The sequence below is a fragment of the Canis lupus genome, chromosome 7, assembly GCF_003254725.2.
Source record: "Canis lupus dingo isolate Sandy chromosome 7, ASM325472v2, whole genome shotgun sequence".
Taxonomy (NCBI): Eukaryota; Metazoa; Chordata; class Mammalia; order Carnivora; family Canidae; genus Canis; species Canis lupus.
This window is the reverse complement of record NC_064249.1, coordinates 1,653,650-1,723,200: the sequence shown is the minus strand read 5'-3', so window position 1 is coordinate 1,723,200 and position 69,551 is coordinate 1,653,650. Positions and strand designations below refer to the sequence as shown.

The window sequence follows — 69,551 nt, the reverse complement described above, 5'->3', positions numbered from 1 at the left end:
AAGGGGAGCTGGGTGTGAAGAGTGAGGGGAGAGGGAGCGTGTGAGCTCGTGTGAACGGCCACGGAGGACAGTGGCCAGAGGGGATGACCCTGGCACCATGCGGAAGGATCACTAATTTGAAAGTAGATTGTATGGAATGTCAGACAGAAGAGGGGCAGCGCTGGACCTCTGGGTCCCCTTCCCGGGAAGACCCCTTCCTGCCTTTGCCTTCAGATTCCCACCACAGCTCCCTCCCTGCTTCTCCTTACAGCTCAAGCATCCCGGGCCATGCACCTCTGCATGCACCACCCTCCTCCCTCACCTCTGTCCCTCCCTCGTCTCCTCCACCCACATCCCCTTCCACCCCGCCCCAGAGCTGCGGCCTACAGAAGGGGCAGACCTTTGACCTTGGCGCCCAAGGAGGAGCACAGCCCCCGCCCCATGGAGTGCAGGGTTCCTGCTGTGAAGGCCATCCCCACCTTGCCCCTGGCCCCATATAGCTGGTGGGCTGATCTCAGAGGAGCACATGCGTAGCCCTGCAACTCTACTGAAAGGTCCATCTCCCTCCTCCTTCCTCTTGACACATTCTCCCATCGCCGGCTCCTTCTCTCTGGCCTTGCGATTCTTCAGGCTGCTGGCTGAGCGCATCTCTTTCCACTGCCTCTACCATCCCCTTCAGCCCCTTCAGCTGGTGCCTGCAACCCTCCTGGCTTCAGAGGACGGGTGGGCAAGAGGTCAGAGGGTGGGCAAGAGGTCATCTGCTCAGTGGCACAACAGGCAAAGGTTGTCAAGAAGATGTCCCGGTTTCCTCCATTCCTCCCTCAAGTATTGGTGAATTGGGCTCAACACGGGAATTCCATCAACGAAGAAAACACACATATGGTTGATTCATTCTCCACAGAGCCTTCAGTCTAGCAGAATAATGCTTAAAAATAACTGCTCAAATATAAAATGATAAACTGTGACGTCAGGAGATCCTGCACCTACAGGTGCATCCAGAATCTGACCACCACCCACCCACAGCTCCACTGCCACAGGATGCTCCGGGGCATCTTCATCTCACTGGATTATTACAGGGGCTGCTCGTCTGGTCTCCCTTCTTCCACCTTTGTCCCCCTGCAGTCTGTTTCCAACCCAGCAGCCAGAGTGGTCCTTTCAACATGTGAGCCAGATCTTGTGATCCCTCTACTAAGAACACCGCAGTGGCCACCCATCTTAGAGAAAAAGGCTAGTCGTTATCATGGCCAATGGCCCCATATGATTAATGACCCCTCACCTCTCTGATAAAATCTCCTTCCACTTTCCCTCTGCTCAAGCCAGTCCAGGCTAACAGCCTCCAGACAGTAAAAGTGATATTTAAATCTGGGTCTGTCTGATTCAAGAGTCCATGACCCTCCACTAACAACATTATCATCCCTTTTTTACAAATAAGGAAACATATGTTCAATAAGACTAAGATGAGGCTGGAGTCACATGACTAAGAATCCTATCACTGCAGATTGTATCTGTCGTTATCTGCATAATTGCAAATCCAGGATAGACCCCCTACCACTTCTCGTAGAAGATAAGTGTCCACCAGTGTAGACCAGGAAACAATCCCATTGGCAATTCAAGTCACTTCCACCGTACCAAATTCCCCTCAATTTTTAGTTCTATTGAGCTGTGGTCTTGGTCCTTCCAGCATAAGATCATTTTAAAATGGTCTCAGAAAATCAGCCAGGAAATGAAAAGTTTTCTTCCTTTAAATTCTCATGCTACCCACAATGCAAGGATAGTTTTTTTATCCCCATAGTTTTTGTAAATAAAGCTGAAGCGGTACCCAGGAAGTTTGAGATCGTATCATCTGGTCCAGAGCCTCCTTTGGAGAGGTCCCCAGGGCCTGGTTCAGGAGAAGCCAGTGAAATCCTTCACTCTATCTATGGTCAGTGGACTTGCCGTAGGGAAACAGAGGAAAGCCCATCAGACAGGGTAACCCTGGAGACAACCAAGAGGCTCAGGGCACCATCTCCCATTCATGTGAGTCAGATCACAACCATGCAAAGAGAAGAAATGGGCAAGAGGGTCCCGGAGAACTTTCTCTAGGATAGAGATGAACACCAGGATTACTATCTCCAGGATGGACACAAGACTGGGCCAAGAAGGGACCCTCAGGCTCCTGGATCCATGGAGCCATCATGCTGGTGCTCTGGCAAATGGTTCCTGATTGAGTTCCTCCAGGGGCACAAAGCAGTCACCAGGCAATAAATCCCTCTTCCGCCTTGAGCATTAATGAGAGCCAGCCGGCTCCTGTCAATCTCCCAGGAGCAAGCATCTAACAACCTAGGCTGACAGGTGGCCCCCTGGGATACGGTCTATAGTGGAGCCCAGGGACTGCCCGGGGCATTTTCCAGAATTAACTGCAGGGAGGGTGGGAGGTGTGAGAGCCCCAGAAAAAGGAAGTGGGGATGTGAAGGGGAGGCACCCAATCTGGGTCCCAAAGTCTCTTGATGCAGGCTGGGCTTTTAGAAGGAACAGCACCAAAAGGTGTCACTGAGCTGAACCAGCCAAAGGGCTTTGTCACCTTTCCTAGCGACTGTGTAGCAGAAGTCCTCTGGTAGGATTCGCATTTCCTTTTTCTCTTTTTCTCTCTTCTCTGTCTTCCTCCCACCCTCCCTCCGTCTCTCCTGTGCTCTCTCTCTCTCTCTCTGTGTGTGTCTTTTCTGGTTCTCCAGGAGGAAGTTCCACAGGGGCAACTGGACAGGGTGACAGTCAAGTGGACCTGATCTCTCTTGTTTTATAAATCAGAAGCCCACGTTTTGAGGGGCAAAGAGGCTTGTCTGCCTGGCTCCACTCCCGGCTCTGCCACCGTGTCAGGTAAGGCTCACTCTGTGACCTAAACTCACTTCACCTCTCAACGTCTCAGGTCTCCTCTCTGTAAAATGGGGATAAGATAGCTGTGAGGCTGAAGGTGTCCATGGGTGTAAGAGCCCCGGGGGAGGGGTGGGGTGTCTGGCACCAAGTCAAGGGTCTGGGTTACTTACTGACTCCTGGTGAAAGTCTTCACGTCCATCATTAGATTACTGATTATTCCATCACTCACTGGACTCGGACAGCAGCTCACACCTCCTGGAATGTTGAATTTAATCTTTGGAAAGGAAAACCGAACATTTATTTGGAGCCACGTTTGAGAAATGAAATGAGTGAGGATCAAAGATTTGATGTTTATCTAAAATAAGATCTCACTCACAGGGTTGGCTTTTCCACCCTTTGTGGAGACAAACACCTTGTGTCAACACCAAACGAACAATTCTTATAAACTGAGAATTCTCGCTCTTACTGTACAATGACTAATGTCCTTCTCTACTCAATGGTTATTTCCTGTTGCTGTTCTACTCTTTGAGAATACTTAATTACTTGATAGGGTTTTTAACACTTTGCATCTCAAATTCTGGTTGGGTAGCCTGAGCCCCTGATTGTTTTCTTCTTCCTTCCTTCCTTCCTTCCTTCCTTCCTTCCTTCCTTCCTTCCTTCCTTCCTTTCTTTCTTTCTTTCTTTCTTTCTTCTTTCTTTCTTCTTCTTTCTTTCTTTTCTTTTCTTTCTTTTCTTTTCTTTTCTTTTCTTTTCTTTTCTTTTCTTTTCCTTTCCTTTCTTTCCTTTTCTTTTCTTTTCTTTTCTTTTCTTTCTTTTCTTTTCTTTTCTTTTCTGATTGTTCTTTCTGAACCAAAACCAATAAAGAGAAGTCAGTTTTGACTGTCGACTGTGGCTCATTTATGTCTTCAAACATCTCCATCTATGCCCAGAATTGGGCAGGAGATTGGCTTTGATGACCGTAAGAGTTTGATAATGATGTGGTTAGGGCTGAGACAAGGACAGGTCAGTCTGTTAATCCTACATCCCGACTCTCAGCCGTCAGCCCCTAACTTTGAGGCTATGACAGACCACGTTGTGAGTAACCACCTATATTGGTTGTGTAATTCCCAGTGAGTCCCACTCCCGTCTTGAATCGCACTGTTCCCTTTGGTTTGGGACCTCTCCCTTCCTTATCTTCCAGTTTTATTACCCAGAACCACGATAGGCATCTCCTCCCTGTCTGTCCGTTATCTTGGTTATGCAGGAGTCTCCACACACGCCCACTTAAAATCAAGTAGTGGTGGAGAGTTGCTTGTCGCTCCCCAACTGGAGTCAGGTAAATTATTTGTAGATTCTCTGGCAGCACTGGGGGGCATTCACCCAACAGATGAATGCCAAGCACTGTTCTCAACTCCGGAAACAAAACAGAATCTCTCTCATGGGGTTTCTGTTTCAAATTGAGGAGAGAACCAATAAGCAAATATATAGATTGGACCAATTCAGTCTCGATAAATGCTAGCTTCTCTGCACTGGATAATGAGAGAGGTTCAAAGCAGTGATGAGGAGTCAGCTGGGCAGAGGCAAGAGCCTGCATGAACACCTCCCTGCAATCCACAGTGGAAAGAGTAAAAGTAAATGTGATAATGAAGTGCCAGTATTACCAAGTGCCCATGGCTCGTCGCCCATTCCTTCTCCATCATGGAGAACTGTGGTCGGAGCCGACCACAATGACAGGCACCGCCTACTGGTGACCTGACAATGGAGACTATGTCTCCCCCATCAGCTGAGAGTCTCTGGGCTGGGGCTGTGCCTCTGCCACCGTGTGTGGAAGGCCTGGGCTACCTCTCCATCAGAGGATGAGCCCCCAGAGGGCGGGAACGGTCTCCTCTCCAGTCCCCAGGGGAGAGCCCCGTCTTCAGGGTTTCCTAAGCAGGCGAGTGACAGGCACCTTTGCGTCCCATGGCTGCAGCTCTCAAGGCCTTAAAGTGCGCAGCAGGCCCCAGCCTCGCTCTCTGCCCAGCCCTCGGCCAGGCCCCTGCCTGTGGTGCTCTGCTTTGGCAGGGGGCCCCAGGGCCAAGCCACGGGGCGGGGATGGGGTTTCAGCCTGAACTTTACTACCAGCTGCATGTGGCCGGGCTGCTGGGAACTTGGGAAGTTGATGCCAGAGCAAGGATAGCTGATCTCAGAGAAGGCGCCATACTGCCCTTGGAACCTGGGGCAGGGGGATTGCGTCATAGGGTCTCATCCCCATGGTACTGGTCTCAGCTGGCCAGCGGGAGCGGAGGTTCCCAGGGACAAGTCATATCCCCTCTGGGCCTCGATTTCCATCTTAGGCAAAGCAGTCCGTGAGACTGAGCTTGCCCTGGGTATGAATCCAGGCTCAGGCCCAGGGGTTGGGAAGCCCTGTCCCTGCCCTTGGAAGCCCCTAGTCTGATGTGGGAGACACAGCCCCACTCCCGGGGAGTTCCAGTCTAATGGGGGAGATAGGTCCCGGCTTCAGATTTTTTTTTCTGTTCCAATCTAACTAATACGCAACACCCAAGAGCTCTTTCTAAAACACAAATAATTATTTCTCCTCCTAAAAGCCTCTTATGGCTCCTCATGCACCCCAAAATAAAGCCCAAACTCCCCCGCAAGGCACGAAAAGCACTTTACAACCTCCCTGGGTGTGAGGCCTGCAGGGCAGGTGGGCCTTTAGGTGAAGGGGAGTGCCCTGCCATAAAGCTGCCAGGGAGCGGGGAGCGGAGCCCTCTCCTGGGGCACCGTGGGTGTGCGGGAAGGTGTCCTGGGAGGAGAGACACGCTCGGCCTTTGCAAAGCTCCGGGACTGGAGGGAGGCAGAATCTGTGTCCCTAGGACCGGCCTGAGGCACGAAGGCCCAGCTGAATTAATGTGGTCCCCAGACATGTCACTGAATACTGCATAACGGGAGGGCAGGAAGGGGTCCTGTTCTAACGGGGGGGGGGGTGGGGGTGGTTAGCGGGGGGCGGCGAGAAGGACCTGGTACTGGAAGGACCGAGCCAGAAGGTCAGGTGAAGGGCGTCGGTTGGTAGAAAGGTCTCCGGCACCGAGAGGAGCTCAGTGGGTGAGGGCAGGCTCCTGGCGCAGCATGCAGTTGCCGTCAGGCTTGGCCCCGACGACAAGAGCCTGAGTCAGGCTGGCCTGCGGGCCTCCCGGGGTTCTTGGGGCTCCCGTCGCACCCACCCCATCGGCCTCCCGTCCCAGCCCAAGGCAGCTGGCTCCTTTGCCCCAGCTCCTCGCTGCCTTCTGGATTCAGTTTCTCCACCTGGGGGGGGGGGGGGGGGAGCAGTCTGACAGAGCGCTGGGCCAGATTCCAGGAATCAGGACGGCCTCCCCGTCCCCCCTTCTGCCAGCGTGATGCCCCTGCGGCAAGGCCCGCCGCGGTCAGGGCCCCGGGCGCCACGAGGGCTCTGGGGAAAGATGGTAGGAGGCGTCTCCTTTCCAATCGGCTTGCCACCTCTTCCCACAAGGGCTGTCGCTGGGGCAGGGGGGCGGGCAGCCAAGGACTCGGGGCTGTGGTGACTTGCTGGGAGTTGGGAGGACTGGTGAGGGGTGACACAGAGCCTTTTCTGAACCCCACAGACTCCCCACTCCTCCTGGCTCCTGCCCTGGGCAAAGCCCCGCCCAGGTGGTGGCAGGTGCTTCGAAGGCCTCCAGCATTACCTCCAAGCGAGCTTTCCACGCGGTCATGGGAGAGACACTGATAGGAATGAAAGAGATACTCCTCTTATATTTTTTTAAAAAGATTTTATTCATTTATTCATGAGTGGTACAGGGGGAGAGAGAGAGAGAGAGGCAGAGACACAGGCAGAGGGAGAAGCAGGCTCCGTGCAGGGAGCCCGACGTGGGACTCGATCCCGGGTCCCCAGGATCACACCCCGGGCTAAAGGCGGCGCTACACTACTGAGCCACCCGGGCTGCCCTCCTTTTATATTTTTAAAGTACAAATCACGTTCATCCCCAGATCACGTTACCGATAGGGCACCAAGAATTAGTCATTTTTACCAACCCTGTAATAATCTGTAAAGAGCATGATTACCTTGCGTGGCACTTTGTGTCTATGGGTTAAGAAGATTAAGTAGCTGAATATAAGTATTTAAAATATACTACTCATATTTTAGTCCTGTTTTATTATTTTCTTCCTTTAAAAAAAATACCAGAGGGGCACCTGGATGGCTCAGTGGTTGAGTGTCTGCTTTGGGCCCAGGGTGTGACCCCGGAGTCCTGGGATCGAGTCCCACATCGGGTTCCCCGCAGGGAGCCTGCTTCTCCCTCTGCCTGTGTCTCTGCCTCTCTCTCTCTCTCTCTCTCTCTCTGTGTGTGTCTCTCATAAATAAATAAATAAAATCTTAAAAAAAAAAAGTACCAGAAGGCTCAAAAATTGCAAGTGGTTGGGCCCTTCTCAACGTCTGAGAGGCCCTGGTCTATCTTTTGAAGATAAGAGGTTCATGGTCAAAGGAATGCAGCCATGAAAGCTGCAAAGTGTTAGATTATATTTAATTTTTAAAGTTCTGAATTGCTGGGCCAGGAGGCAGAAGTGTGATGGCGTCAGAGGGCCTGCTTGACATTCCTACCCGGTCATTTACTAGCTGTGTGACTCTGACGCTGGTGTCGGGTCGTTCTTAGACTCGGCTTACTTATCTGTAAAATGGACATAATAAGGATCTACATCCTAGAGCTGTTATGTGGCTAAACAAAACAACCCATATAATGATGTCACGCAGGATCTCGGGACCCCATGTGTGCTGTAATTTGCTGTGATTCGATGACAGCAGACGGTGTCTCTGTAACACAGAGGCAGCTGTATGAAAACGCAGCCTGAGGAAGCAGAGCAGGTTCGCCTCCGCGAGCAGGACTTGTTTATTCGCCTCCTCACCATCTGACTGATAGCTCAGCGAAGCCGCTTTCTGGAATGACTTGGCAATTGGGACTTCTCCCCAGTTCACCGCCTTTTGACAGGTCACGCTCCTCTCCATTAACAACAGTAATGTGTGGACCTACCCTGCCTCCCTCCTTTGCAGAGAGGAGCCCTGAGGCCGGGAGAGAAGCCCATCTCCGGAAAAGAGGGAGGTAGAGTAGATCCACAGATTGCTAGTCGTGAGGACTGCAGATTTAAGAGTTAATACAAAGACCTAGAAGAATGTCTGACACATAGCAAGAGCTCTGTAAGAGTCCAGTACTGCTGTTGGCATTGTGTTGTTGCTAGATGCTCTCAAAGGTCCTGTCCAGCTCTGATCTTCTGGAAGGTTCTGCATGACCCCAGTAGACCAATGCCCATTGTGGCCTAAGGCCTCCTGGAAACTGGAGCGGGGACTCCTCCTGCTGTCTGTTCCCTGGGGGTCCAGAGGGCCCCCTTCTGTGACCCTCAGGTCAGCGGGGTCTCCTGGGCTCGACCCTTTCAGATGAGAGGCTTAGCTCCTGACACACATTGCTCTGATGATGAAAGCTGGCTTTGCAAGCATGAAATTGCCCTTTGGGTCTCTAAGATCTTCGTTTCCACAGGGCACATTTGCTACCTGCAGGTGCATGAGAAAGACATGAACTAAGGCTGACCCGTAGGCTGGGCTAGAGGCAGGAAGGCTTGAGGGCCAGGCAGGCAGCTGTGCAGGGGTGGCGGCGGGGGGCGGGGGGGCAGTGTCTGAGAGTTGCTGACAAAAGGGCAGCACTGAGTGTACCCCAGGGAGGCTGCTGTGAAGCACAGGGAACGGTACTGTGGGTCCCCACCCCACTCTCTCAGTTCCATCTTCCTGGGCCAGGACTGGGAAATAGATTCTTGGGCCCTAGCTCTAAGCTCAGAAATGGGTCAAAATTCCTGAAGTCGTCCCCACACGGCAGCAGGCAGCCTTCTACCTTTTCAGAGAGTCCAGCTCTGTCAGTGACATTGTGTGTGTGTCTTTGAGCAGAACCATGCCCTCCCAATCCATCTACCTGGACCTCCGTGGGAACAAGAGAGGACATGGTCCCATGGAGAAAGTCTTCAGGGACACTTGTCCAGCTGGAGCAGAGCTGTTTTGCACACCAACACATAGAGGCCGTAGCAGTCTGTAAATGAATTCAGATTCTCTCCCGAGTCACATGAAATTACCCTGCTTTCCAAGTATGCAAGGCCTTGCCATGGAACCCACTCAGCAAGTCACAGGGCTCTAGAAGATTCAGATTGGCCAGGATCTCATGGATCATCCCACCCGACCCATGCATACCATGGGGAGTAAGGGGGCTCCTAGAGGGAGGCCTGTATGGGGCCCAAGCCTCTTTGCTCCTGCCATACAATAATGCATTTCCCTCTTGTGGGGACAAGGAAGCAATCACAAATTGTGATCATTTCACTACCCAAAGTCGTTGAGCCCTTCCCATAAGTCACTGTAAAAGAATGAATATGCACAAATCCTGCATATTCATGACATGGATATTCCCTTAATAACGAAGGCCCAAATTCATCCCTGTATCTCCCAAAGAAAAAGTCTATGAGAAGGTATAATAAGGTAAGGTCACATCATGGAGAGACGTAGTGTGAACATTTTACCACTGGATAAAATCTGGGCCCTGGGGAAGATCACTGGGGAACAGAAAACTACCGTCGGCCTGAGTGGTAGGTAGCCAGAAAATTCCCTCAAGGGGCTGTCTCGTCACCCCCTTTGTTACCTGCTTCCAATCACAAGAAGCAACACCAGTGTCTGACCTAGGATCTTTCATACCATTGAGGATTCTCACCTTCAGGCAGATGGCTAAACATGCCCGGCACAGCTATATATTATTGGGCATTCCATTTCATAAAGCATAAAGGATTAAAAAAAAACAAAGGATAGAAGATGAATGAAAGCGCTTTGACCCATTTTTGTTGCTTGGAGTCCTGAAATTTCCATCTTATTGCAATGAGAGGGATGCAAGGATGGTACAAAGCAGAGCAGGGAGGCATGACGACTGTGGTCTTCTCGCCATCCCCAGGCCTCAGGGAAGAAACTACCAGCTACCTGGAGGGCCATGGAGGCACCTAATATGCTGAAGGGCTGTGTATGGGCCATGTTCCCAACCTCCCTCTTCCCCTCCTGGGACGCTGGAGCATTGTGGCTCAGAAGGCCCCCTGGAGCCCAGGGCCCCTATCATCAGAAAGAACACCTTGGCTTTATTGGACCAGGCTCCTGGGAGCTGAACTCCTGCCTCCCACTTCCACTCTCCCCCATTCCTTTCTACCTGCACCAGAGGGAGTTTCTAAAACTGCAAACTGGATCCTGTCTCTCTTTCAACTTAAACAAACCTCAATAGCCCTTAGGACAGAGATCAAAATTCTCCAACGGCTTCTCAAGCCCACCTGTCCACACGCTCCGCTCATGGCCTCCCGCCCCAGGGCTCCCAGCTCCAGCTCTACCGGCCCTCTACTGGTTCCCTCGGAGCACATGCTGCAGTTTGTAGAACTGGCTAATCGGCCCGCGTCTGACCCGTTAGACTGTAAGCTCCACGAGAAGGAGGCCTGGTCCTTTGCTTCCCTTCCTTTATGTTCCCAGCGCCTAACACAGTGCCAGACCCAGGACCCGACACAGGGTAGGCGTTCAACACACACTTACTGAATAAATGAAACACCAGCCTCTGACACCTAGGGTGAGAGACACACAGGGGAACACACAAATAGATGCACACGCGCACACACACCCACACTTGTGCATGCACACACCCCAGAGTGGAAGGGGTCAAACACCTCCCTTCTCAGAACACATGCGGAGGTGGCTCTGACACAACTGGCAGTGTGCTCGTGTGCTAATGAGTCCGTGTAAGTACCCAGGGGTCTCCCTTTGAAGCCGACCGGGTGACCTTCTCATCTCATCTCCTGAGTTTTGCTTCCCCTTCACTCTCCTTAAGAAAACCTATTAGCAGCTATCCTGTCCCCACTTCCCATCTTCCATCCACACGTCCTCAAAAACCCAACCATCTGCCGAGCCCCCGCCCCCCTTTCTATCCCGAGAAAGCTCACCTTCCCCAAGAAGGCCTCCTGGCTGCATGGCTTCCAGGGTCTCCTCCTGCCCCACTCTAGCAGGAGAGTGCACCCCCACAGTAGAGCCTTTGGGATCTTGCTCTTCTGTGTGGTTCCCAAAACCTGTTGCCTGTACGCTGCTGCTCTGAGTTGTGATTCCCAAGAGGGCAGTGGCTTTATGTATTTGTGTGACTTATGATGTCAAGGGTCTCAAGGGATCAGCTTAGCTGCAAAATTAGGGCTTTGGATGAAGTACCCCATCCCTGCTAAAAAGGGTCATCTAAATGAGGCGATGTGGAACAAACTTAACCACGCCACTAGTTAAGAGCTCCCAGCTTTGCAAACCGAGGAGTTGGATGAGCTAATGTCACAGGACCCTTCCATCTCTGACCTCCTCAGAGGCTAGGGCATTAACCGCCGCCGAGGGGGGCTGTCCTGCCAAGCCTGGGCTGGAGCAGGAGGCCGGAGGCGGGCAGTGGGAGGGGCCGAGGAGCCTGGGGAGTCCGCGGTGACCTACATCTGCTCCCGGCACTGCCCGTCCACCAGCAGTCCATTCAGAGCCCCCGGCAGTGTGCAGCAGCGGGAACAGGGAGGAGGGAGCACTCAGGAGGCTGGACGTGGGCAGGGTACCCAGGTAAGTGGGCACCGTGCACCCAGCTACCCACCCAGGGCAGAGCAGGGCAGAAGGAGAGATGCGGGAATGCTCTCTAACCTTTCTACTCAGGAAGGGGCAGCGGTGGGCATGAGGCACAGCCCCATGGGTGCACGCACAGTACCCTCTAAATGACTCCAGGATATTTGGAAGAGACAATTTCAGCAAGTCCTGTCCAGCGTTCTGTCCTGGCTGGGGTCTTCCAGGCACAGTTTGGCTTAGTGTGTGGAAGGATGACCAGGTTAGACACCTGGCTAGCCGTCCAGAATAAGGACCTCTGGCCTGGGACTTGTTCCATCTTGATTAATAACCTGGTCAAAGCAGTTGAGACAAACCCCACTCGGCTCTTCCTGCCTCAACCCTACCAGTTTGGAAGGGGGGGGCAGCAGCTGCCCGGAGGGGCAGGTGGGGCGGGGGCTGGGGGCCTGGGGGCCTGGGGAGACGGGGACCACTGCCCGGGGCGCCAGGGCCCAGAGTCGTGACGGGACAGGCTGAGTGAGGACGCGACTGCTGTTTGGTGCTGAGAAAAATTGGGATTTCTTCTCAAAAGAGGGAAGGAACCATGAGGAGAGAATTCACTTCCTTCCCACTCCCTCTGATGGAAACCACATCCCCCTACCCTCCAACCCTCCAACCCTCCAACCCAGCCCATCTCTCACCCCACTGGTCACTAACCTTGCCCCGGATCTGGCTTCCTGAAGAGAGCAGAGATCTGGGGGTCAAGGTGGCTTCACATCAGGCCCCTAAATTCCTGTCTGGAGTGCTTCTCTGTCCCTTCTCAGCTGGGGCCTGTGGACACAAGGGGGGGGAGCAGCGGGTGGGCAGTGCGCTTTAGGAGTGGGGGGGCAGGCGGGGCGCCTGAGAGCCACGAGGCTGGGAGGACGACCAAGGGGACAGCCAGGTGTCGGGCTAAGTTCCAAGTCACTGCAGGTGCCCAGGACCTGCGGGGGGTGGGACGCAGGCTCCTGCAGGCCCCCCCCCACAGGATCCCACGGACCTCGAAGCCCCCCGCAGTCCCTGCGGACTCCAGAGCCCCCGCAGGCCTTCTGCAGACCCCCGGCAGGCTCCCGTGGACCCCAGAGCCCCACCGCAGGCCCCCGCAGACCCCGCAGCACCCCCCCGCAGCCCTCCCACAGGCCCCGCAGGCTCCCACACCCCAGCAGCCCCCGCAGTCCCCCCGGACCCCGCAGTCCCCTGTAGGCCCCCTCACAGGCCCCAGCAGCCCTCTGCTGATCCTGCAGCCCCCGCACAGCCCTCCCACAGGTCCTGCAGGCCTCCGCGGCTCCCGCAGTCCCCCCACATCCCCCGCAGACCCCCGCAGACCCCCGTAGGCCCCCTCACAGGCCCCAGCAGCCCTCCACTGATCCTGTAGCCCCCCCCCCACAGGCCTCCGCAGCCCCCCCGCGGCCCCTGCAGGCCCCCTCACAGAGCCCCGTAGCCCCCCGTAGGCCCCCTCACAGGCCCCAGCAGCCTTCCGCTGATCCTGCAGCCCTCCCACAGGCCCCCCGCAGCCCCCCACGGACCCTGCAGCCCCCTGTAGGCCCCCTCACAGGACCCCGCAGCACCGCCCCACGCAGGCCCCCGCAGTCCCCTCCACCTCCCTCCAGCCCCCTGCAGTCCCCTCCAGCCCCCTGCAGCCCTCCGCAGTCTCCGCAGCCCGCCCCCCCCCCCCCCCCCCGCAACTCCCGCCAGCCCCCCGCAGGCCCCGCCGCAGTCCCCTCCAGCTCCCTCCAGCCCCCTGCAACCCTTCGCAGCCCCCTCCAGCCCCCCGCGGGCCCCCTCCGCAGCCCTCCGCAGCCCCTCCCGCAGCCCCCTCCAGCCCCCCCGCAGCCCCTCGCAGGCCTCCGCAGCCCCCCGGCAGTCCCCTCCAGCCCCCTCCAGCCCCCCGCAGCCCCCCGCAGGCCCCGCGCAGCCCCCTCCAGCCCCCCGCAGCCCCCCGCAGCCCCTCCCGCAGCCCCCTCCAGCCCCCCCGCAGCCCCTCGCAGGCCTCCGCAGCCCCCCGGCAGTCCCCTCCAGCCCCCCTCCAGCCCCCCGCAGCCCCCGCAGGCCCCGCGCAGCGCCCTCCAGCCCCCTCCAGCCTCCTCCAGCCCTCCGCAGCGCCCCCCGCAGCCTCCGCAGCCCCCCGCGGGCCCCCCCGCAGCCCCCCGCAGCCCCCCGCGGGCCCCCACCCGCGTGGTCAGCTGCCGTCTGCGGGTGGGGGGGGCTCCCCGTGGCCACCCCCGCCGCCGCCACCGCGCAGCCCGCCGGGTGACCGCCCCAGAACGCGGCTGGCGCGCCTGGCATTCCAGTGCCCGGGGCGGCCGTGGGGGCCACCTGGGGCGGGCGGTGGGGCGGGCGGTGGCAGCGGGTGGGCGGTTGTGAAACCCGTGGGTGGGGGCAGGTGCTCTCCCGTGACCCCGTCCGGAACACGAGGCTCCCGGGCAGCCAACCCGGCCTCAAAATGGAAGCCGCTGGCCTTGGGCCCGCGCAGGATGGGCCCGGGATGCAGGCGCGCGGGGCACAGGCGCAGGCCCTGCGCTCACCTGACGCCGTAACTCACGGGCCGCCCGAGGGGCAGATGGATTTATGAGGCGCCTGCCAGGCCGCGCAGACAGCGGGGAGCAGCCAGCGAGGGGATTTCCCCAGACCTGGTGATAGAAGGGTCCCAGTTGGTTGCGGCGGGGGCAGAGCCTGCGGGGCGCTGCTGGGCAGCCCCGAGCTGGGACAGAGCCAAGGCCCCACACATCCCTGGAAAGCCGCCCCCCGCCCCCCGGGAGGCCGCTGCACATGGCTGAGCATCAACTGAAGTCTGGGGAGGCTGAGCCCCAGCCGCCGGGGGGCCCTGGGGCCCGGGGACCCCCCAAAGGCCACCACCCGCACAGGTGGCAGGTTCGGCCCGGGGGCTCGGTGACCCGGGAAGGGTGCAAGCGGGCACCTGCCCACCCTGCCCTGTGTCCCGGAAGCCGGCTTTGCCCCTCGTGACTCGAAGGACGCCGATCAGTGCTGCGGGTGGGGTTAGGCGGCTGCGCCCAGCTCCCCTGCCAGAGACGGGCCGGGCACCCACGGGGCGGGCGTGGCAGGAAGAGCGGCCTGCACCTCCCTCAGCCGTTCTGTCTCTGTCCCCAGGAGATCAGCCGCGGCGCCCAGTAACGGAGGAGGCACCTGCACCATGGCAGGTGAGAGACGAGCTGACCCCCTCCCTGCCCTCGTCCCTCCCTGGCGCTTCCAATGCGAGGAGGGGGGGTGGGCGAGGGTAGGAGGAGGCTCAGAGATTTGCAGAACTCACCCATATCTTTGTTTTTACCAGTCGTAACTGTGGGTTTTACCTTGTTTTCCTAAATGAAGCGTGCACAGCCCCCCACGGAGCCCCTTCCCATTCTCCTTTCTCCAGCTTGACCGCGGTGACGCTGCCAGGCCCTGGGAGCCCCCTGCCTACTGCCCAGGGGCTCCATTCACACTGCCTGATTCCACTAGAAAGTCGCAAAGCCCTGCTCACGGGCTGAAGCTCTGAGACACAATCCTGCCCAGTGGTGGGATAGTGAGGGGGGGGGGCCCACGTTCCTTGGGTGCATGCGCGTCAGGGCCCCATTGTGTTCAAGGGCCATCCTTGAGGAAGAGTAGGGAGGGCTCATCTCGCTTTCCCCCACCGTCTCCAGGGAAGCCCGCCAAGAAGTCTTCCCTTCATGGGGTGAGCATCCGGCAGCTGGTGGACGAGATCCCCGAAGGCTGCAGCACACCAGACTTCCAGCAGAAGCCCGTCCCCATGGCGCTGCAGGAGGGTGAGCCCCAGGAGGGCAGCTGCTGAGGGTGTCACAGCCTGCCTCCCAGCCCCCACGCCCAGCACCAGGCCACACCGTGTCTCCCTCTGTTTGGGGGGTGCCTGCCTGTGCGGGTCCCCAGAAGGTCCAGGGACATGAGGGGCAGAACGGGCGTGGGGAGTGAAGACGTACTATGATATGCTGAAGCAAGAAAGATCCGGGAACCAGGGTGGGCGATGCAAACTGGGGAGCAGGAGAGGTGGTGGTGTTCCCTCGCCCCCTCCTCTCTCCCAGCCTCTGAGCAGCCGCTGTAGACACTGTTAAAATGAGGTTCATTTGGGCCGCGTGAGAAAAGTGCCCAGGAAAGTAATGGGAGCAAAGGCCTCTGGGGGAAGGAGTGAGAATTGGGCATTCTTTCCCCATCACGGGTTCCTACAGTACCTTTCAGTTGACGTCATCGTGGTATAAAAGAAAGCACGGCGCCTTATTTTTCTAAGTCTGACTCTATGTCCCCACTCAACGAGGTCATGAGAGATTGTCTGTCATCACTGGGAAGGGCCCTTGGGTCTTAACTGCGCTGCTCCCAGTGGAGGGGTTCCTGGTGGGAGCCCAAGAGATTCCCGAGGGTAGGCAGCTCCAGCCTTCCATGCCAAAGATGGGGCTTGGGCTCTTTTGTGAGGCCGGAACCCTGTGTCTCAGGATCATCCCGCCTCGAGGGTAGACATGGGACCCCCCGCCCCCGGCAAAGGTGCATCCCCTTCCCAGTCCTCGGAGAGTCCTTTAGACTTCTCCCTCACCCACTTGCAGAGAAACACACTCTTCCACCCCAAGCCCTGCCTGCCTCTCCTTCCACCATGGGCAGTCCAGCCGCATCTTGGCCTCAAGGAGCCCATACTCCGCGATGTAGAGGCCAGGTGGGGATTTGTCTCTGGGTGCTTGATAACTGCTGCTCGCCGCCTGGCATCTTACGAGTCCTTCAGTCAGGGCACCATGGCCTGTCACCCTTCTTGGAATGGACAGTTGGAATGCCTAGAGCCGTGAAAACAACACATTAAAGCCTCAGTAAAGCATACGGTTGGGCCTGCCCAAGCCGCCAATCCTTTGACCGCCTTTTTCCTACCACAGGGAAAAATGCCATCCTTCGGGCCGTGGTGTGCGGGGAGCCCAGACCGGAGGTTCACTGGGAGAGCACCCAAGGGGCCCTCAGCAACTCCAGCAAGTACCAGATCTCCTCTGCCCCTGGCAGCAAGGAGCACGTGCTACAGGTCAGATCTGCAGCTCTCCCCCGACCCAGGTCTCCGTGTCTCTCCCTGTCCCCTTGAAGGTCCCCTTGGCGGCCTCCAACGGCCCAGAGCAGTAGGAGATGTTCCCAGTTGGGGTTGAGTGCACTCAGCAATGTCCTGTGGCTCCAGGTGCCCGAGCCAGGGGTGGGCCTGGCGGGCGCGCAGGTACCTCTGCTGACAACCTGACAGGTGGAGAGGCTGGAGCTTACGGACTCAAGCTCTGGAGTCTGATTTCTGGCATAGGAAGCCACCTTGGCCCTGGAAAGTTCCTTCCTTCGTACTCCGTACTCATCTGTTACATGGGGGAGAACAACAGTACTCGCTTTACGGTGTCATGAATATGAGAAGTTTATGTAGAGTGTCCAGCCAGCGCCTGCGCTCTAGTGAGCGCTCCGTCCATGCTGGCCGGTGTTGGCAATAGTTAGAGCTACCGGTCACTGAGCACCTACTATGTGCTGGGCCTGATCCTCGGGCTAAACATTTGACAGAGATTATATGATTACTCCTGACCATCCACTTCTTTTCGAGGCATCGTTACCCCCACCTTATAAGGAGCTAAGGTTCAGAGAGGTTAGGTAATTTCCCCGAGGTCCCCTAGCCCATAACACATGGCAGAGAGGATATGCAGGCCCAGGCCCATCTGACCCGAAAAAGCCAGCTCTTTCTGCTACATCCCGTTGCCTCTGCTGTTGAAGAGCCGCCCCACCCAGCGTTGTCCCACTACCTGCCAATGGTACACCTGCTCTCTGTCATGATCCAGTTTTTTGTTTTGGGGTCTGACTTTCTTGACGAAGACCGTGAGCTCTACAAGGAGAGGGCTGCGTCTTACTCATCTGGATAAACCTCTCGCCGTGTTTTAGCAAGTGGAGGAAGGGGGGGGTGCTAGTCCTGTTCCCCTGGCCTTGGCCCCCCTGCAGATCAACAAGCTGACGGGCGAGGACACAGACCTGTACCGCTGTACCGCAGTGAACGTGTACGGAGAGGCCACGTGCGCCACCAGGCTCCTGGTCATCGAAGGTGGGCTCGTCCCCCTGCCGTCCTCCTGTCTCATCGCTGCTTGGGGTGCTGACCCTGGCTTTCTCCTCAGAGAGCCCTCAGAGGCCCCAGAGGCTGGGCAGCCGGTGAGGTGAAAGGAGAGAGGGACAGCAAGGCTGCTGTCCTACCCGGTGCCAGGGCCCTTGGCTTCAGCCACTTACATGCCAACTCTGCATGTGGTTTAAAAGCCGCACACTCAGCAGATGCCCCGCTGCAGATGCTCTGAATGATATTCTCTTAACCCCGTGGAATGAGGGCAGGACCTGGAGCTTGGTTTCTGGTCCTGAACCTTCTGCTAACTGCTTCAGTGGGCTTCGTTTTCTTCTCTGGGCCCCGGTTTCTCCAAGGTACAAAGGATACTTGGTACAGGCCCCCGTGGGAGGGGGCAGACAGGTCGTAGGAAGGCCAGATCCTTTCCCAGACATGTGTGGGGCGGGGGTTGTTTGTCTGTTTTGGCCTGCACCGTGTTTCCAGATTTTAAATTAATTGTTGACATACGATAACAGGAAGGTACACGTCTCTTGAGAAAAGCAAATCTAGTCCTTCAATTGGTTATGCTTTTGCCCACGAGTAACAGAAAACCCTACTACGAATAGCCCAGGAAATAAAGACACTTGGTTATGTCACATGATAAGAGTCCTATGTTGGAGTCCAAGGCTCAAGCTGCAGCTCAGGGCTGTCACGGGACAGCCAGGCTCTTCCTGTCCCACCGCGCTGCCACCTGAAGACGTTGGCTCGTAGCCTCACGGTCATAAGATGGCTGTTGCAGATCCAAACTGAATCCACCTGCAAGGGGGGGGGGGGAGAAGGGGAAATAGGTGGCCCCAGGTACATCTGGACCTTTTACCAAGAAAGCAAAAGCTTTCCCAGAAACTCCTTGGAGACTTGCGCTTACATCTCACTGGCCAGACCATGTCACACAGCCACTCCTGGTGGCAAGGGAAGCTGGGAAGGCAAGTACCAGCCAGCTACGGTCACAGCGCTCATTCTGCTACCCCCTGCCCTGCAGACCTGTCAGCGGGCCCCCTCCGCGTGCAATGATAACCAGGTCAGCTCCACCTTGGTCATGCTAGGGCTCTGGGTATCGAAGCCTGTGATGCACAGACCCTCCGCCCTGCTCATCGCTCTTGCTGAGCTCTTGCCCTTGTGGACAGTCGGGCGGACCGGGCCCTGGCACTCAGCTGGTTCTCAGGAAGGCCATCAGTGTGTCTCACTTCTCTCCCTATCTGTCCACATGAATTCCCTCCTCCTCCTGATGGTCCAGTTGGCTTTCGGAAGAGTCGGAAGAGGCACAAGGAAACCCAGGAGGGTAGGTGGAAGGGTTGCCAGACATCTTCTTGGGCTTTGGGGAATGGGCTACTCCTCGCCTGGGGCTCCCTACTTGACCAAGCCCCTACCAGCACCTTATGGATCATCACCAGTCCACAGCTTGGTTGTCAGCCATGGTCCACAGCGCCTACAATTGCCCACCCCACCCCCACTGCTGCAGAAAAGCCCTGCATTAGCCCGCTGGAATCCCACCCTGGGCTTGGGGCCTCATTCCTGCTCTTTTTCTAGACTTCAAGAAGGAGCTGTTGGACTGCCGAAGTCTCCTGAAGAGGAGGTGGGTCTGGGCCTGTCCAGGAGTAGGGCTGAAGGGTCCCCAGCTACATCCATAAACCAGCGGGGCTCAGCTCTCCTGTCCAACGGCTAGGAAGCTAGACTGCAGGTAGCCAAGGGGAGGAAGGAAGAGAGCTGACCTGGTGGTTCTGTTGCCTTTAAGCTCTATGTCCTTGAATTAATCATCTCTCCTCTCTGGGTGGAAATTTACTCATATGTAAAATGGGGTGCTCCACCTGGACGATGATTTTTTTTACAGTGTTAAACTAACAGAATAATCTGCACACCATCCTTCTCAAAAATCCACAATACAAGGTATTAGGAGCAGAGTTTTTCCTCTGGAAGTTTGCACTGTGGGGTGAAGGCGACCCCTGCCCATCTCTAGGTCCATCGTGTCCCAACAGTGGTCAGTCCCAGAGCCCAGCACCCCCGTCCCTTTCTTCTAGTGCAGAAGCTCCCCACAGCCTCTTTGGCGGGGGGGTGCCGGGCCCAAGGGACCAGCCCCTGGGGCTCCCCTGGCCTCTGACCTGCCCACCCTACTCCCCAGGGCCCCGCCTCCCAAGAAGAAGGTGGACCTGCAGCAGGTGTGGCAGCTTCTGATGACGGCCGACCGCAAGGACTACGAGCGGATCTGCCTGAAGTACGGCATCGTGGACTACCGGGGCATGCTGCGCAAGCTGCAGGAGATGCGCAAGGAGCACGAGGACAAGGTGGCAAAGGTACCCTGGCCCGGGCCGCAGCCCTGGAGCGCGGCCTAGCTCGGGGCCTGCCCTCGTCCAGCTCCCGTGCTGTGTGTGGCCGAGGACCCAGGCCCTCCAGTCAACGTTTTGGCTTTGAAATCTGGCTCAGATACTTACTAACCCCTGGGGCATTGGGGAAGTTACGGCCTCCCCATCTTGGTCTCCTTGTCTGTAAAATGGGTGTTATCGTTGTACCTGCCTCTTAGGAGACGATGAATGAGAGAATGTACTTGAAGCGCTTAGCTTCGCGCCTGTCGCCTGGCAAGGGCTTCCCGTCAGCTGTCATCATCCCCAGGCCTTGGATACCTGTATTATTTCTAAAGGCTTCCAGTGGAGGGGATCTCACAGTTGCCCACTTATCCCAGTGTCCTATAAACCGTATAGGAAGTTCCTTCCCGGGTCTAACCTAACTAGTCTAATTTGTCTAATTAGTCTAATTTGTCTTCTGGAGATGCAAAACAATGAGTGTTCATCATCTTGAAAATAGTATTTTATCACCTTGAAGGTGGCTCATCCAACGTCCCGGGACTCAGTTTTCTGTCCTCCGAGCTTTCTCACTGCCTTAACATAGGGCTTTGCACACTTTAGGGGCTCAACTAATTTTTGTTGGCTGGAACAGCGTATGAACAGAAAGGCCCTGCCATGTTGTCAGAGAACCCGGACACCTGGGGCTCTTTCCCACTTGACTTCCTGACCTGATGTCTCATCTTGGAAAATTTCTTCCCACCTGTATAATGGGCAAATGCATGCTTGAGTGGGACCTGGGGACCTGGGCTCTGAGGGTTTGGAGTGCCCCGAAGAGAGAGCTCAAAGAGCTCCCCGGTGGGGTTGTCTTCCCTAGTACGTTAATGCCGTCTCCAACCTGAGACACATCAGGGTCAGCAAGGAGGGCGTTGCAACATTTGATCTGGAGCTGGATCTCAAGTATTCCGGGAGCAACATTTACCTGTGTAAGGTGAGGCAGGAGGAGTCATTGAGGAGGGAGGGATCGGGGTGCAGTGACGCTGCAGGGATGCTGCAGGTCCCAGGGTTGGGGGGGGAGCTGTGGGTCCCGTGGATTCCCCTCTGGGAGCAACTCAAATACACCGATGGTGAGTCCTGTGTCCCCTGGAGTTCCTGGATGGAGTGAGGTCCAACTTGGTGTAGACATTTCACAGAGTCCTCTCACCTCTCATGGAGCAACCAGGTTCTCTAGCCAGGCAGGGGGTGGGGGGTGGGGGGGCGGGAGAAAGTGCATCCCCCCCCCCCCCCCACCCAGCCCAGCATCCGTTTCTTTGCTCTAGCTGGTCCTGCTGCCTGGCCTGATCTTCCCCAATACCCACACGGCTAATTCCCTGACCACCCCGTGGTGACACTGCCAGTCCCCCAAGCCCCATCCTGTGTTCCTGAGTCTGTATCCTCCTCTCTCTTTCCTTCCCTCCCTAATTCTATTCCTTTCTAATCTACGTTATTTTATCTGCTTGTGATATTTGTCATTTGTCTGTGTCCCTTGTAGAATTTTAGCTCCCTGGGGAGGGGGGTGGTAGGAATCTTTGTTTTAGTCCCTGATGTCCCCAAGTACCTAAAGCAGTGCCCGGCCCACAGTAGGCAACCGAGGGTTATTGCTCATCTCTGGCAAGTGGCAAATCTATCCGGGCTGGGCTCTAGCTGACGTGGCGTGGGCGTGGATTACCGGGTCTCCTAGAGGCCCGAAGACACGTGATAGGGCACAAATCTCCTGTTCCCTCCGACAATGAATGTGCTGGCGACCAGCACATTGAATGGGGACCCTTGGTGTTGCCTCCCTGTGCCCTGGGAACCCCCGGGGCTGCTTGGGTGGTTGCTCTATTCCGTTTGAGCTGAGGTCTCCCTCTCAGGTGTCTCTTGTGTGACACCTGCAGATGATTTACTCCATGTAAGAGCCAGGGACACTCCCAGGGCACGGATGCCTTCACGCACACTCCGTGCTCTCAAGGCCTCTGAGCCCTGCTCTCTGCCCCAGCCCCCGACCCCCTCCCCAGCCCCTGTGGGGTTCCAGCAATATGTTGTCTGGTGCCTGGGTCCGTGGGAGAAACCTGCCCGAGTGGGGTTGGGGCAGGAGGTGCCGGGGACCCACTGCAGCTCTGAACCCCCGTCTTCCTTTATCGGTCTCAGGATGGTGAGATGGTCCCCTACGGCTTTGACAACCAGACCAAGCACTCCCTGCGGCGGCTGGGGAAGCGCTACCAATTCCAGATCCGGGACCTGCACCTCGAGGATGCTGGCATTTACCAGGTCAAGGTGGAGGATGTGCAAATCTTCTCCACCGAACTGGATGCTAGCGGTGGGTGCCCCCCCCCCCCCCCGCCCACAGGAGAAGTTAGAGTGGAGATCCGTTAGGAGTGGGGCCCATGTCGGTGCCATGGCGGGGTGGAGCTAAATGTGCTTTGCAACTCCCCTCCCCAAGACTGTAAGGGAGAGGAATGCACAGCCGGGTGCTTACAGTGAAATGATCTCTGCTTTCCCAAAGTCTTGGTCCGAGGTCGGTGCTCTCTTGGTGCTGAGCTGGGCTGCCCCAGTTCCAGCCCCAGGCGTACAATGTCCCAGCCATGGCCCTTCGGAGCCACCAATCATGTCCACATTGGGTCCTTTCAGATGCAGACTCTCACCTCCCACTCCCACACTCCCCAGCAAGAAGCTCCACCCAGGTGCTATGGCAGCCTTCCCTCCCTGCCTCCCATGCACCCTCCCCACCTGGGTCCCGGCCTCCTCTCTCTCTGTCCCATTGCGTGAGTGTTAACCCCACCCCCAGAGCACTTGCCCGCTCCAGAGCCCTCCTGGGAGGACAGGCCGGGGAAGCAAGCTTTGAGCAGTTGGGATGTAAAGAACATGGCTCTAAATCAAGGTTGGGGAAGAAGGAGGGCATGAGATCTCCAGGCCTGGAACGCCCGCCCGGACGGGGCTTTGAGAGGCTGAGAAATCTGCCGATGGCACGGGTCGTGGGGTTGCCTCTGGGGCACCTGGGGGAACAGAGTCTGAGGAAGGGGGTGGTTACAGGCATGGCTCGACATGGGTCGAGGGGAGAGGGACAGGGGCTTTGGAGTCAGCCATCCCGGGAGGGGGCCCTGACCGAGCTGCCTCTTGGTCGGGGCAGGCCGGGTTTCCTTACTTGGGGAAGGGAAGAGCATTACCTGTGTTGGCGGTGGTCAGAGGACCGAGGAGAGAACGTGCGCGGCGCCGCAGCCATCAGCTTGTTGGTTTCCTTCACGTCCCCATCTCGTCCCCCCAGACATCATCTCTGGGTTTAGGATTACAGACTTCCAGAGCCAAGGACAGGCTCACTGCTCATAACCTCACGATCACCTCCCGCTTTATGCTGGGAAGTGTCACCTGGCGGGGAGGTGACCTGCCCAAGGTGGCACAGGACGTTTGTGGCTGAGCCGGTCAGGACCTGGGCCTCTGAGCTCCCCGCTCCGCTGTGTCAGCTCACGCCGTGCCAGGCTGCCAAGCTGACGCCCCCGTTCCCGCTTCCCCGACAGCCATCCCCTCCAGAGTGGTGGTCCCGCTGGCCGAGGCCCACTGTGAAGAGCAGGGTGATGCGGTCTTCGAGTGCACTCTCTCCAGCCCCTGCCCCCACGCCGCCTGGAGCTTCCGGCACCGGCCGCTCCAGCCCAGCGACAGATACGAAGTGTCTGTGTCCCCCGACGAGCTGACCCACCGGCTGGTGGTAAAGGGAGTCCGTGTCTCAGACATGGGCCCCTACTCGCTGAGCACTGGGTTCCACGGCTCTAGCGCCTGGCTGGTGGTTGGAGGTGGTGAGTGGTTCATCCCTCTGTCTTTCCCTGTCCGTACCAAGGCAAGACTCAGGGCCGGGGCGGGGGGTGGGGGGGACACGAAAGAGGCCAGGGCCAGGGGCTTCTTGGGCCAGTCATTCGCTTGAGATGATTCTTCCCTCTGAGAATGAGAAAGGCTCCTGAGACCTGTCCCTGCCCCACTGCGATGCTGGCCCTGCCCAGCCAGCCCAGTCCTCCTCTGGGACGTGTGCTCCGCTGGGCTTCTGCGATTCCTCTGTGGGCGCAGATCCAAGGGCCTGAGGGTCCTGGCCAGGGCTTGGCCCAGGTTCAGTAGGACGAGAAGTCCCTGGGTCAGGCCAAAGAGCTCCCTCAACCCCCCCTAGGGATTTGGGCTCAAGGTCATCCCAGGCACCTATAAAGTGGGCATTTGTAAGGCAGACGGTGGGGCACACAGACCTTTTAAAAATCATGTAACTGGTCATGGCGGTTTGATAACCTCGTGAGTTTTAGGTTATGTATTTTTCTCCAAAAGTACTTATGAGCCACATAGTGGGGCAGGGTGGTTGTGGGTACAGGGCTGGGGGAGGTGCTGATAGGATTCATCTATCAATGGGCTGGCACGCCCTGGCTTCCTTCTGAGATGGTCAGCTTTGCTCTACTGGGGAAACTAAGGGTCATGCAAAGCAGTTGGGGTCAGACAGGTGCCTTGGCCTGATTTAACGGGTCTTTTCTTTTGTCTCTCTATGGGGGCATTGACCTCTCACCAAAGCTGGAAAGGATAAAAGCCTTCTGCCCACAAGGGCTGACCATCAGCTGCAAGCACGAAGGGCCCGGGCCTCAGAAGCAGGAGATTCCAGAAGCTTCAGTGGCGAGGGTGGGGAACTCAGAGAGCAGGGCCCCCTGGAGGGCTACCTCAATGGGGCTGGACCTGCTTCTGGGCTGCCACTCACAGCTGGCCCTGAGACAGGTGGCCTCGGTGGACATGGCTACTCCCTGATAGGGAGTGATGGGACAGATGGCTCAGCCTGGGACCCTGGGCAGGCCAGAAAGGGCTTTCTGGAAGCAGACAGAGGCATGGCCACTCCCTCTGGGGAAAATCAGCTCCACGCAGAGGGAGGCTGGGGCCGAAGCCTTCCCGGGAGCCCCTATCTACAGGGAGAGGGCGTGGAATCAGGGTGGGGCCTCGTGGAAGGTCAACAGCAAGATCTCAGCAGAGACAGTGATGGGGACAGATGCGGGAGGCTGGCAGGAGGCTGGGAGGCCGAGTCCAGGCACCCTCAGGTGGGAGGACTGCAGAGCAGCCGGGAAGGAATGGAGTCCAGAGAGGACCATGGGAGTCCCCTGCACAGGCATGGCCAGGACCGACTCTGCAGTGCTCCTTTGGGACCTGGGAGAGGAGAGACAGCCCCGAGGGGATCCCAGTCTGGTCCTGGGGGCTCTTGGTCAGAAGAGGAAGTGATGGAGATTTTGCCGGCAGGGAGCCTGGGTGGGGTGGAGGGAGGGGGGGACCCGAGCAGGGAAAGACAGAAAGGAGCCACAAGGACAGTGTGGGGCAGTGGGACCGGCCCGGCGGGAGCTGGGGACAGCAGTGGGCCAGGTGGTCCTGGGGCCCGGGCGTATCCCGGAGAGAGAGCTTCTAGCTCCAAGATAGGCCTAGGCCCTGCGTCCTGGGGCCCTCGGGCAGGCAGAGGTGCTGATGATGGGGAAGCAGGGGGCTTGTGGGAGCCTGAGGAATCTCGAGGGCAGAGATCTGTAGGAAAGAACTCCCAGGAGCCCTCAAAGCCTGGTAGCGGAAAGTTCTTCCTGGGACAAGGGGGGCCTGAGGCCAAAGCTGAGGAGTGGCTACAGGCAGCCGATCAAGGCCCAGGGAGGTCAGCGGGCGGGAGGGACGGCTACCAGAGCAGCCCTGTAGGCCCAGGAGGCCCCGGGGGCTGGGAAAAGGGCCTACAGGGGCTCGGGGGAAGGGAAGGCCAGGAGACAGCGGGGGGCTGGGGTGAGGCAGGGGGTGGCTCTGGAAGCTTCCAGTATTCCCAAGGCTGGCCAGCAGGTCAGCGGGGAGCAGCGGGTGCTGGAAGAATGGAGTCTGAGAGCACAGGTCCTTGGGATGACACAGGGGCCAGCCTCAGCAAAAGCGGGGCCCCCCACCGGCCTGGCATGTTGGGGTCTGGAGAAGGGCAAGATGGGGCAGGTGGTGCCCAGGAGGCTGGACTGATGGGGTCTGGTCAGGGGGTGGATAGCAGAGGCCACAGGCCAGTTGGGTCTCCAAGCCTGGGGGCTCTGGGGGCTGGGGAGGCCCTAGGAGACCCCGGACTGAGAGGTCCAGGAGCAATGGGCTCTGGGCCAGATTTCGGGAACGGATCAGGGATGCCCAGAGGGAAAAGAGGTGAGACAGGCTATGACAAGGACGGCTTAGGGGGCCCAGGAGGGATGGAATCGAGGTTTGGCGACGGCTTCGGGTATGCTGGGCGAACAGGCCCTGAAAACCGCGCTGGCTACGGCGGTGCCTCGGCCGTGTCGGGGGAAATGGGATCTGCCGATGGCACGGGTCGTGGGGTTGCCTCTGGGGCACCTGGGGGAACAGAGTCTGAGGAAGGGGGTGGTTACAGGCATGGCTCGGGGGTGCCTGGCGGAACGTGGTCTGGAAAGAAAGACAGTGATGGGCCTGCAGTAAGAGGGTCGGGGAGGTTTGCTCGTCTCCAGAGTGGCTCAGGTGGCCCTGACAGAGGGCCCGCGGGTGACTCCGGGATGCCCGCGGAGGCCGAGGCTGCCTCCAGAGGCCCGGGGGAGGGCGGCCCCCGGGGAAGGCTTCATTCCAGGGGTGGCCTAGGGAGTCCCGGCGCAGCAGGGTCTGCGGATGGAGGTGGCTATGGGGTCTCTGCAACAACGGAGGCTCTTGGGGAGGGACACGCGGAGGCAGAATCGGGGGTCTCTGGAAGAATAAGGCCCGGGAGTCAGCCTGGAGACTATGGGGACTTCAGACCCTCAGGGGCCTCTGGAAAAGGAGGCCACGAGCATGGCTCTGGTGAAGCAGGAGCCACGGATCCGAGGTACCTGAAGGCCGGAGGCGACGGGAATGATGGGGTTGGGAGCAAGGACCTTGGCACTAGGGCCTCTGCCACTGGAGCCGGTCATTGGGATGGTACCAGGTTCCCCAGGGCACTCGCTCCTCATGCTGGGGACGGTTCTGGGAGCCAGGGGCCTTATGGGTCTGCTGACACCCTAGGCTACGGTGGGCCAGGAATTCAAGGGCCTCAGCAAGTTGGAAGCGGAACAGCTTATAGAGGAGGGTCAAAAGGGCTTGGGTCTGGGGGGCTGGGGCCAGGGGGGGAGGCAGGCTTTAGAGACAGCTCAGGAGACCATGGGGGAAGGGGTTCAGGCGCCGAGGTAGGTTATAAGACTGGTATTGGGGGTTCTGGGGGAATGGGATCAGTAGACGAGGTAGACCATAGGAAGGCTTGGGGAGCTCCAGAGAGAATGGGCTCAGGGGGGGAAGCAGGTCACAGGGATGGTTTGGGGGGTCCTGGGAGAACTGGGCCAGGGGGTGAGATAGGTGATAAGGATGGCTTGAGGGGTCTTGGGAGAATGGGGATGGGCAGTGAGGCAGGTTATGGGGATGGTTTTGGGGGTCCTGGGAGAATGGGGATGGGGAGCAAGGCAGGTTATGGGGATGGTTTGGGGGGTCCTGGGAGAATGGGAATAGAAGGTGAGGCAGGTTATAAGGATGGTTTGGGGGGTCCTGGGAGAATGGGGATGGGGGGCAAGGCAGGTTATGGGGATGGTTTGGGGGGTCCTGGGAGAATGGGAATAGAAGGTGAGGCAGGTTATAAGGATGGTTTGGGGGGTCCTGGGAGAATGGGGATGGGGGGCGAGGCAGGTTATGGGGATGGTTTGGGGGGGCCTGGGAGAATGGGAATAGAAGGTGAGGCAGGTTATAAGGATGGTTTGGGGGGTCCTGGGAGAATGGGGATGGGGGGCAAGGCAGGTTATGGGGATGGTTTAGGGGGTCCTGGGAGAATGGGAATAGAAGGTGAGGCAGGTTATAAGGATGGTTTGGGGGGTCCAGGGAGAATGGGGATGGGGGGCGAGGCAGGTTATGGGGATGGTTTGGGGGGTCCGGGGAGAATGAGGATGGGGGGCGAGGCAGGTTATGGGGATGGTTTAGGGGGTCCTGGGAGAATGGGAATAGGAGGTGAGGCAGGTTATAAGGATGGCTTGGGGGGTCTTGGGAGAATGGGGATGGGCAGTGAGGCAGGTTATGGGGATGGTTTGGGGGGGTCCTGGGAGAATGGGGAAGGGGGGTGAGGCAGGTTATGGGGATGGTTTGGGGGGTCCTGGGAGAAGGGGGATGGGGGGTGAAGCAGGTTATGGGGATGGTTTTGGGGGTCCTGGGAGAATGGGGATGGGGGGTGAGGCAGGTTATAAGGATGGTTTACGGGGTCCTGGGAGAATGGAGTCAGGGGGTGAGGCAGGTTATAAGGATGGTTTTGGGGGTCCTGGGAGAATGGGGATGGGGGGTGAAGCAGGTTATGGGGATGGTTTCGGGGGTCCTGGGAGAATGGGGTCAGGGGGTGAGGCAGGTTATAAGGATGGTTTGGTGGGTCCTGGAAGAACTGGATCAGGGGATGAGGCAGGTTATGGGGATGGTTTAGGGGGTCCTGGGAGAATGGGGTCAGGGGGTGAGGCAGGTTATAAGGATGGTTTGGGGGGTCCTGGGAGAATGGGGATGGGGGGTGAGGCAGGTTATAAGGATGGTTTGGGGGGTCCTGGGAGAATGGGGATGGGGGGAGAGGCAGGTTATGGGGATGGTTTGGGGGGGTCCTGGGAGAATGGAGATGGGAGGTGAAGCAGGGTATAAGGATGGTTTGGAGGGTCCTGGGAGAATGGGGATGGGGGGGTGAGACAGGTTATAAGGATGGTTTGGGGGGTCCTGGGAGAATGGGGATGGGGGGAGAGGCAGGTTATGGGGATGGTTTGGGGGGTCCTGGGAGAATGGAGATGGGAGGTGAAGCAGGGTATAAGGATGGTTTGGGGGGTCCTGGGAGAATGGGGATGGGGGGTGAAGCAGGTTATGGGGATGGTTTCGGGGGTCCTGGGAGAGAGGGGATGGCGGGTGAAGCAGGTTATAAACATGGTTTGGGGGGTCCTGGGAGAATGGGGTCAGGGGGTGAAGCAGTTTATAAGGATGGTTTGGGGGGTCCTGGGAGAATGGGGATGGGGGGTGAGGCAGGTTATAAAGATGGTTTAGGGGGTCCTGGGAGAATGGGGTCGGGGACTGAAGCCGGCTATGGAGATGGTATGGGGGGTCCTGGGAGAATGGGGATGGGCAGTGAGGCAGGTTATAAGGATGGTTTAGGGGGTCCTGGGAGAATTGGGTCAGGGGGTGAGGCAGGTTATAAGGATGGTTTGGGGGGTCCTGGGAGAATGGGGATGGGGGGTGAGTCAGGTTATAAGGATGGTTTGGGGGGTCCTGGGAGCATGGGGTCAGGGGCTGAGGTAGGCTATGGAGATGGTTTGGGGGGTCCTGGGAGAATGGGAGTAGGGGGTAAGGCAGGTTCTAAGGATGGTTTGGAGGGTCCTGGGAGAATGGGCTCAGGGGGTGAGACAGGTTATAAGGATGGTTTGGGGGGTCCTGGGAGAATGGGGATGGGGGGTGAGGCAGGTTATAAGGATGGTTTTGGGGGTCCTGGGAGAATGGGGATGGGGGGTGAGGCAGGTTACGGAGATGGTTTGGGGGGTCCTGGGAGAATGGGAGTAGGGGGTAAGGCAGGTTCTAAGGATGATTTGGAGGGTCCTGGGGGAATGGGCTCAGGGGGTGAGACAGGTTATAAGGATGGTTTGGGGGGTCCTGGGAGAATGGGGATGGGGGGTGAGGCAGGTTACGGAGATGGTTTGGGGGGTCCTGGGAGAATGGAAGTAGGGGGTAAGGCAGGTTCTAAGGATGGTTTGGGGGGGTCCTGGGAGAATGGGGATGGGGGGTGAGTCAGGTTATGAGGATGGTTTGGGGGGTCCTGGGAGCATGGGGTCAGGGGCTGAGGTAGGCTATGGAGATGGTTTGGGGGGTCCTGGGAGAATGGGAGTAGGGGGTAAGGCAGGTTATAAGGATGGTTTGGGGGGTCCTGGGAGAATGGGGTCAGGGGGTGAGACAGGTTATAAGGATGGTTTGGGGGGTCCTGGGAAAATGGGGTCAGGGGGTGAGGCAGGTTATAAGGATGGTTTTGGGGGTCCTGAGAGCATGGGATCAGGGGCTGAGGTAGGCTATGGAGATGGTTTGGGGGGTCCTGGGAGAATGGGAGTAGGGGGTAAGGCAGGTTCTAAGGATGGTTTGGAGGGTCCTGGGAGAATGGGGCCAGGGGCTGAAGCCGGCTATGGGGATGGTATGGGGGGTCCTGGGAGAATGGGGATGGGCAGTGAGGCAGGTTATAAGGATGGTTTGGGCGGTCCTGGGAGAATGGGGTCAGGGGGAGTGGCAGGTTCTAAGGATGGTTTGGGGGGTCCTGGTAGAATGGGGTCAGGGGCTGAAGCCGGCTATGGGGATGGTTTAGGGGGTCCTGGGAGAATTGGGTCAGAGGGAGCGGCAGGTTCTAAGGATGGTTTGGGGGGTCCTGGGAGAATGGGGCCAGGGGCTGAAGCCGGCTATGGGGATGGTATGGGGGGTCCTGGGAGAATGGGGATGGGCAGTGAGGCAGGTTATAAGGATGGTTTGGGCGGTCCTGGGAGAATGGGGTCAGGGACTGAAGCTGGCTATGGGGATGGTTTAGGGGGTCCTGGGAGAATGGGGATAGGGAGTGAAGCAGGTTATAAGGGTGGTTTGACGGGTCCTGGGAGAATCGGGTCCGGGGGTGAGGCAGGTTATGGTGATGGCTTGGGGGATTCTCAGGTAATTGGGTCAGGGAGTGAAGCAGGCTATAGGGATGGTTTGGGGCCTGCTAGGGGACTGGGGTCAGGAAGTGAGGCAGATTATAGGGGAGGCTCAGGAGGACCTGAAGAAATAGGGTCAGAAGGTGAGGTGGGTTACAGAGATGGGTCAGGGAAGTTTGGAGTAACAGGCACACAGGCTGGACTGGGATATGAGGGTGGACCCAGAAGCCAGGAAGCCACAGGGCACGGGTCAAAGTACTGGACAGCGTCAGAGGGGTCTGGTGGTGGCACAAGCTCCAAGGATGGTTCAGAGAAAGCCAGAGGAATGGGACCCGTGAAAGGGGCAGCACCCGGAATGGGCTCTAGGATGGCTGGAACGCTGGGCACTGCAGATGGCACAACATGTAGGGACAGCCCAAGGGGCCCAGACGTGCTGGGAGTTCAAGGAGGGCCACAGATTCTTTCAGATGGGCAGGACTCCAAGAAGGGTCTCGGGGGCTCCGGAACCTCAGGGGTTCCTGAGGCAGTGGGGGCTGTTGGCTCTGTGGGAAAATCAGGAGTCAGAGAGTGGCAAGGTGCTGCTGGGACCCCAGGATCTCGTGGGGACAGAGAGGCTCCCAGCAGGGAGGGCAGGTCTGCAGACAAGGCAGGTGGTTCGAGGGCTCCTGGGTTTCTCGATGGTCAGGGGGGAGTAGAGGGCGAGACCTGGGCAGGGGCAGCTGCTCTGGAATCTGGACATGAGCAGGACTTCGGGAAAGGAGGCCCAGGGACAGCAGACAGGGGTAGAGCAGCTGGCCCGGGGGGACTGGCACCTCAGGGGGAGGTGGGAGGCAGAGGGATGGGAGCGACACGGGGGGACTCAGTGGGTACAGGCCAGGTTCTGGACAGCAGCTGGATGCCTGGGGAAGGTTCTGCTGGTGGGCGAGGGGCAAGCCACACTGGGGTCCCAGGCGGGGAAGACCAGGGGTTGGGCCCAGGCAGCACAGGTGCTGGGAGTCAGGCCCCAGGCTCTAGAGCTTCCAGATCTCTGCAAGAGAAAGATGCCACTTTCAGCGGGATCCATGAAGGGCTGGAGGGCTCCAGGGGCAGGAAAGGTGCTCTGGGCCAAGAAGGGGCTGCCGGGTGTCAAGGCCCACGGTTCCTGGATAGCAAAGGTTCAGGTCCTGGAAGGGGCAGGTCTACTGGCCCAGGGGACTCAGGCGTCCTGGATAAGAGGGATTCTAGTGACAGGGAGAATGGCCTCCCCCGAAAACCTGGGGATCTAGGACCTCAGGGAGCCTGGAATGGCCTCGATGGTACTTTTGGCAGAAAGGACTCTATGGACAGGTCAGGGGGCGTCCAGAGCCTGGACTTCCAGCTAGACAAAGGACAAAGAGGAGATAGAGGGTCCCTGGGGCATCAGGGATCCCTGGGGCATCACAGATCCCTTGGGGCTGAGAATGACAAGGCCCAGGGTCCTGGGGCTCTGGAGGGACATGAGGGATGGGGAGCAGGAGAGTCAGGCGGGTCCGACAGGAGGCCTGGCCAGCTCAGCAGCTGGTCTCAAAGAGAGACAGAGGTGGAGGCTGGAACAGCCAAGAGAAGGGGAGCAGAGGAGGCCAGAGGCCCGGGGCAGCCGCTGTGGGGAGAGGACAGAGAGAGCCGAGGAGTGACTCTGCCCGGAGACCGCAGCTGGGAGCCCCCGACTCATCTTGGCAGCAGGAGAGGTGGCCTGGAGGGCAGGTCAGACATCTCTGGCCAGGGGAGGGATGCCACCCAGAGTCCCAGATCCAGATCCAAGCCTGGCACTGGCGGTTTCTCCACGGAGGCCCGAGGTGGGTATCTCCCAGGGGAGAGGCTCCAGTCGGGGGAGTCTGGGGGGACTGGGATGACTGGGTCGAGCAGCCTCGTCCTCCTTGTACAGGTGGGCTCCAGGCCGCGAGGCTCAGAGGTCTCTGGGTCTCTCAGAGGGCGGGGGGAGGGGGCCTTCATCCGCTTTGCACCCCGGGGTCCTCTACACCAGCTGAAACCCTGCTGAGCAAATGGAGGGGCTGGTTCTGCGGGCAGGACGTGGGCGCTTCCCCGGGCACAGTGCAGGCCACGGTCTGGGCGGGGGGCCTTGGGGAGGTCCCCGGACCCCACACTCCCTCTGTGTCTCTCCAGGCCCCCTGGGCCACTTCTCTCGGGGCCTGACTGACACGGAAGTGCAGCACGGGGCGCCTGCTGTGCTCTCCTGCACCCTCACCCGCGACCTGGGCCCCGGGGCCTGGTTTAAAGATGGAGTCAAGGTACTGCCCCCCTGCCCTGCTCACCGGGGTGCATGGGGAGGGGGGTGCTGGGGGGAAGAGGGTGCTGGCGGGGTAGGGGGGCACTGGGTGGGGGGCTGGGTGGGGAGAAGGGGGTCAGGGGTGGGGGAGGGGGTCGGGGTCGGGCCCTAAAGCAGCGAAGAGTTAGGGGGTCGGGACTTTGTGAGAAAGTTCTCGTTCTTCATTTTACTGAAGCCCTGACCGCGGGAGAAGCCTAAGTAGCCGGGGTAGGTGTTTAGCGGGTGTGCCCCCACTCGCCCCCCAGCCCCCTCCTGTGCCCCCCATCAAAAATGCATGTCCCGTCCCAACACCCGTTGGAATCTACTGTCCTTCGAGGTGTCATACGGCCGCCACCTCCGCGCTCTTCCCCGCACATCCTCCCAGGAGGGTGGGCGTCACGGGGGTCGGAGCACGGGCCCTGGCGCCCCGCGGGACGGGCTCCCCAGCTGTGCGGCTTGCGGGTGGGCGCAGAGCGGCACCGTCCCAGGCTGGGCCACGTCCCCCACCTGCCGTGGCCCTGGCTGTTCCTGGCCCACCGGTTAGGGCCTGGGCAGGGCCGGGTGACGGGCTCCTCCGTGCCCTTGGTTGGCAGCTCGGCTCCCAGGACGGAGTCACCTTTGAGGAAGAAGGTCTCACGCGCAGGCTCCGCATTCCCCGCGCGCAGGGGACTCAGGCGGGGAAGTACGCCTTCGTGGCCGGCAGCCAGCGGAGCGAGGCCACCCTGCGTGTCCACGGTGAGGCCTCCTGCCCGGACCCTGCCCCGGGTGCCCCCGCCCCAGGCCTCCTGCTCCAAGCGCCCCAACCCCAGGCCTCCCACCCCAGGCGCCATAACCCCAGGCCTCTGCCCCAGGTGCCCCGCCCCAGGTCCCCCAACCCCAGGCCTCCCACCCCAGGTCCCCCAACCCCAGGCCTCTGCCCCAGGTGCCCCACCCCAGGTGCCCCAACCCCAGGCCTCCCACCCCAGGTCCCCCAACCCCAGGCCTCTGCCCCAGGTGCCCCGCCCCAGGTCCCCCAACCCCAGGCCTCTGCCCCAGGTGCCCTGCCCCAGGTGCCCCGCCCCCCCAACCTCCCCCCCCCCCCCACCGGCTGTGGGCTCACCGGCTCTGGGTGCCTAATCTTATCCTCAGTCCCCGAAGGTGATTTGAGAAAGCCAACCGTCTCCTCCCTAGTCCCTGTCAGGAAGTCCTGGGTGGGGCGGCAGGGGTCCAGCCCTGGTCCCTCCTGCTGCAGGTGAAGCCCACTCAGGCCCTGGTCGGTGCTTCTGGCGGGGGGCGTCTTTGCTCTCAGCCTGTGCTTCCTTCTCTGGGTCCGCTTGCCCACCCCCCCCCCCCCCCCCCGGCACAGAGCCCCAGCTGCCTTTGACTCCCCTGCCTGCTGTGTCTCTAGATCGCCCTGTCATTGCTCCTGACGTGACAGAGAGCCTGAGAGAGCCACTGGTGGTCAAGGCCGGGAAGCCGGTGACCGTGAAGATCCCCTTCCAGAGCCACCTCCCAGTCCAGGCTGCCTGGAAAAAGGACGGAGTGGAGGTGGCGGGCGGCAGCGGCAGGGGGCCCCAGGTGGCCTTGGGGGACGGCTTCACCCGGCTGTGCCTCCCCAGCGCCGGCAGGAAGGACGGCGGCCGGTACAGCGTGACACTGAGCAGCGAGGGAGGCTCCGCGTGGGCGGAGGTCACCCTGCAGGTTATAGGTGCCAGCCCCAGCCTTCTCCCCAGCCTTCTCCCCGCGGAGGGTGCCCCCCTGCTCCACCCCGCACACGCATGCTGCTGACGGTCCCAGCCTCCCGCACCTTGTCCCCCCCTCAGGAGAGGAGCTAACACAGCGGGCCCGCGGGAGTGGTGGGGGTGGGATGGGGTCCCCAGCCTTGAGGGGCGCCAGCAGCGTAGGACGGCTCGTGGCCAGAGGGCTGAGCGGGTCCCTGGACAGCACAGGGGTGCGTCCCGTGTCGCCTCTGCGGGCACCTGTGTGCAGTTGGGGGCGGAGACCGGGGCATTCCGCAGGTAACCCCGAGGCTCCCGGGCATCCTACCCCAAGGCAGGCTTACCCGCTGATGAGGGGGGACGTCCAGCATCACGGCCCTCCAGCTCCCTTGACCCCCGTTCTCTTGTGCTCCTCTCGGTGGGCCCCCAGACAAGCCCCAGCCCCCACAAGGTCCCCTCGAGGTACAGGATCGCCACGGGGCTGGTGTCTGCCTCCACTGGAGGCCCCCGCGGGACGACGGGGGCCAGGCCCTGGAGCGCTACGTGGTGGAGAGGCGGCAAGCTGGCAGGAGCACCTGGCTGAAGGTGGGCGAGCCCCCCGCAGACAGCACCACCTTCACCGATACCCACGTGGAGCAGGGCAAGAAGTACACCTTCCGAGTGCGGGCTGTGACCTCTGAGGGGGCTGGGGAGGCCCTGGAGTCCGCGGAGGTGCTGGTGGCCCCTGAGGGTAAGAGGACGGGCCCTGGCCCCGGGCTCTCCACTGCGCAGAGGGCGGGCAGGCCTGCCCCAGACGCTGGGGGTCACTGCGGACACTCCTTACGTCAGCTTCCTTTGGGGGTTGGCGGGTGATCAGGAAGCAAGGTTTATGGGCTCTTCTCCCAGCTGTGGCTCTGTGGGAGCAGGGGCGGCATGTCGGAACCTGGGGGGGGGGGCAGCACCGTCCTCCATCAGGTGCTCTCCATCTGGAGCACCTATCAGGGGACTCGAGCCCAAGGGGCCTCAGGGCTGCCTCTAGGCTCCTGGGCCACCAGCAGAACGCGTCCTAGGGCAGGCAGGCTCAGCCCCCTGGTGCCCCCTGAGCCTCCCCGACAGTGTGGCTGCTCCCAGATGCCCCACTCCCTGTCCCCGGGGACCTCGCCGTGAGCTGGCACTTTTCCCCAGCCGCTGGCTGACCTGCGCCTTCTCTGCCCGCCAGCTCTCCCGAGGCCGCCCTCGGCCCCGGCCATCCAGGCAGCCTCCAGCCAGGGCATCACGCTGACATGGACGGCACCTCGGGGCCCTGGCAGCGCCCACATCCTGGGCTACCTCATCGAGAAGCGCAAGAAGGGAAGCAACACCTGGACGGCGGTGAATGCCCAGCCCGTGCCTGGTGAGTGGGCCTGAACCGGTGCTCCACGTTGTCCCCGGCTCCAGGGCTTCCCTAGATGACCTCCTGGCTCCAGGGTCCTGTGGCATCTCCATCCCTGATGCCTTTAGTACACGGGGTCTCGCTTGGGGGGCTTCAACCCTGGGGACATTTGGCAATCGCCTGGCAGTGTCTGGCTGTCATAACTGCGGCCGGCGAGATGGGGGGCAGTGTGAAGAGGCCAGAGATGCTGCTAAACATCCTGCGAGTCACGGGCCACGCTGCTGTCCGCATCCCCGTGGCTCCAAACCAAGAGTTATCTGGCCACAAATGCTAACAGCGCCAAGGTTAGGAAACCCCAGTCTAACCGAGGGGTTGGGATGGAAGCCACATCTTCCCTTTCTCATCCATGACATGAGGAGGCGCGTCCCCGTGGTACCAACTTCCCTACAGTTTCCAAGTTCTTTCCGGGATGAGCAAGGACTCAGAAAAGTCCAAGCCTATGTTTGCAGGAGAGAGAACAGGTTCGAAGCCCTGAGCAGCTTGTCAGGAGGCCGGGTTTCGAGCCAGGGCCGTGCCCCTCAGGACCTCAGGACCTGCGTCTCTGGCAAGACGGCAGTTACCTAAGGGCATTCTCCCAGCGTCCCGGTCATCCTGTCTCCTTTATTGATCTACACAGATTTATAGCAACAGGGATAAGCCTGCAAGGCAGAGAGAGCCGCAGAGGTTAAGGCACCTGTCAGCCTGCCCAGCAAGGTAGCGGCACAGCCGGACCGGGGCTGGGGCCTCTGATGCCCTGAGCGGTGATCTTTTTACCCCGGAGACAACCGAGTCACCCCGACCCACCGGCCGGGCTGTAGAGAGGATGTGTTAGCCCTGAGCTTGGTCTTCTCCAGAGCTTGGAGGCACGAGCCACCTGCCTGCCCGTCGCCTGGTGCTTCAGAGTGGGACTAATGCGGGTGGGCTTCCCGCAGAGAGGAGGTGGACGGTGACGGACGTGCGGCAGGGCTGTCAGTACGAGTTCCGGGTCACGGCTGTGTCGCCCGCCGGCCCCGGAGAGCCTGGGCCCCCGTCGGATGCCGTCTTCGCTCGGGACCCCATGAGTAAGTAGAGCACCACCCCAGGTGGGGGTGGGGGGAGCTGGGGAGAGCTCTGGAGCCCGTGGGACAGGACGGGGGCTGGAGGTAGGTCAGGGCCAGCCCTGAAGGAAACGGTCAGGAAGGCTGGAAGGCTTCTGGGCTGAGACCTATTTTAGGGGCCCAGGGGGGCTCGAGATCAATAGGCCCAGAGGCCAAGCGGTGGGGATTAGAAGCAGCCCTTCCCAAGGTTACTCACTGTTGGGCCCCTGGGCCCCTCAGTCCTGGAGCTGGCCCACCTGTTCCTATTGTATAACCACCCATCCGCCCAAGGGGGGACTTGTCATGACTGTGGGGGCGCTGGAACCTCACCATTGACTCTACACCAGATGTTTGCTCATGACCATCACGATGGCTAACATCGTGCCCGGAAGTAAGTGAATAAATCCCGGTCTCTGCTTCCCTCCCTGCGGTTTCACACATCCAGGCACGGGCGGCTGTCTAAGCCGTGTTGGGAACAGCACAAACAGCGACCTGTGCCGCAAGATGCTTACAGCACCCAGCTCATGACGTTGGCAGGGCCTACGGGAAAGGGGCCTGTCCTCCTTTGAGCCAAACTTCCCGAATTTGAGTAGAGAATAACGTTTCTACAAAATACCTATATAAAAAAAAAAAAGCCTCATTCCGAGGCATACACCTTAGGAAACGCTGCTCTGTATGCCTGTCAAGAGCCTCTTATCTCATGAGCCCTTTTAAGCCCGCTAACAAGGAGCCATCCCGGGGGCAGCACGCTGGATGGGCCACGGGGTCAGCCCCTGGGAGCACCGTTGTCTTCCTCCAGGGCCTGGCGCACTGCGGGTGTCCGGGCCGCTGGAATGGATCTGGCAAATGTAGAACGTTGTACAAGTTGAGTGGATAGACTGGCATCTAAGTTTCAGTCCTAGAAGGGCCAGCGTGTGGGATGGAGAGGGGAAAGCGGACACATGCATTTTATTCCTTGCAAGCGGACCAGCCCCGTCCTAGTTTATCCACCTCTCCCTCCCTTGCTCTTGCCCTTGATGGGGAACGGAGGGAGCAGCAGCAGCAGCAGCGTCCCACAGTAGCCACCCCGGTCGTGACATTTCCTAGACCCTTGCTGCTGAGCATGACCCCAGGACCGGCAGCCTTACTGGGGGCTTCTCAGGAATGCTGAATCTCAGGCCTCCCCCAGGCCTTCTGAATTAGGACCCGTAGTCTTAACCCAATCCCCGGGCTGATTCATGAGCAAATTAAAGTTTGGGAAGACACTGCCCTTGCCTAAATTTAGAAACACCCAGGCAGTGCTTACAAATCCTGCTGCCTGGGCTGCCCCCCACGTCTCCGGGGATGAGACCTAGGCACTGGTGTTTTTAAAGCTCCCCACATGATTCCGGGGTGCAAGCAGCCTGAGGAGACTCGTCTGCACTTGACAGAGCCGTCTACACACCTCACAGCTTTGTTCCCAGCCCCCCTTGGGTGTTACCATCTCTCCCACTTAACAGGTGAAGACTAAGTACGGACGAGTGTCCAAAGGGCAGTCTTGACTAACTTAGAGCTTAGAATCAAAAGATCCAGAATTCTAGTCTTCAGGGATTTTGGAGCCCAGGCAGTCATCAACTAAGGTGCCAGATTTCAGGAATTACAGAAGGGTCGTTCGGGGTAGTGGGTTGACAGGTGGGTGGAGGAGGGGACTGAGTGCGGGGAAACCTTCTGGAGCAGGTGGGCTGGGATCTGTGGTACCCAGAGGAGGCAGAGTAGAGGCTAGAGTAGGATCTGGTTCCAGGTAGGTGCTTTCGGGAAGTCTAGAGGCAGAAGCCGTAAGCGAAAGAAATTCCCAGCCTCCCACAGGAAAGCTAATGAACAGCCACACTGAGTGGCCTCCCTCGAGAGAGGGCGATGCCATCCCTAACATCCCCATGGTGCCTGGTCAGGAGTCCCTGGGCCCGTGAGGGAGCTGCAAGTCACAGACACGTCGCACACCAGCATCACCTTGAGCTGGGCCCCGCCGGATGCTCAGGATGGGGATGCAGCCCAGGGGTACGTGGTGGAGCTGCGAGGCTCAGATGGTCTGCAGTGGAGCCCGTGCCACCCGGGCACCGTGCCAGCCACCACCTTCACAGTCAAAGGGCTTCGGCCCCAAGAGGGCTACTTCGTAAGGGTGACAGCAGTTAACGACGGGGGCCGCGGCCAGCCCACGGCCCTGGACACAGTAGTGCAAGCCATGCCGGTGACCGGTGAGTGCCATCTCCTCCTTGCTGCAGGCCCTTCCTGAGAGGGACCTCTGAGCCACAGCTATGCACCTGCTGAGTCAGGATCCCCTTCCCGGGTGTAATGACGTGCTGTTTCCCAAGCAGCCGTTAGGAGCCAGGCGCTGGACCAGGCAGGCCCATTCAGAAACGTTATCTCCTTACGACTCGTGAAAATCCTACGAGGTTGATGTTTGCACCCCCAGTTTCCAGATAGGGAAGCTGAGGTCAAAGGTGCTCTGCTCTGGGTCACACCACTGGTATGTGGCAGAGCCAGGATTTAAAGAGGTGACTCCCCGCAGGATTCTTTGCTGCTTCCGAAGCGTGACCTAAGAAGGTGTAAGTGCTGCTCCGCACCCACGGTTCATGTTCAGAGTAGAGGACACCCAGCTCCCTGTTATCCAAAGATGGATCGTCTTTTCCCTTGGATTTAATTGCTTGGAAGCAGCAAACCTTCGACCCAGGGTGGCCTGGGCCGTCATCCCAACAGGCCCTAGTTGCCATAGTAACAATAAGAGAGGCAAGCAATCCTGGAACCTCGTCCTGGCTCTGCCCCCGACCTGATGTGGTCTCCAGCCTGTCACTTCCTGCCTCAGATCAGTGTTTTCTCACCTGCAAAACCAGAGTCCGACGACTTTTGCACTGTCCTCTGTTCTGGCCCAACCCTCACCGGCCCCTTGAGGGCTTCCCTTCTCAGCTCCCCTTCCTTCCCAGCTAGCACGCCCCCCAGCTCCTGCAGCTCCCCCGCTGTGCCCCAGGATTCTCCTCCCAGCTCCCCTCTGCAAATCCTCCGGAGGGCCCACCCCCACCCTCCGTGGATCTCTACATCAGCCAGTCTGGCCCAGACACGCCCCTCCAGCTTGGCCTTGTGGGAGCCCCGGGGCTGGGGCCCAAGCGTGGCGGGAGGTGACGCCCCGTCTTCTGTGTTCCAGTCCGTCCCAAGTTCCTCATGGACTCCGGCACAAAGGACTCGCGGATGGTCAGAGCTGGGGACACTGTTCGTGTGCCTATCTCCTTTGAGGTATTTCTGATGGGGAGGAGGGAGGGGGCCCGCAGGGGCCCAGGGAGCCGGACTCGGCCCTGTGGCTCTCGCTCGCTCACCGCTCGCCGCCTGTCCTTTGGGTCTCCAGCCGGCGGCCCGGGGTGGGACCTAGCAGCATCATTCCCTCGCTCGAGGGACAAATACCTTACCCTTTCCGGGCTCCAACTTCCTCATCCATCAAATGGGGATAATAGTAACATATCTCCAAGGATTTTTCTGAGGATTCAGGGACTTAATACATGGAGGGCACGTAAGTAGTGCCTGGCATACGGCAGACACCCCGTTTGTGTCATCTATTAATTATTATTATTATTATTAAAATCATCATCATCATCTGAGTGGGAACTCCTAGGCGGCGGAGCTTGACTCACTCAGAAGTTACTCTAAATGACCTGTTCTTGACCACGAGACCACACTAAGGGCAGTGATGGGGACGAGAATCTAACACACCCTGAGAGCTCCCCGACCCCGTGCCCTGTGCCTCCCATGTGTCCTTAGATTCTTCCGTCCTCAGAACAATCCTGTGGGCGGAGTGACCGCGGCGTCCGCTTGACGCCAGTGCGCCCAGGCCCCGGGAGTCTCGCGGGGAGTGGGGGCTGCTGACTCCCTTTCCTGCTTGCTCCACCCCGCCTCCTGCACCAGCCGCTCTCAAGCGGCCTCTCCCCTGGGAGTTCCCTTCCCCCCACTTACACCCTAGGCCCAGCTCACGTGCATCGCTCCCAGAGCTTCCCCTCCTGACCCCCGTTTGCTCTCGTGTCCCAGGCCGCACCCATACCTGAGGTCACCTGGCTGAAGGATGGCCTGCCCTTGCCTAAAAGAAATGTGACCTCCACCAAGGAGGGCCTCACCCAGCTGCTGATTCCTGCGGCCAGCCTCTCCGACAGCGGCCTCTACACCGTGGTGCTGAGGAGCCTGCAGGGCGAGGAGGCTACCTACCGCTTCTCCCTCAGGGTGGCAGGTGAGGCCGGCCTGGGCGGGGCTCCCGGTGCCCGCCTGCCCCTCACCCCTTCACCGAGGCGCAGGGCTCCCCCTCCGGCCTGGTCACAGGCCTCAGCTACCCTCTGCTGCCTGGGAATACACGGTGACGCTGCCACCAGCCCTTCCGAAGCGCTAGAGGAGAGACAGGACAGGCAGAGACTGGGGGTCTGGGCGGGGTGAGGGGTCCATCGCTCTGCCCCAGGACCTTAGGGATGGTTATGCCACGGCCTCTCCCCGGAGGAGATTCTAGGGTACAGACACGAGCCAGGGCGAGGTTCCCCCTGCTCTAGAGGCAACTGTCGAGCCCCGGCGGACAGTCTGGCTCCCGCTGCCTGCACTTGAGGACCTGGGGGAGGGCCCTGCGGGGTCCCCCCCAAACTTAGCCCCCGTTGCTTTCCCGTGCAGCGTGCCCGAGGGCGCCTGGACCCATCCGCCTGCAGGAGAACGTGCCTGGGACGGTGACGGCCGAGTGGGAGGCCTCCCCAGATGAGGCCGGGGAGGACCCCCTGTACTACGAGGTCCTGATGCGCTCGTCGGCGCGCGGGCGCTGGCAGCAGGCAGCCGACCGCGTGCACACCAACCACTACACCTTCCTGGGCGTGCTCCCCGGCCACGAGTACCACTTCCGGGTGGTGGCCAAGAACGAGCTGGGGGCCAGCCTGCCCTCGGACACCAGCGAGCCCTGGCGCATCCCCCGCCATCGGGGTGAGCTTGGGGGCTGAGGGGTGGCCCGCGTGTCGCTGGCCCCTTGACCAGCCAGCGGCCGGGACCTGTGGCCCTGCCCACCCTGCAGGGCGGCCCTGACCCGGGTTGGGGGGGGCGTCGGGAGACAGCAGAGGGCTGTGGGGTCCGCCTGTCCAGGGCGCCTGCCTTTGGGTGGGGTCTCAGATGAGCGGCAGGCCGTATGGCAATGAGGTTGATGTTTCTCTGAAAACCAAGCATATTTTACAGTCAAATAGATGTGGGCCTTCAAAACAGTCACTGGAAAAGGCGGATTATAAAACGGAATGTATGATTCCATATTTCTAAAACACAAAGATGTCTGGAAGGCTCCACCCCTAAAGGTTAGCTCTGGTCATTGACAGGCAGGGAAGTTAGGCTTGGTTTTTATTCCTTCCCCTTTGGACTTTCTTACACGGTCTGGCCACAGTGAAATGGGTGTTAGCTTGTAGTGTAAAAAAAAAAAATCCAAAATGTATTATAAGAAAAGGATAAAAAAGTGAGTTGAACCACGGGAGCTAAATTTACAGGTAAGATTGTGGCAGAAAGTCCCAGAAAGTGCTTTGGAACTTTGGGACGAGGAGCTTGCTGCCCGCCGCCCGCCCCGGCCGGCCCTTGTCGCCCGCTCACCCTCTCTCTCTCTCACCTGCTCTCCGCCACAGACAAGTTCACGGTGAAGGCTCCAGGCCACCGGGAGCCCGACCTGAGCCAGAAGCCCCGCTTCCTGGTGGGCCTGCGGACTCACCTGCTGCCGCAGGGCTGCGAGTGCTGCATGAGCTGCGCCGTGCAGGGCTGGCCCCGGCCCCACGTCACCTGGTTCAAGGACGACCAGAGCCTGGCGGGCCACCCCACAGCGTACAGCACCGACGTGCTGGGCGTGTGCTCCCTCGTCATCCCCAGCGTCTCCCTCAGGGACGGCGGCCAGTACAAGGCCGTGGCCGAGAACGCGCTGGGCCAGGCCGTCAGCACCGCCACCCTCATCGTCGTGGGTCGTGAGGAAGAGGAGGAGGAGGAGGAGGAAGGAGGGTCGGAGGAGTAGCCCCCCGCCTGGGAGCCCTCCCGGTCCCCTCAGGGTGGTCGGCCTGGAGGTCGGGATACTGAGGTCCTCTAGCCGCCGAGGCGCTACAGCAACTCTGTGACTTAAGCTGGACGGCGCTCGCCCTCCTGGGCCCGTGATTTGCCCACCTGCAAGGTGCAACGTCGCCCTAGACCGCGGAGCACCAGCTCTCGGCCGGCGGGACCGTGTATGCGCCCCCCCGCCCCCCAGGCCCCCGGGCGGCCCGCGGCACCTCTCACGATGGGAGACCAAGGGCCTGTGTTACACCTTCGGGAACACGCAGACCCGGACCGGAGTGCTCAGGAGGCCTCGCTGGCTTCCCTACCGCTAGTGCCCTCGTCAGTAAAGCAGTAACACTTGTCAGTAAGAGGATGTTTTTCCTTGATAGTAATTAAACACCTTGTGTTTTGAATAGAGAACAAAGCAAACATTTTAAATTATTCAGAGTTAACCTTTGTGGAAAAACCGGGTTCACCAACCGGAGCCCCTTTTCTGTCTGCGGAACCTATGCCAGGGGCCCCGGGAGCCACTCCATAAGTGCCCCCCATGTGTGCACACACCTAGTCCTGTGTTTGGGGGTGGTCGTCAGGGAAGGAACTTGTCCGAGCTCGGCGAGCAAGCGGGGTCTCTGCATTTGAAGCCACGGTGCCTGCTGGCGGAGCCCCTGGGCCGACCTTGTTGCTGTGTGAGCTTCACCACGGGCTGGGGGTGGGAGGGCAGCGGCTCCCCCAGGACCGGCCGGATAGCCTGGGGCTCTGTGTGTCGCATGATCCAGCTCCCAGTGTCACCTCCCCCAGGGATAGCCCCACCTGGCTCCACAGCCGTGGCACAAGGACAGATCCCCAAAACCTCCCTCCTGACACCTGCACTGGCCCAGAGAGCTAGTCCTAACAGATGGGGGACACCTGGGGAAGATGGGGGCCATTCAGCCTCTCCACCCCAAGCCAGGTCCCTGGACAGATGACGGTGAACCTCCTCCACTCTCACCACGTGGCGCCTTTCTTCTCCACTTCGGGACACCCAGAGACAACCTGTCTGCAAGAGGAAGGCCAAGTCCTCGTTTTCTGGACGCAGGTTCCTGGAGGGAGAGCAGAAAGAGCTGGGCCTGCCGTGAATAGAGGAGGGAGGAACGAGGAGGTCATCTGCGTGAGGGCCAGGACATCGGGGGGTGCAGGGGGGCTGCTTTCTGTGCTTTTCGCCATTAAAACATTAGGCTAACGTGAGCCTGTCATTTGCAACGACTGTGGAGTTGGTGTGTTGGAGGCAGAGCCTTCATTCCAGGCCCCGGCTGGGAGGATGGGTGGATTCTGCGCCTCAGCTTCCCAGGGCAGAGAATCAGAATGGGGTTAGAGGGTCTGTGTGATGGAGAGACCTCCCCTCACTCCTCACCCACGTGCCCCACGCTCCTCCGGCCAAAATCCTGTGAGCAACAGAGCAAGAGGCTTTCCTGGTGTCATCGTGTGGGGAACACGGAGCCAGGGCTGCACAGAGCCGCCCTTTGCCTGTCCTTCCTGGGGCCGGGAAGAGTCTGCGCTGGGGAAATCCTACTCCAGGATGTGACCTGGGGCCCCTGTCGGAAGGTGCTGAGAGGAACCCCCAGGTGCATGGGGATTTGTGTCTCGTTCAGGGCTCTGTGGGTCCCTCCTCACCTTCTCCACAGTCCCCGCTGCCCTGTGTCACACACATGATGGGTTGCCTCCCTTTGCACAGAAGGGCCTCGACGTGGCCTCCTGCAGAAACTCTCACCCTCCCTCATTCTCCAGACACGGGTCCTGAACCTCCCAGGCTCCCAGGAAACACTCCAGAGTTCCCGGGGGTGAGAAGGAAGGAGGGAGCCCCAGGGAGGCTGAGCCCCATCCTGTCCCGGGGGGCAGGTGGGTCGGCCCCAAGGCCCAGCAGGTGGCCCGACAGCTCTGCTTTGCATTCCCAGTGCTGGGCTCCAGCCTGTGCTTCCCCATCTCCTCTCATGCCCAACTGCGGATCAGATGCAGGGGGAGGGATGAGAGGGGAGATGCCCAAGACACCTTCCTGAGGCTTGGGAATACGTAAGCCAGGGAAAGCTTTCCGGATTCGAGAGAGAACTGTCCACCCAAAATAGACGGAGGACCTCCAGAGGCAGGGGCATGGACTAGATGACTTTGTACAGGCCACGGTCCTCTCCTGCCCCCACCAGGAGAACCTACCGAGAGCTGTTTCCCTTGGGTTTTCTCCTTTGCTGTCTTTGCCTTGCTGCGGCAGCAGGCCAAACCGGAGCCATGAGCAAAGAAAGAAGTTCTTAGAAACTGTGAGGCAGTGGCTGGACACCTCGGCCTGTAGCAACTGTTCTCCTGAGGACTTTTTCTGCTGTAGGGTCCTGCAGTCGGCGGGGAGGGCAGGGCTTCAGCCCAGACCGCAGAGGCCCACCACCCCAAACAGAGATGGGCCAAGAGCCCTTTCTGCATTTCTAAGGGCCGAGTGCGGGCCTGACCTTCCAAGAAGGTACAAGGACAAAAGACCCTAACTCCTGATGGCTTCTCGAGATCACAGATTTTCAAACTGTGTTCACTTATAACCCATCAGTATTTAATACTGTCAATTTCCCTTTAAACACTGTTTTAACTATATCCACAAGCTTTGATACACATCTTCATTTGCATTCAGTTCAAGTTATCTTCTAAGTTACATTATGATTTCTTCATTGCCCCGTGGATTATTTAGAAATGTGCTGTGTGATTGTGAAAGAGGTGAGATTTTCTTGACTTCTGCTTAATTCTACTGCAGTTAGGTAACACACTATTATGATTTTATCTTTTTAAAATCTAATGAAAGATGTTTCATGGCCCCAAATATGGCCTATTGTGTAAAATATTCCCTGTGCACTGGAAAGGATGTGCACTCTGCTGTCGCTGCGGGAAGTGTTACATAAATGTCGATTACGTGGAGTTGGTTGATGGTGCTCGAACCTTCTACATCCTTACTGATTTTCTTTCCATTTGGTCTTTCAATTACTGAAAATGGAGTGTTGACATGGCCAACAAAATTGTGGATTTGTCCAGGGTGTATACTATATATCTTTAATTTGTCACAGTTACAATTCAAATAACATGCCTCTTCCCATCCAGAACAAGAACCCCACCTTGCATTTTCTCCTCTCATCTGGGCTGCCATGCCTTTCCCCTCTACATAAGTTATAAACCCCAAATACATGATTATTTCTGCTTTAAAAACTCAATTATCTTTTAAAGATATTATTTATTTATTATTTATTTAAATATTTTATTTATTTATTTATGAGAGACACACAGAGAGAGGCAGAGACACAGGCAGAAGGAGCTGCAGGTTCCCTGTGGGGATCCTGATGTGGGACTTGATCCCGGGACCCCGGGGTCACGACCTGAGCCAGAGGCAGATGCTCAACTACTGAGCCACCCACGTGCCCTTAAAGATATTTTTAATAAGGAAAAAAAAGTTTACATTTACCATTTGCCATGCTCTCTATTCTTTCGTGTAGATCCAGGTTTTCATTTGGCATCATCTTGCTTCCGCCTAAAGAACTTCTTTGAACATTTCTTGTACTGCAGGTCTCTTGACAGTGCATTTTCTCAGCTACTATTCATGGGGGAAGAAGTTGTTACTTCTCCTCCATTTTTGTCAGAGCCTACCAGAGAGATTTTTATTCAATGTTTTATAAATGTTCACAGAAAAGCTGAAATATTTATACGGTGACCTGTATGCCCATCGCCTGGATTCAGCAATTAGCATAGCTGTGTCTGCTTTGTCACGTATCTAACCACCGACACATCTCTCTATTCACCCATAAATCCATCCTATTGGCTTTTTAAAAATACATTTCAAAGTAGGTTACAAACAGGGAGTACACTTCACACCTGACCGCCTCCGCCAGATGGAAGACTTTTGTCAGATGCAGGATTTGGCCACGAGGGGGCTGCCAAGTGCCATCAAAAGCTGTAGAAGGTCTAAGAGTCCACACTCCTGAAAGTGTCCTGTTCTGGGGAAGGTCGAAGGAAGAGGTTCTACAAAGTGTAAATGGCATCGTTTAGAGGGAGAGACTCCATCTGCAATGAGCAAGAAGACTGGAACACCTTTTATCTCTACCCTCAGAACCCCCCTCCTCTTTTTACAGTTACTTTTAACTGTAAAAAGAGAAAATACATCATTGACCACTTTCTTTTAGGTGATTTGTGCTATTAAAGATAGCAGTTCTTTGGATCAGAATCTCAGAAAACTTGATGAAGTCAGGGTGTTATATTTAGGGAAATGAGCTGATAAAATGAATTAAATGTTAATTTAATTTGATTTACTGATTATTACTCTCCCTGAGGGCAGAGATGTAATTTATCTCTTATCCCCAGCACCTAGATAGAACTCAGGCACGTACTAGTGCTCACTAAATATTTACTGAGATAATGAGTGAATTCAAGTACTTAATTCCAAATACAATAACTATACGTTGAATGTTATTACCGATAAAAATTAAAACAAGTCTACTTTTAAATGTAATAGGATTCAAAATAGTTATGTAATGTAATAGCTACTGTTACATTATAAAACGGAAAAAGTTCTAAAATGTAACTTCCCCTTCAGAAATCCTGAGCAGTCCACTAAGTTTTCTGAGGGCGAGGGGGGAGAGGGAGTTGTTGTGTGTTACAAAAATAAGACTTAAAAAAAATAAAAACATAGATTTCCCCTGGAAAACTGTTTCCCCTGGAAAACTGTTTCCACATGTGCCCCAGGAGATTCAGCTTAAGCCAACACTGCATTATCCCAATCGTTAATTTTTGAAAAAAAAAAAATTGGGGGTCATCTAGAATCCTAGGGTGGCAGTTCTCTGTTTCCATTCCAATGTTCCAGAGATGTCACTGTTATTTTTTGACTTACAGCTTTGTTGAGAAGTCAGCTATCATTTTTATCTGTGTCCCTGTACGTGTGCATCTGTTTCCTCTCCAACTGGAATATCGATTCCATGGAAGCAGGGACTGGCCCTTATCCATTCCTGGATCCTCTTCTCCTCATTCAGTCCCTGGCTTGTAGAGAGCTCAAATATGTATTGATTATTCCTCGAGATGTTAATGTCTCTTCCAATTTCTCAAAAGGCCCACACACAGAGACTCACCCACACACATATCTTTTCTTCTCTCGACTCAATTAATAAAAATCAAAGAAGGGGGGACTAGGAGGCAATCGTACAGAATTGGAAGTAAATGCTTGATTTAAATGTGACCTCCAGCCGTACCGAACTGAGGCCATTGACCTAATTCTATGGGGATGGGGAGAAAGACTTTATCTGAACGAATTAAAAATGAAAGACATAGTGTTACTTACAACAAATAATGACTTTTTCAATAAGTAGGGAAATGGTGCTTGGATAACTAATAAACTATTCAGGAAAAGGTAAGTCAAGGCTTACCTCATACACCAAAATACATTTTCAATGAACTAAAGAGACAGTAATAGAGCACGCATGTAAAAACAGTAGGAAAAATAATGAGTTGTTATCCATTTCATCTCGGTGCTGGAAAAAATTACTTGCTAAGCCTTCATCAAAGATGAAAACTTTGTATAGAGTTGATTATACAACAAAACAATTTTGAGTTTTCCAAAGACCATACACAAAGTTAAAAGGCAAATGGCAAATTAGTTTTAAAATTTTACAGCACAGGGCCCCTGGGATGGCTTGGTCGGTTAGGAGTCTGACACTTGGTTTCAGATAAAGTCGTGAGATCGAGCCCCACTTTCGGCTCTGTGCTCAGCATGGAGTCCCCTTGAGATTCTTTCTCCCTCTCCCTCTGCCCCACCCACTGGTATGTGCTCTCTCACTCTCAAATAAATAAAGAAATAAATCTTTAAAAAATTTACAGCATATATGACAGTTAAAAATTTAACAATAGAGTTCTTATAAGTCAATAAGAAAAATACACTGTAATAGGCAATTGCACAAAAAGGGAACAGGTAGTTTATTTTAAAAATATGAAGCAGACTTTACAATTACATGACAATTACTACCTCTCAATTTAGCAAGCATTAAAAAGAATTATCTAGGGCACCTGTGTGGCTCAGCCAGTTAATCACCTGCTTTCGGCTCAGGGCATGATCCTAGAGTCCTGGGATTGAGTTCTGAGTCAGGCTCTCCGCTAGGTGGGGAATCTGCTTCTCTACTCTTCCTTGGCTTGTGTGTACTCTCTCCCTCTCTTTCTCTCTCTTACTCTTTCTCTCAAATAAATAAATAAATAAATAATTTTAAAGAATTTATTTAGGGGCTCCTGGGTGACTCAGTCAGTTGAGCTTTCAACTCTTGGTTTCAGCTCAGGTCATGATCTTAGAGTCCTGAGATCAAATCCCCCACTGGGTCTCGCACTCAGTGGGGAGTCTACTTGAGATTCTCATTCTCCCTCTCCTGCCCCTTCTCCTGCTCACATGCACCCTCTCTCTCACACGCATACACCGTTGGTCTATAAGTTGAATTAATATCTCTGCAGAAAAATGAATTAACATGTATCAAAAGCCTTAACATGCATAAACCTCTCAGTGATACAGTAATTTTACTTTTCTGCATTTATTACTATGAGGTCAAAAGAGACTTCTTCAGAAAAACAGAGAATTTACTATGAACAAAGTGAATAATTTCCATCCTATACTTCAGATAGAAGAAAAATGATACTATAAATAGGTTCTGAGATGCATGAAAGAATGATCAGTAAAGATATTTTTATTTTTTATTTTTTTAAAGATTTTATATATTTATTCATGAGAGATACAGAGAGAGAGAGAGAGGTGGAGACACAGGCAGAGGAAGAAGCAGGCTCTATGCAGGGAGCCCGATGTGGGACTTGATCCCAGGTCTCCAGGATCGGGCCCTGGGCTGACAGCGGCGCTAAACCGCTGAGCCACGGGGCTGCCCTGTAAAGATATTTTTAAATATTTGGGTAGGTAAAAACCACTGGCTGCAAGTAATAATAAGCATGATAATATTTAATAAAAGACTACAATCCTGGGAAAAAACTAGATGTAATTTGGGAAAGGAGTGATCAGAGATAAAATATAGAAAGATATTTATTATCTTTAAACTTTAAGTGTTCATACAGGGAATAACTAGAGTAAGGCCTAAAATAATACACTCAGAATATATAACTTTCTTTCTTTTTTTTTTTAAAGATATATAACTTTCAAACAAAATACAGAAAGAGAAAAATAACTTCAATCAATCCAAAAGAGGGTAAGTACCAGGGGAGGAGGAGGAAAGGAAGAAGAAGAGTGAGAAAAGGTGGGGAGAGGTGGAGGAAGGCAGAGGAGAAACAGAAATACTGGGACAAGTATGAATAAGTAGAAATTATCAATAATCACAAGTAATTTAACTCAAGTGCTCCAGTTAAAAGACAAAATCATCAGACTAGATTTTTAAAAAACCAGCTATGTCTTCTTTAGTAAAGACACACTTAAATACAGGACCCCAAAAGGTAGAAAGTTGAAGAACAGAGTAAAGATATTCTGAGTAAATACTAGTCAAAACCAAAAAAAAAAAAAAAAAAAAAAACTAAAACTAAAATAAACAAATAAAAAATAACCCTTAATATAACTGTATTGGTAACGTATAAAATCTTTAAGAACACCATTATTAATTATAAATAGAATAATTACAAAAGGTTAGAATGTTTACTTCACTAGGAAAATATAACCATTCTGAGCCGGTACGTACCTAAACACAGAGCCCCCAAATATATTTTAAACATAGCTGCAAAACATCTAAAGCAGGAATTGATAGAATTATTTAAAAAAAAAATCATTGTGATAGTGTACCATTCTTCTTTCAGCAGTTAATATATCAAGCAGGCAAAGAAGTAACAAGGATATAGAAGCTATGAATAGCACTATTCATGAGCTTGGTATAATGGATACACATAGACCATTGTGCCCAACAGATGGACAATAGCATTGTTTTAAGGTACACATGAAACATTTATGAAAATTGCTACATACTAGGCCATGAAGCTAGCCTGAACAGACTTTAAACGAATGGCATCATGTTGACCACACTGACCACAATGCAGTTAAGTTGGAACTCAATAATAAGATACATACATATATATATATATATATATATATATATATATATATATATATTACACTTGGAAATTTTAAAATACTCTCTTAGACAATTAATGATTAAACAACAACCACAAAAAGCATAATGGAAAAGAGAAAAATAGTTAGAATTAATAATAAAACTGTATATAAAAACTTGTACACTTCAGATCAAATGTAGAAGGAAATTATCAGCCTTATGCTTACTCTGAAAAAGAAAAAAAAAAGGCTCAAAATCAACAAGAGGAGGATTCATGTCAGAGATTACCCAGCCTCCTGCAGTTGATATGATCATGAGGCTGAGTTATGGGCTATAGTGTATGGGCAGATGAAATGTAACCAGCTTCTAGATCTAACCCTTAAAACTTCCTTTGCGAGAATCTACTTTCTAGATGCAAAGGATCCTTTGTAGAACCCCCCTGGCTCTAGAGCGCGGTGGAGCCAACCGATGAAAGGGACTCAAGCTCCTCAATGACTTTAAGTAGCGCCAAGTCATGCATGCCGGTCCACTGAACTGTACCACATTAGGCTACCGAGGTTTGGAGGTTGTTATGGCGGTTAGCCCAACCTGACTAATAACGCCAAATAACTTTTCAAGAATGAAAGAAAAAAGTAGAATAATGTTTAAAAAGCTAGAAGAAAACAATGAAGGGCAAGAATTAATGAAGTAAAATATAGAGAGGATAATGAAATTCAAAGATTATCTTTTTGCAATGGTTAATAATATGGACCGACCTTGTCATGATTAATCATGGGGAAAAAGAAATGGCAAAAATAAACACTAAGAATGAAAAAGGATGCATTACAGGCTGAGCAGAAACAAAGGATACTATTTAAAACTATATGTTAATACATCTGAAAATTTTGATGGAATGTGTGAATTCATAGAAAAAAGATCGTTTACCAAAACAGACTCAAGAAGAGATAGAAAACCTGAATAGTCCTATATCACTGAAAAGAATTCCTTCGGTGGCTAAGCATTTTTCCCACAGAGAAAACATGGTCCAGCAGTCTGATAGGTGAAAAGTTCTTCCAAGTATTTGAGGAACATTTACAATTTTTAAAACTTCTCCAGATATTAGAAAAAGGAGTTCTCTCCAACTTGGTGAGAGATTAGCCTACACCTGATGCCAGAACCAAAAGGACAGCACAAAGGAGGAAAACTGTAGGCCGGTCTAACTCATTAGCATAGATGCTAAATCCTTCACAAATATTAGCAAACTGAATCCAGCAAGGAGGAAAAACGTTTATACGTCATGACCAAGATAGGTTTATATCAGACTTGCAACATTGGATTCCTCTGAGAAAAATGATTCAGGTAATTCAGCACATTGATAAAATAAAAGAGAAGCCATAAATCATTTCAGCAGATGTGCAAGAAGGGTTTGATAACTCAACATCTCTGATCGGTAGGAGAGAAAACATGGACTCTGAGCCGGGCTTCCTGGTTTTGAACGCTGACTGTACCATTAGGAGCTTTGGAACCTTCAGCAAGTAATTTTATCTCTCCAAACTTCATCTGTAAGATGAAGATAATAATCGTACTTTCTTCATACATTTGTTGTGAGGATTAAAATAATTTTATATATGTAAAGCATCTAGAAAAGTCCTTGCATGTGGTAATACATGTTCACTCTTATTATATTAGTGATTTAAAAAAATGCTTAGCAAACTAGGAAAAGAAGTAAACATCCATAATGCATAAAGGGCACCGACAATAACCTGCAGCAAGTATCATAATTATTGTTGAAATTATTCTCTTTAAAATCTGAAGAAAGACAAAATGCCTGCTGTCATCATTTATAGTTAACATTGTACTGGGGCTCCTAGCCAGTGCAAGAAAAACAAATAAATCATAATTGCGAAGAAAGAAACAAAGCTAGCATTACTTACAGACAGCAGGATTGCCCGCATACAAAATGCAAAATAATCTACGAGTTAATACACATCAAGAAGGGAATTTAACGAAAGTTCTGGGTAAAATAAATAATATACAAAAATAATTTGCATTTTAAGAAACAGCTACAGTTACATTAGAAAATGTAACTTTAAAAATCGATCATTTAGGGGCCCCTGAGTGGTTCAGCGGTTGGGCATCTGCCTTTGGCTCAGGGCATGACCCCAGTGTCCTGGGATCGAGTCCCACATCCGGCTCCCTGCATGGAGCTTGCTTCTCCCTCTGCCTGTGTCTCTACCTCTCTCTCTCTCTCTGTCTCTCATGAATAAATAAATAAAATATTTTTTAAAAAATAAATGAAAAGAGATCATTTAGAATAGCAATAGACCATTTTAAAATTTCATAAAAACTTTTATGAAATACCTAGGAATAGACCTAACTGATATGCAAAACATAGATGGAGAAATTATAAGATTTTATTGAAAAATTTTGAAAGGCATAGGTAGGTGGACATACTGTGTTCCTGGATAGGAAGATAATTTTACCAAGATGTCAGCTCTCCCCAAAGCCACCTCTAATTCAATGCATTTTCAATTAAAAAAAAAATCCCCACAGGGTTTTTCATACAAATTAATAAAGCGATTCTGAAATTTATGTGGATGAACAGAGCTCAAAAACACCCCATTCTTCCTGAAGAAGAATAACAAAGAAGAAAGGAGGAAATTTGCCTTATTGGTATCAAGATTTATTATCTCCAGAGACATTAAAACAGTGTGGTTTAGGTGTATCAATAGACATATAGAAATAGCAGAACAAGTAGACACATGTCTATTTGGAAACTCGATTTATGACGCAGTGGGCATTATAAATCAATAAGAAAGACTCAACTCTTTAATATGTTGTTCTAGGGCAATCGGTTACCCAAGTGAAGTCAAATTGCTACCTTCTACTACATATGAAAATGAGTTCCAGGTTTATTAAAAATGTATATGTCGGTGGTGAAACTATAAATCTTAGAAGATACTGTAGGCAAATGTCTATACCATTTTGAGGTAGGGAAGGATTCCTTACACAAAATGCCAAACACAAAGCCATAAAGGAATAGAGTATTGATTTGACTATATTAAAAGTAAGGCCTGTGTTTTCATCCAAAGACAACAAAGTGTATGAAAGAATAAGCCGCAAAGTGGGAGAAAGATTTGTTGCACATACATCCGTCAAAGACTTATTGTTCATTATTAGTGTCCATAAAGCCCCTTGAAATCAATGAGAAAAAGATAAACATTTCAAGAGAAGAACGAGCAAAAGGCACAACCAGACCCCTTCAGGAAGGAGGTAGTGTGAGTATCGGTTCATAAATATCTGGGAAAATGTTCGACTTCCTCTGTCACCCTAAAGCCTAAGGCCTAACCTGCGACACTTAAACACACGATTAATGTCAAACCCACGATTGTGCGACACTTCACCGCGGTGGGACTGGCGAAAATCAGGCCTCTGCTCAGGCACGGGTAAGACCTGACGCCCGGGAACCGTCCCCCACTGCTGGTCGGGGTGTAGCTGGAGGCGGCGCCGTGACCGCGTGGGGTTGACCATGGCAGTTGTGTCGGCGACGGTCCCTGGAGAAACAGCGCCAAGAGGATACTCAGAGGTCCGGCCCGCCGTGCGGCGGTGCAAGCCGGGGAAAGCCAGCACGGTGGCCCCAGGATCGAGGGGGGGTCAGCGCTGTGCGCCCTGGTCTGCGCCTCGGGGGCATCAGCCGCCACGAGTGGAAGCCGCTTGTCAAGTTTCAAGCAGCGAGCAAATTAGCCCTGCGCCCGCCTCTGTCTTCCAGGCCCTCGGCGGATTCAGTGGTGCCCACGCGCGGGGAGGACCATCTTCTTTACTCAGGCTACAGAGGCAGGTGCTCGTCTCTTCTGGAACCACCGGCACCCGCCGCCGCGCACCCGGACGCCGGGTTCTACTAGCTCTCCGGGCATCCCCCGGCTCGGCGGGGACACCTGGCCACACGGAGAGGATGCCTTGACGCAGCCCCGCACGGCCAGGCGTGGGACCCCTAGGGCAGAACTGGCGTCTGCATGGCCTGGAGGAGCGCTGGAGGCAGCCCCGCGGCTCGAACCGTCACCACAGACTGGACACAGCCCGATACCCACCAACAGCAGGACAGACGGGAGAAGAAAATGAAATGCAATAAAGCTTAGGAGAGGGGTGACTGAGTGCTACGTTGGTTCTGGAGCCGGAGCCCGAGGCTTCTGGAGCGGGCTTACGGGGCTTCGGTGCACAGGGCAGGCTGCCGCCCAAGTTCCCAGAAGCCGCGGGGGGCCGAGTGGAGAGACTGGCGCAGGGGCTCGGGGCTGGGGAGGAGCAGCAGGTCGGGGTGCAGGGCCCACGTGGAGCGGGGACCCCCCCAACTGAGGCGGCTCGGCCCTGGGCTCCACTGCGTCCAGGCCCCAGGCTCCGGCCTGCGGGGTCTCGTCCCTTCCCTGGCCACCAGCCTCCGGAAGACCCACCGTGGGTGCCCCGGCTCTGGGGGAAGGAAGTATGGGACCCCCTGGGAGCCGGAGCGGAGGCTGGGGTGTAACGCAGGGACCCCCAGAGGCAGGCGGGGCCGTCGTGGCTCTGCGACTGCAGCGGGCAGGAGGCGGCGGGGCCTGGGGGAGGCAGGCGAGGGAGGGCGAGACAGCCAACGGGGCCCCAGGGCGCAGCAGCTAGGAGCACAGCTGGGGGGGGACAAGCTACTGTCAGAAGGCTGCCACCCCCGGGCGGAGCGCACCGCACCTAACCTCCCCGCGTCTTGGCCTTGCCCCCAGGGGCTGACGCCGCCGTCCTGCTGCTTGGCCCGGCCCTGAGGAAGGGCGCCCCCTCGCTCGTACCCGGTGGTGGTGGCACCGCGGCCGCGGGCAGCCTCACGGCCTGGTGACGGCAGCAGGCCCCCGGGGGCGGAGCGGCTGGGGCCCAGGGGACCTCGTGGGCCGCCTCGCCTCCGCCTGTGGATCTTTCCCTAGCCCCAGAGCCTCCGGGTTTCCCAAGCATGATCCTCATTAATCTCTCCATCCCTTCATCCCGTGGTTCCCAAGCACTTATTACGTGCCAGGCCCCCGCGGTACCAGCAGAACAAAACACGGCCTGTTCCCCGTGGTTGCCCCTGGCCTAGGAGCGCGCTGGCCGGTGACCAGGCAGGTGCACGCCGCTGACTCAGTGGGAGCGTGCAGGTAAGCACAGGTGCCGTGGGAGCACCCAGGGGCCCAGCCCGGGCCGCCGAGACGGGCTTCCTGGAGGGAGCGGCACCTGAACAGCATGCCCAGGACAAATAGCAACGAGAGTCGGAGGAGGAGCTGCCAGAGGGAGGTGCCGGTGAACAGCGGCGCGCGTGGGAGAGAGAACAGAAGTGAAGTCGAATCTTGAGGCTTGGGTGCTGGCTGTCAGCCGAGGGGGGCGGCAGTGCTGCGTCCTGAGAGGGGAGGCAGCACGCTGAGTGCCCGGCTCGCCCAGGGGCTCGGGGACGGGATGGGGCTGGAGGTGGGCCCTCGAGACCTGTCTGTCCCTTAGGTCAGGGAAAGGCGGGCGGGGATGCGGTCGCTCCAGGGTACGGCGTCAGGGTGGACCCCGAGGTGGAGGTCACAGAGCTGAGGATGTCGGTGGGAACGGGCCTCCCTAGTAGGGGCGTGACCAGGAGAGCACCTTGTGCTGGGGGCGCTTCCTGGAGGAGGTGACATTTCGGCCGGCCTTCAATGGGTGAGGGGTCGGCAGAGGAAAAACACGGACCAAGGCCCAGAAGGGGATGACGCGGCATCCTTGGGGGGCCCTGGGGGTGAATCTGGAGTGGCGGCAGCAGGAGAGGCTTGAATGCACCCTAAGGGGCCGGGCTCTCATCCTTTGGTCAATTTGTGGGTCGCCTGCTGAATGGTTTCCCCAGGAAGGGACCCGGTTCCCGTTCCAGCTTGGCCACTTGCTCCTTGTGCGAAGCAGTAACGCAAGCTTGGGCTGCGCCCTCCTGCTGCACCCCTCGAGGACTGGAGGAGATCCTAGACACAGAAGCTGCAGGCAGGCCGCAGGCCCCAGGGGGTGGGTGCTGCCAGGACGACAGTCCCCCCCCTTCTCCTCGAGCCCCACCCTGAGGGTGAACGGCCGCCTCTTACAGGAGATGCTCGGAGGTCGCAGCAGGTGCACCACCCGCTCCGTCCTGACCCAGTGGGAAGGGGGGTGGGGTCTTCTGCGGGACAGTCTGGCAACCCCAGGCGGACGGGGGGAGACGCGGCCTCTCCCGAGCAGGCTCAGGGGAGCCCCGTGCCCCCGTGGGGTCCCACTTTCCAGACTGACATCCAGCCCTGAGCAGAGAGTCCTGCTCCCCCGTGGCAGGTGCAGGCTAGACGCCAGCGACCTGGGGCACAGCGGCTGCAGCGAGGCCTTCAGAGCCTCGGGCGCACACTGGACACCTGGGCGGCAGGGCTGCCCCCCCCGCCCTCTGTGGCTTCCCCCCCGAGGCAGAGCCCCCCACCTCTGTGCTCCCTGTGCCCCCTGTGCCTGCCCCCCGGAGGCAGGGCCGCCTGGACGTGGAGGCAGGCCCTGGAGGGCCCGGGGAGCCAGGCGGGAGCCGTCCTGAGAGGCTGCAGAGAAGCTGCCCAGCCAGCGCCTGCCGTCCCTCTCCAAGCCTCGCTTTCCCGCTTTCCGGGCTGCCATGGGAGCCTCAGAAGGCCTGCACTTAGGCCCTTAGACTTGCGTGGGGGGGGGGGCGGGGGGGGCTGCAACAGCCCCAGGCCTCGTTGCTAGGTCGTTGCTAGGTCGCTGGGACTGAAGAGGCCCAGGGAGCAGGGGCAGCGGGGACAGTGGGACGCTGGGGAGGGAGCTCTGCTCCTGCCTCCTCCTCCAGGAGCCCTCTGATTGCCCCTTCCACCCCCACCCAACACTGGGAAGCGGGGACCCCTCATTGCCCCGAGACCCTCTCAGGCTCCCAGACCACCGGCAGTGGAGGAGCCCCGGGGGACCTCGGGGAGCCTCTCCCCTGTCCGTGCCCCCAAAGTGCCTTCCAGCTCTGTGTTTCTGATGGTCTCAGCCCGATGGGGGCTGTGTCTCCCTCCCCCATGCTCACCCCCCAACTCCCCTCCCCACTCCCCCACCCCCCCCAGCCCGGGTTCTGGGTGCATCTCCCTGCCCAGGGGAGGGGAACTGGCCTTAGGCGACAACAGGACGAGGGGTCCAGCACTTTCCCGGGGATCCCCGTGACATGCACTCCTGGGCGCCAGAGGTCAGGCTGGAGTTGGGGTTTGAGGAGACCCCAGGGCAGCATCTCCTCAAGCCCTGTGTGAAGAGGGGAGGCCCTGCTGCTGCCCCTACACGGACGGGAGGGTCTGGGGACAGGACGAGATGAGCAGACACACAGGAGGCCAAGGGCCAGGGGCCGTGCGGGTCAGTGGCAAGCGTCGTGTGGGGCCTGATGCTGTGCTCGGGTGTTCGCAGGGCTTCTAAGTCTGCCGGGCCTGGGAATAGGTCAGGCTCTGGGTCCCACAGGCTGCCCTGCAGCCTTGCAGGGCTGCGTGGGGGCTGGAGAGCAGAATGTTCTGGGTGGGAGCACTCTGCAGGGAGGGGAGCCCGAGCACACCTTCCAGGCCCCAGGAAAGGAGCCCACGGAGGCCTTGGTGTGTGGGAGGCAGAGGGCTTCCCGGAGGGGGCAGCACGGGACCTGGCAGACGGGGTCGCTCCACCTGGCGAGGCCCACCTCCGACACACGACACACTCCTCAGTCCCCGACTGCTGGGCGCCGGCGACCCGGAAGGCCCTGGGAGGGCAGCCCGGACCCCGTCCCTGCAGGCTGGACTCCCGACTCCCCCCTCCCACCACAGCCCGGCCCAGCGCCGCTGGGGCTAAATCCAGCTCCTGGGACTGAGGCTGCAGGTGGCACAGCGTCCGGGAAGCTTCAATCCCATCACCATCCTGCGCCGGTCACTTGGTAGGTCGGCTCCCTGAGTCCGGCTCCTGCCGTGTATGGAGGAGACCACCCTAGAAGCTGTCGCCCCCCAGGGTGCCGTACCCCTTGGCGCGGCCCTACTCTGTCCTTGGGACGCCCTGCGGTCCAGGCCCGGGACCTGCCCAGCCCCCGACCCAGAGTGAGGCTGTTGCCTCTAAATCCCCTCGCACGCGGGGTGGGGGGGTGCCGAGGGCTGGGGCGGGGAGGTGGCCAGGCCTGGGGGGCCTTTTGTGAGAAAGGGACGTCCCTCCATGCCTTCTTCCGAGTCCCCGTGTCACCTGGATCACCCGACCTGCCATCCCACACCTGGCCAGCAGGTAGCACCGCAGGCCTTGCAGCGGGGCTGGAGCCGCTTTGAGAGACTGGGTGACAGCCTGGGGTGAGGGAGCAGGATGGGGGGGACAGAATGGGGGACAGACAGCCTGGGGTGAGGGAGCAGGATGGGGGGGACAGGATAGGGGGCAGGATGGGAGGGAAGCTGTGTGGGGAGGAGGGGGAGGAGGTGGTGGGCACCAGCAGCCTCTCCTGCCCCTTCTGCTCTCTCCTGGGTCTCTCTCTGAGAACATGCTGGAGCCAGGACCCCTGTACTAAGGGGTACACCATCCTGGGTGGCGATGACTCCTTGCCCCGACCCCGCCTCTGGCCACTCTCCGTGAGCCTCAGCCTGGCCCCCCTCAGCTTGAGCAGACCCTCAGCCTGGGCCCTCCTGGGGGTCAGGGCCAGGGCCCTGGGTGTCACGGAGAAGAGCTTCTGAGTGGAGGCCAGGAGGCAGGACCCCTGGGGGTCCCACAGGGCCTGTGGGTGAACAGACGCTGCACGGGTCCTCGGGTGGGGACTGTAGGGAGGACAGTGGGACCCAGCCGGACACCATCCTCCATCTCCTGCTGCGGCCTAGGCCTGCTTGGCCTTCTTACCTGTCCTCAGGTTGACTTCTCTTTAGCGCCTTCCCTCCTGGGTCCCCCCTCCCCGGAAGGATTCCAGCCTGCTTCCTCCTCTCCCCCTGCTGGACCCTGGAGAGGACGGGGCCAGCGCGGAAGCCAGGCCCACTCAGCAGACCCTCCTCTCTTCTTCCTGAGTCCAAAGCTGGGGGTCTCCCTGAGGGCCAAAGGGGGCAGGGGCCGGGCCAGGGTGGAGCCCCCGGGGGGCCCAGGCTCCCATGGCCTGCACAGGGCTGCAGGGTGTCCCACCAAGGACAGGGTACGGCCACAGCCAAGGAAGAATACCTGAGAAAATGGACACCAGGCCTCACCAGGGGCCCAGACCCAGAGTTGACACTTGGCAGCCTGGTGACATGTCCTTCCCGGACAAGGGGGGGCCGTTTCCCTCCGTCCCTGCCCCCTCGGCCCAAGAGCTGCCTGGTGGCCCAGGAGGGAGGCACCTCAAGGGTGCAGCTTTGCTGTGACAGCTCTGTCGCACTCCTAGGACACGGCGTCCTGGGTGAGGTGCCTGGGATGTGGGGCAGAGGCTGGGCGCAGTTCTCAGGGAGGGTGGGGTCCCCACGGCTTAGGAGACAGGCGCTCCTCCTCAGCACTTGGCTGCATGTGATGCTGCAGGAGCAGCCTGGCTGGGCGCTGCCCGCGAGGCGCTGGGGGGACGGGCCCCTCCCGGGGAGCAGTGAGCCTCCCATCTGCTTTGGGTGATGCTGCGAGCTCCGACTTCCCCCTGCACGGGAGCCTTTGGTCCCCAGCAAAGCCCCAGGCCCTACGGCCGGCTGGAAGCCCTCGCAGCCTGCACACCAGCCCCGAGGGTTCCTGGAGCCGACTCCCGCCCCAGGAACCCAGCCCTGTCCCTCTGTCCCCCTCGCCGCCTCTCCTCAACCCCACGAACGGTCCTCACGCTCAGGGCCCGTCCTCCAGCCTCGGGGTCCCACGGGCACACTCTCGGCTCATGGCTGGACCACGGGGAGATGCATCCGTGCCCGGGAGCGCAGCGGGGGGGCCGCCCCGCCTCAACCATGTCCAGCTCCGAGGGCTGACGGGGATCCCAGCAGAGGAGCTGTTGTTACCCCCACAGGGCAGGGGCTTGGGGGGCCCCCCAAACACCGCCTGCTGTCCTACCCCTGCTCCCCTGGCAACACGAGCCAGCACAGCCCATCTGAGTCCAGAAGCTGGGATGTACGCGTGTGCTTGACCTAAGGGCGGAACGGCCTGGGCGCAGCAGACCTTGGCAGCCGCGGGGAGCACAGGGAGGCCGCAGGTGGGCGAGGGGGCCTCATTGCAATGCTCCCCCAGGCCTCGGGGAGCCCCTCCCTCTGCCTCTTAGTTCGGGGGAGAGGAAAGGTCCACAGTTCTGCTGACCTCACAGTTTTCAAACTCGGTCCTGAGAGGTGTTTTGTTTTTTAAGGATCAGGGAGTTGGACCAGGTGGCTCGCCCTGGCAGCAGCGCGGGCGCCGCCGCTCTCTTGGAGCCCCTGGAGCTGGGGGCTGCCTGGGGCCCTCTGTTCCTCTTGAAGGGACATTGGCTGGGGCAGCCGGTGTGTGATGCCACCGGACAGCAGGGGCTGCTCGGGCCACAGCACGGCAGTTCCTAGAAGCCGGGGAAGGGAGGGGACAGGTTTGGCCCAAGGAAGTGGGGCAGCCCTCTTCCCTGGGATGTGGGGCAGAGGCTGGGTGCAGGCTCAGGGAGGGTGCAGGCCCTCGCACCTGTTGGCTGTTTCTTGGCCTACACCTGGCAGACCCCCGTCCCCCAGACCTAGCCAGGCCCAGGGAGCTGCTGTCACCCAGGAGTCCGCCTACTCCGGAGCCAGGAAAGCTTGCCCCCCACCCCGCTGGGAGGCCGGGCCCAGGCGTAGGACACTGGGTGCATGCACCACTTACTGGGGGCCCTCCTGCACCCCCAGGTCTGGGGAGGCAGGCCACGGTGGGGGCTGGCTCAGCAGCCCACTGTTCCCCTGGCAGCAGCGCCCGCCCCCCCACCAGCCCCTGCGTCACGGGAGCTGTCGGCGCTTGCACCCGGCTTCCCAAGCGATGAGACACGGCTCCCAGCTGCCTCCCCAAGCCGCTGGCGGCTCACGCCCCTCACCTGGGCTGCCGCTGTCCCCAGAGCGCGCCCAGAGCCCCTCCGCCGGGGGCAGTAGGCCTGGGACCCTGGCCCTCTGCAGGGGAGGACCAGCGTGGCTTAGGGCCATGGAGCCGGGTCCCCTGCTTAGGGCTCCGGCCACTTCCCCCAACCAAGCCTTGAGGGCAGGGCTGAGGACCCAAAGGGACCGGGAGTGATCTAGCCTGGACCTGGCTGCCATGCACGTCTCCGTGGGGCCTCGGAGCAAGGCCTGTGCAGAGCAGATTCCGGGAAAAATATGCGCGCGGCGGTGGGTGTGTCAGGGCCTGCGTCCCGGGCAGAGCCTGGGCCTCCCCCTCCGGGCCCCGCTCCAGGCCGAGCCACACCGCCGCCCATGCTGGCCTGTCTCAGGCTGCCTCTGTACGCCTCGTTGCCCCTCTGATTCTGTGTCTCTCAAGGCATTTTTTGAGGTGTGCTTTATTCCCAGTCAAATGCACAGACCTCAAGGGTACATTGGATGAGTTTTGACACATGTATACAAGTCAAGATACAGCACATCGCCAGCCCCGCTGAGAGCTGTGGGCAAGACCTGTGTCGTGATCATCTTCTGTGTCTCCAGCACCCAGCACCAGTACCCACTTGTACATGGAAACAGGTTCCTGCATTGGCTTGTCTTCCTTGTACACGGGGACGCCTCACACTCTCTCCCTAGTAAAGGTCTCTGGGTGACCTGGTTGTGTCCAGAGCCTTCCTTGGGCTTGGAGTAGCCCCACGGAGCTCCTAGGATCTGGGCTAAATGCACTCCCCATGGTCTCTTTGCTCCCAGCGTCTGAGCTCTGTCCACCACTCCAGGGTCTCCTCACTCCTCGTGTGGTGCCTGCCCGGGCCCACAGGATCCAGGAGGGTGGGGAGCTGGGGAGCTGACTGCCCGGCCTCTGCTGGGGGGGAATTGGCAGCCAAGGCTTGAGTTCGAGCACTGCCCAGGGAGGCCAGCCCGCTCTGGCCTGGGGAGGCAGCAAGGCTCCAGTGTGAGCAGCCGCCTGCTCCAGAGCCGGAGTTGGCCCCCTTGTAGCCATAACTGCTTTGACTCCAGTACTAGACCGTGTACCTTATTCTTGCTAAGATCGGGCCGAGGCCTAATTCCCTAATGTATAAAATGAAGAGGTTAGAGAGAAGGGACCTCAACCGTTTGCGGCTCCAAAAAAGTCTTTTCGGAAAATGGTATTTGAAATCATAATACACGAAGCAGATAGAAGTGGAGCCACTCAGAATTGGGCATGAGGGGTTCAGAACCCCAGCCACCAAGTAAAGCCCTCCCTGCTTCCCGCAGAAGCTCCAGGTGGCCCCGGCAAGACCCTTGGGCTCCTTTCACACTCTGAAGTCTCTGGTGATAGGGTCTGCTCTGGGCAGAGACACACGGATCCCAGGTCACCCTATGACACCCCTTTACTGTGAAGCAGGAGGTGTGACTCTCCCTCGAGGAGTGAAAAGTGGGAGAGGAAGTGACCAACTATTGATTAAGCACTTACTGTGTGCCTAAGTCTTTATATCCATGACCTCATTGATTTCTCATGACCATCCCACAAAGGGGTGGTTACTACCCCGTTTTACAGACATATGCTCAGAAAGTACAGAGGAACCTGCCTGGGATTACACAACGGCTTCCCTCCAGGAATGTCGGGTCACGATGAGGAGTCCAGCAGGGTAGAAGAATCCCGGGCCAGATGGTCATCTCTGTTGTGCTGGGAGATTTAAGTCACTCAACAGTCACTCAGCAAACATGCCAGGCATGAGGCAGAGAGTCTGTGTCATGGCAGGAATGGGGGAGTTCTTTGCCCCGGGACTATGGTCACCGGGAAGTTTGACTGTTGTGTTTCCCCATCCTCGGGGCAGCAGAAGGTGGGAATGTGGCTTCTTTCAGGCCTTCTGTGACCAGTCAGATGGGCTGCCTTAGGCTGGACAGCCAGTGGCCATGGAGGGGAGTGGGGCCTGGGGCCTGGGCCATCAAGAGTGGCGGGTAAGAAGCTCGGAGCTGCCGCTCATTGAGCAAGACAAGCCAGGAGGCAAGAGTCTCTTCAGGGGCCCTGGGGGTCTGGGTCTCCAGCTCTTTCCAGACAAGCATGAAGCCTCCTGAGCACCAAGCGAGTCTGTTGCTCCCCGAAGTGGAAGCTCTGTTAGGGCAGAGGCTGCTCCAGCCCACTTACTGCCCTTCCTGAGGCCTACCTCTGGGCTGCCCCATTAAATGTGGTAAGTAAGGATGCAGGGAAAAAATATGGGGCTGGATCCTGTTGTTCCCAAATCCACTCAGGGACAGAGATCCAGAGGGGCCGCTTCTTTGTTCCTCCTCCCCCTATTGCTTCCCCCAGGTGGGAGACCTGCAGAGAGCCGAGTTGGCAGGAATGGGACCGGCAGTGGGGCTGGATGCCTCACCGTTCAGCCTAGAGCTGCTCCTGGGAATGGAGAAGTAGGGCCCGGAGGAATCACACTGGCCGGGGCCTCCTGCATGGACGCTGGCTAAGGTCGGAAGGAAGAACTCACGCTTGTTGCATGAATGGGTGGATGAATAAATGCATATTTTATTGTCTCCTTTGTCCAGACCAGTCTCCTGGCCCCAACCCTCTTTGTGTCTCTAGCTTGAGATCTGTGCTGCCCAGTGCCACAGCCGGTCACAGCGTGCATATCTCAAGCACTTCCCGTGGGCAAGACAAGGCTATAACAGCTCAATAACCATTATGTCAATCACATGCTGAAATAATATTTTGCATACATCATGTCAAATATAATGTATTCTTAAAATTAATTTCGCTTGTCATTTTACTTTTTGAAATACAATCACTAGAAGAATTTTAATTGCTTATGTGGTCTGCATGGTCTCTGTTGGACAGCCGTGATCTCGATGCGTCTCTTGGTGGTTCTCTGCCCTGCCTGGAGCCCCAGGCTCTGAGCGGCGTACAGCCCAGCGCTGCCCTGCAGGCCTGCCAAGGAGGTCCAATGGTCAGAGGCCCAGTCCTCGTACTAGCCAGGCAGCCTATGGGTGCTGGTGAGGAAACGGCCCAGGAGAACACTTGACGATCCGAGGCCACCAGCTGGAACGCAGATCTGAGTAGGGGTGAGGAGTGGCAAGGAAATCAGCAAGCGTGACACGGAGAAAAGGCCCAGCAATAGGGTCATGCGGCCACCGTGCATCAGGCACATTATCTGTGCCATCCCATTGGATGCTCGTGACATTTTATGGGTAGATAATATTATCTCTATTTTATGTCAGGAAACCGAAGCTGTGACAAGGTTGATGAAGCCAGCCCAGGTCACACGGTTAGTATGTGGCAGAGCCATGATTCAAATAAAATTTACTGGACTTCAAAGCCTGTACTCGTACCCTCTAGCTGGTCTCATGCGGTGGCTTCAGAGTCCTGGAGGTGGGAGTGGGGTTTGCTAATTCCATCCTTGGGAAGGGACGGATGAGCTTCGAAGGTCAAAGTGATACTAGGGGTAGGACTGCTCTTCTCAGAGGACAGTCTGAGTCCCTCTGCTACTTATGGGGAGAAGCTGAACGGCTTCACCATGGTTGTCTAGCAGTGAGTAGTGGGGCTGGACCTAGAAGCCAAGAGTCCCAGGCCATGACTGTCCTGCCATCCAGGTGATGACCAGTTTCAATTGGGCTGCTGAAGCCCAGATATACAAGGCAGCTGGCTCAAAACAGAGCCCTTGAGTTTCAGATCCCAAGGCCCTGGGCTCTGGGGAAGATGAGGAAGCCCGAGACCATTTTATTGCCACTTGCTATGTAATTAATGACTTAACGACCTTTTGGGCGGCAAAGGAGCCATTTACGGTCTCTGAGAGCATGACCCCAGTTGAGAGCTGAGTCTCCATGCCCTGCAGGTTCCGGTGGGTGGAGTCACCACCCTGACCTTTGCTTGCTTTGTGGCTTCAGTCTTCCTGGTCCCTTCCTCTCCTGGGCCTGGGGCATCTCCGTGGAGGACGCAGCCTAAGCCAGGCACTGCCCACTGCTCCTGGGAGCTGGTCCCTGTGCTCGCGGCCCTGTGTGTAGTGACATGGGATGGCACTGATCATTGTTCTCTTCTCCCTCCAGTCTCACTGCCCTTATGCTTTGAGGGTACTTCCAGGTGCGTTCACACACACAGTCACACGGTCCTTCCTCGGAGCCTTTCTATGGGACCTTCCTCACTCTGCCCAGGACACACTGTCCCTCAGAGCTCTGCTCCACTTCCGCCCCGGGGACGCCAGGTCCGAGCACCGCCAGCTGGCTTCTTGGCTGCACTGGAGTCCCCAGTCGACCCCGTGCTTTGTGTTTGTGCTTTGTACTCTGTCTACCAGGCTGTTCGCTCGCTTCGTCTGCCTGGTCTGTTTCCTCACCCAAAAATGGAGACGATACTACCTCCTGCATAGGCCCAGGGCGGGTAAGTGAGATAATCCATGATGCGTCTGGAAAAACAGACGCTCTCCGATCCTGCCGTTCTTCAAGGTGTGGCTCTCGAAGACGACCTCCTCCAAGAAAGCTTCCCCTATCTCCTGCCCATCCTGCCATCAGGGAGGTAGACGGAGGTCACGGAAGGAGCCAGTGCATCCATCCCACGGCAGCCTGAGGACCTACCCCTTCTGCTCTTGGACTGATTTTTGGCCACAGTCCCCTTCAGCTTTCCTTCAGCGTTTCTAATGCCTGAGAGGATTTCTGCCCAAATGGCATAAGCCTGTTATAAACATTCAAACAGCACAGACATCTGCATAGAAGAAAATAATCACTCACCCCAGATCCTATCACCCAGAAATAACCAACATAAATATCTGCTGAACATCAGTCCTGACATATCTCTAAGCATAGATACCGATAGAATGGTAGGTGGATGACAGACAAAAGGAGATAATTACCTAAGAATGGGATCCTATAGTACGTGCTTTCAAAATATAGAAATGTTAAGTCTACGTGTACTCACATATGACAGGAAATAAAATGAAATATAAAACTGAAAGCATTAGTTTAGCGCCTGCCTTCGGCCCAGGGTGTGATCCTGGAGACCCGGGATCGGGTCCCACGTCGGGCTCCCTGCATGGAGCCTGCTTCTCCCTCTGCCTCTCTCTATATCTATCTATCTATCTATCTATCTATCTATCTATCTATCTATCTATCATCTATCTATCTATCTTTCATGAATAAATAAATAAAATCTTAAAAAAAAACCTGAAAGCATTTTTGTATCTTGGATAAATGTTTCTTAAGCACAAGAGACATTTATACCCATAAACTGCCTCTACATATAAGAATATGAGCTATTTTTCAAAATCATTTAAAAAGGTTGTAGTCATTGACTTTTTTTTTTTTAAATCATGCTTTCGTTAGAGACAGTGTGGCTGATTCTGCTATGAAAGACGAGATGATAAGTACCCTGCACTTCATCCCTCTGCTCCTCCCATATCCTGATTTTTGTCGCGCACACAATTTTCATTTTGTTGGAAATTTTAAATGCTTATGTTCTGCATCTCTATATTTAACTGGATATGATGCTCACCACCCGTCCTTTCTTTGGCTTCTTTACTTTCGAGTTCTTTAGCCTGAATCGTTCGTTGGTTTTCTGCCTCTTATTGTCAGATTTTCACAACAGGCCCTCACATCTGAAGATATCTGTTACCTTTAGGCCTTCTTGGTATAGTGGCTGTGAGTCCTGCTTTCCGTCCCGGATTTTGTGACCATTACTTCCTGGTCTTCTGGCATTAAAAGTGGAGAAGTCAGAGGCTAACCTGTGTTTTCTCTCTTGTAATGACTTGGGTTTTGTTTTTTGTTTTTTTTTTCTCCCTGAATGCCTGAAAAATTCTTTTGCTTTGAAGTTCAGTAACTTAAACAGGATGTGTCTCCGTGTTGACTGTTCATTCAATCTATTTTTTTTCTGGTACGCCATATGCCTTTTCTCTCAGTAAACTCAGTCCTTCTTTTATTTAAAGGAAAACTTTTCTGTACAATATCCCTAAATATCTTTTCTGTTTCTTTTGTATAGTTCTCTACTGTAGGGATATTAATTATTCTTATATTAATTGATCTTCATGTATTTCTTTTTTTGTCCTCCAAACCTATTATCTTCTCTCTAATTGTTTTTATCTCTGTCTTTTTCTTTGCATTGATTACGATGGGTTCAAGCCTTTTCTTTGTGCCATTCTATTTTTAGCCTTCTGTGTTATTGTTTCTAAATCGTTCCTTAGATTAGTAATTGTATTTCATCTTCACTTTGTTTTCCTAACCCTGCAACCTCTTTTCATCTCATTCAGTTTTATTATTATCTAGCCTTTGAATGTTGTGTTAACATGCTCCCCAAACATGAAACACTAGTGAGGACTTTGTTTCTGTTTTTAGTTTAGATTTTCTTCCAGAAGGATTCTTCAGCTACATTTTTCATGCTGTGTTCCTTCCTTCCCATCTCCCTGCCCCCATAGTAGATTTTCAGAGTTGCTGTGCTATTTCTTTTTCATATTGCTTATGCTAACATGAGCAGCTCTGTCCACACCCTCTATTAGCTTTGATATAAAACAGATGAATCACATTAGTCTTGTATGGCTCCCTGGATTGCCTCATGCATGTGAATCTTGCTCTCGTGCCCGCGGCGTCCCAGAGACAGGGACCATATTTCATTCCTCTCTGTTCCCTGCTATACTGCTGAATCCCGGCACACACAATTGGATGTCTGAGCTCTGACTAGAATGATTAGGGGTTGGGACTATATTAAGTTCTCAAGTCCTGAAAGAGGTTCTTTTTGGTTTTCGGGGTTTTGTTTTGTTTTGTTTTGTTTGGTTTTTTTAATAATGGCAGAGGATTCTCCATGGCAGTTCTGGAAGTTTACTGGGTACAAAACTACAGAAAATGTGTTTAATGACTGCGAGAGAAATTGAGGTTATTCAGAAAACATAGCCTGCTAAGTTCCAAGAGTTTGCCTGCCACTAATTAATCTTACATGAGCATAAATCTTGGGGTTATTTCAGTGTAGGGAGGGATTTTGCTTATCCCATCTTCCCTAGGTGCAGAGTTTTCTTTGCAAAGTTCCTCCACCCAGATCCACCCTGTCGGGAAAGGCTTTCTTGAATAATTCCAACAAAAGCCACCATTTATTAAATACCTACTCTGTGCCAGGCACTTTACACTTACCTTTACATGTAATCCTCTCAAAACTATCCTGCAAGTTAGTTTTCATTAGTTTCCTTTTATAGATGAGAAAACTGAAGTTCAGAGAAGTTAGGTAACTAGGCCAAGGACACAGCCTGGTGAACTTCTGAGACAAGAGCACAAAGCCATCCAGTCCAGCCCCAAAGTCTATGCTTGTCTCCTGCCTCCCAAGTTGGCTTCCAAGAAGTGTGAGTAGGTTTAGAAGAGGCAAGAGAAATACGATGGGACTTGGAAGACAGAAATCAAACAGATGTTCTAGGAAATAGAAACAAAAAGGATGAAATGGCAGACTTAGAGTGAGTGAAGGACCTGGGTAGAGGCCCAAAGGAATTGAAAGCAGGAACTCCCATGGATATTTGCACACCCACGCTTAAAGTCACGTTATCTACAATCCAAAAGGTGGAAGCAACTCACCTGTCCATCCACAGACACATGGATAAACAAAAGGTAGTATATACGTGGAATAGTATTCAGCCTTAGTAAGGAAGGAAATTCCAACACCTGCTCCAACATGGATGAACCTGAAGACATTATG

The 69,551-nt window shown here is 56.4% G+C and overlaps 1 protein-coding gene across 1 annotated transcript; it reads left to right on the top strand.

Moving 5' to 3' along the window:
- The first annotated feature begins 10,156 nt into the window (after window positions 1–10,156).
- Window positions 10,157–44,125, top strand: IGFN1 (immunoglobulin like and fibronectin type III domain containing 1). The gene is made up of 28 exons (XM_049111954.1): window positions 10,157–10,274; window positions 11,344–11,428; window positions 12,229–12,310; window positions 15,096–15,204; window positions 16,309–16,448; window positions 17,384–17,483; window positions 18,766–18,810; window positions 19,059–19,104; window positions 19,648–19,819; window positions 20,682–20,795; window positions 21,974–22,142; window positions 23,338–23,610; window positions 24,362–27,088; window positions 27,509–27,844; window positions 28,116–28,407; window positions 28,461–29,521; window positions 29,577–32,264; window positions 32,593–32,717; window positions 33,328–33,469; window positions 34,122–34,421; window positions 34,862–35,161; window positions 35,630–35,803; window positions 36,754–36,882; window positions 38,805–39,107; window positions 40,052–40,140; window positions 40,924–41,119; window positions 41,545–41,844; window positions 42,522–44,125. Exons 1-28 carry the CDS (start codon window positions 10,157–10,159, stop codon window positions 42,896–42,898), a joined length of 10,992 nt encoding a protein of 3,663 aa, XP_048967911.1. The 3' UTR covers window positions 42,899–44,125.
- Window positions 44,126–69,551: the final 25,426 nt, after the last annotated feature.

What these genes read in the sequence shown, in the direction of transcription:
- IGFN1 (XM_049111954.1), top strand. Translation starts at nt 10,157, where the DNA reads ATGGCCTCCCGCCCCAGGGCTCCCAGCTCCAGCTCTACCGGCCCTCTA. An exon ending in GGTCACCCTGCAGGTTATAG is followed by an intron (nt 34,422 to 34,861) that starts GTGCCAGCCCCA and finishes GTGGGCCCCCAG; the next exon opens with ACAAGCCCCAGCCCCCACAA. An exon ending in GCGCATCCCCCGCCATCGGG is followed by an intron (nt 41,845 to 42,521) that starts GTGAGCTTGGGG and finishes TCTCCGCCACAG; the next exon opens with ACAAGTTCACGGTGAAGGCT.